The sequence below is a fragment of the Moschus berezovskii genome, chromosome 25, assembly GCF_049115385.1.
Source record: "Moschus berezovskii isolate FMDL1 chromosome 25, NW_MosBer_1.0, whole genome shotgun sequence".
Lineage (NCBI taxonomy): Eukaryota > Metazoa > Chordata > Mammalia > Artiodactyla > Moschidae > Moschus > Moschus berezovskii.
Genome location: NC_142484.1, coordinates 5,605,950 through 5,671,493, shown reverse-complemented (window position 1 = coordinate 5,671,493; position 65,544 = coordinate 5,605,950). Strand labels below are relative to the sequence as shown.

General features: G+C 55.9%; 6 protein-coding genes and 1 pseudogene across 12 annotated transcripts in view; 2 read left to right on the top strand and 5 right to left on the bottom strand.

Annotated features, from left to right (window-relative positions):
* The first annotated feature begins 5,626 nt into the window (after positions 1–5,626).
* LOC129548686 (glutathione S-transferase P) lies at positions 5,627–8,459 on the top strand. Its single transcript, XM_055415367.2, has 7 exons — positions 5,627–5,749; positions 5,951–5,986; positions 6,255–6,361; positions 6,449–6,536; positions 7,065–7,168; positions 7,949–8,056; positions 8,191–8,459. Coding segments are annotated over exons 1-7 (633 nt in total). The 5' UTR covers positions 5,627–5,748; the 3' UTR covers positions 8,380–8,459.
* A 17,873-nt stretch (positions 8,460–26,332) lies between these two features.
* On the top strand, positions 26,333–32,055 carry NDUFV1 (NADH:ubiquinone oxidoreductase core subunit V1). Its single transcript, XM_055415366.2, has 10 exons — positions 26,333–26,515; positions 27,592–27,674; positions 27,748–27,918; positions 28,650–28,833; positions 29,582–29,771; positions 30,528–30,740; positions 30,865–31,031; positions 31,337–31,418; positions 31,645–31,790; positions 31,903–32,055. The coding sequence occupies exons 1-10, from the start codon at positions 26,444–26,446 to the stop codon at positions 31,987–31,989; spliced, it is 1,395 nt and encodes a 464-aa protein (XP_055271341.1). The 5' UTR covers positions 26,333–26,443; the 3' UTR covers positions 31,990–32,055.
* A 539-nt stretch (positions 32,056–32,594) lies between these two features.
* LOC129548414 (double C2-like domain-containing protein gamma) lies at positions 32,595–36,515 on the bottom strand. 4 transcript variants are annotated; one of them, XM_088832105.1, is made up of 11 exons: positions 36,335–36,515; positions 35,904–36,261; positions 35,668–35,747; positions 35,476–35,589; positions 35,214–35,323; positions 34,986–35,121; positions 34,819–34,869; positions 33,428–33,585; positions 33,243–33,324; positions 32,988–33,084; positions 32,595–32,913 (listed from the first exon to the last, which is right to left on the bottom strand). In XM_088832105.1, exons 2-11 carry the CDS (start codon positions 36,124–36,126, stop codon positions 32,783–32,785), a joined length of 1,182 nt encoding a protein of 393 aa, XP_088688231.1. In that variant the 5' UTR covers positions 36,127–36,261; positions 36,335–36,515; the 3' UTR covers positions 32,595–32,782. The 4 variants fall into 4 exon arrangements, with proteins under 4 accessions (XP_088688231.1, XP_088688232.1, XP_055270910.2 ...); XM_088832106.1 differs by having other exon boundaries at positions 33,428–33,582; XM_055414935.2 differs by having other exon boundaries at positions 35,518–35,589.
* A 227-nt stretch (positions 36,516–36,742) lies between these two features.
* LOC148773845 (costars family protein ABRACL pseudogene) lies at positions 36,743–38,007 on the bottom strand (annotated as a pseudogene).
* Positions 38,008–40,311: 2,304 nt separating this feature from the next.
* NUDT8 (nudix hydrolase 8) lies at positions 40,312–42,774 on the bottom strand. Its single transcript, XM_055415365.2, has 4 exons — positions 42,468–42,774; positions 41,365–41,497; positions 40,763–40,840; positions 40,312–40,662 (listed from the first exon to the last, which is right to left on the bottom strand). The coding sequence occupies exons 1-4, from the start codon at positions 42,659–42,661 to the stop codon at positions 40,435–40,437; spliced, it is 633 nt and encodes a 210-aa protein (XP_055271340.1). The 5' UTR covers positions 42,662–42,774; the 3' UTR covers positions 40,312–40,434.
* Positions 42,775–44,227: 1,453 nt separating this feature from the next.
* On the bottom strand, positions 44,228–47,815 carry TBX10 (T-box transcription factor 10). The gene is made up of 7 exons (XM_055414876.2): positions 47,412–47,815; positions 47,226–47,327; positions 46,706–46,877; positions 45,607–45,762; positions 45,248–45,315; positions 44,962–45,056; positions 44,228–44,508 (listed from the first exon to the last, which is right to left on the bottom strand). Exons 1-7 carry the CDS (start codon positions 47,621–47,623, stop codon positions 44,228–44,230), a joined length of 1,086 nt encoding a protein of 361 aa, XP_055270851.2. The 5' UTR covers positions 47,624–47,815.
* Positions 47,816–58,068: 10,253 nt separating this feature from the next.
* Positions 58,069–65,544, bottom strand: part of ALDH3B2 (aldehyde dehydrogenase 3 family member B2) — an 8,834-nt gene continuing 1,358 nt past the window's right edge. Inside the window, exons 2-10 of one of the 4 annotated variants that reach the window (XM_055415360.2) lie at positions 64,231–64,396; positions 63,741–63,851; positions 63,436–63,556; positions 63,108–63,193; positions 62,933–63,014; positions 62,286–62,672; positions 61,057–61,223; positions 60,393–60,492; positions 58,069–60,128 (exon numbers count right to left, since the gene is read on the bottom strand). In XM_055415360.2, the coding sequence (XP_055271335.2) occupies positions 59,944–60,128; positions 60,393–60,492; positions 61,057–61,223; positions 62,286–62,672; positions 62,933–63,014; positions 63,108–63,193; positions 63,436–63,556; positions 63,741–63,851; positions 64,231–64,396 (1,405 nt within the window). In that variant the 3' untranslated portion in view covers positions 58,069–59,943. Of the gene's footprint in view, positions 60,129–60,392; positions 60,493–61,056; positions 61,224–62,285; positions 62,673–62,932; positions 63,015–63,107; positions 63,194–63,435; positions 63,557–63,740; positions 63,883–64,230; positions 64,397–65,544 lie in introns of those variants that run through there. The other 3 variants (XM_055415361.2, XM_055415364.2, XM_055415363.2) reach the window with 3 other exon arrangements.

Genomic DNA, 65,544 nt, shown 5'->3' with positions numbered 1-65,544 from the left:
CTCTAGAGGATCTTCCCAGCCCAAGAATCGAACCTGGGTCTCCTGCATTGCAGGCAGATTCTTTACTGACTGAGCTATAAGGGAAGTACAGGGATAATGCTCAGAGAAGTAGGCAGGCAGGACTGGATATTCTGTGTAAGGCTGGGAACTCCACATAAACCAAAGAAGTAAATGTTGAACTGGCAAGAGGGCCCCAGCCTCTCTATGAATCTCATGGCCGTGCCCCTCTTCAGGCCAGGGCTGACAGTAGGAGAAGCTGTGCAGATCCGGGTTCCCCATGGCAATGGGGTGCCAGAACCCTGAAACAATGTAGCCAGGGGGGCACTTACCCAGAAGGAAGTGGGAACAATTATTGTTTTTTTAAAAAAAGAGTAGAGTCAGAGTGGCAGCTCAGGTCCTGATTGCTGAGGGGTATGTTTTTTCACTTCAGAGCAGAGATTTGGTGTCATGGTCATAAAAAGGGAGAAGAGGAAAAATATCGCAGCATTTCAAGAAGAAAACGTCTCCGAAGTGCAGCCACAGCTCTCCTTGCGGGAGCTCCGGACACATTTAAAATTGAAGCGCAAGGAGAGGATGCAAAAGTCCTTCTGGACCTGTGGTTTCCAATTGTTGGAGATTGAGCACCCCCAGGGGACATCTGGCACTGTCTGGGGACATTCTTGATCATCCAGGGGAGGCTGCTGGCTTGTAATGGGTAGAAGACAGGGGTGCTGAGAGGCAAGCTGCAGAATACAGGACAGCCCTGGATACAGAACTATCCAGACCACAGTGTCCGTAGTTACCTCTGAGGAGCTCCCTTTTATTTTGTTTGAATGTGTTTATTTATTTGGCTGAATCAGGTCTGATAGTTCACGGCATGTGAACTCTTAGCCGTGGCATGTGGGAATCTAGTTCCCTGACCAGGGATGGAACCCAGGCCCTCTGGACTGGGAGTCAGGAGTCCTAGCCACTGGACTACAGGGAAGTCTCAGCTCTGTTTTACTTTTTTAAAAATAATCTTCCATTTCTTAAAATTATTTATTTTTGGTTGTGCTGGGTCTTTGCTGTCAACCCGCTGTGCCCACAGTGCCCACAATATCTCTGCTATTTGTTCTTAATAAACTCACTCCTTTCTGCAATACTCTGCGTCTGGAAATTCTTTTCCAACCCTTGCTCAGACTGCCTCAACAAATACGTCATCTAGGAGTGCTACAGTCCATGGGTATCACAACAGAGTTGGACACGACTTAGTAAATAAACAACAACAAAACCAAAAAGGTATTCATTAGAAATGTATAATTCTTTACACAAATAAAAATAAAGGAGAAACACCATCTGATTACATTAAGCAATGTAGGAAACACATTTAATGAGATTTATTTATTTATGACACAAATTCTCATTAAATTGGGAATGGAAGAGAATTTCCTGAACTTGATCCAGTTTCCATGCCAAAAATTCACAGCAGATATTCTACATAATGGCCCTTAACCCTGGCTCAGACACCCTGATCAGCGGCAAAGTCACCCCGCGCCACTCGAAAAGGGAGGATTTGGATAAGACATTTCCTTTTTCATTCACGCTCACTGCTGCTGCTGCTGCTGCTAAGTTGCTTCAGTCGTGTCCGACCCTGTGCGACCCCATAGATGGCAGCCCACCAGGCTCCACCACCCCTGGGATTCTCCAGGCAAGAATACTGGAGTGGGTTGCCATTTCCTTCTCCAATGCATGAAAGTGAAAAGTGAAAGTGAAGTTGCTCAGTCGTGTCCGACTCTTCGCGACCCCATGGACTGCAGTCTACCAGGCTGCTCCGTCCATGGGATTTTCCAGGCAAGAGTACTGGAGTGGGGTGCCATTGCCTTCTCCGGGATTCAGCTAGTGGAGGCCTAATCGTCATCCTTGACAAGGCCAGCACCCTGTTTCCTAGGACTCTCCAGAACTGGCTCCACCAGCAATTTCTTCTTTTTCCGGGGTCCTCACTCTCTCCTTCAACATAAAAACAAGCTCCATCTCCCCAGAGTCTACCTCCTTCTCCACTTGGGGCGGGCTGGAGCAGCCATTTGGGACAGCAGCCTGGCGCTCCTTATGTAAATGGAGTGTTCACATACCTGGGACGCAGCAGAATGGAATGTGGAGATAAAGGGAACACGGAACTAACTAAATGCACACAACGGGGAGGGCGGAGCCAAAGCAGATGAGCAAGGACAGCGGACCAGAATCTGAGGAGCACATCTGCTACACACACATCACACACACCCTTGAGGTCCAGCGGGCAGGATCGGCCCAGCCTGGCCTTGCGACTGCACCGTGAGAGGAGAGGGGGAAGAAACAAGGTGAAATGAACCCGGGAACCACCAGAGGAGTGGACAAAACACCTAAGCCAGCCTTCCGGCCTGACCCCTGGACACACCCCGACCCTCACTCAATATAAGGAACAAGCTCACCACCACCGCCCTCACAACACACCAGAGAGCAAGGGAAGCTGTTGTTTGCTCTGTTCTCCATCTCCCTTGCTGTTACCAGAAAGTAAAAGTATTAGTCACTCAGTCGTGTCAGACTCTTTGGGACCCCATGGCCTATAGCCCACCAGGTTCCTCTGTCCATGGAATTCTCCAGGCAAGAACACTGGAGTGGGTTGCCATTTCCTCCTCCAGGGGACCTTCCTGACCCAGGGATCGAACCCGGGTAGAGGCCCCAGTAAAGCCCTGCCTGAAAATATAAAACGAACCCTGGAGAGCTTTAAGGGCCACATGGCACTGGGAGGGCGGGTAGGGGTGCACAGATGCTCCTGTATGCCCAGGGCGGTCAGGGAGGCTGAGTCATGTCTACTCAGAACTGTGGGAAAGGGACAGAGACCTGGGGTTGGGGCCACAGCAGGACGGGTGGAGGGGAACACCAGCCAGGGTCCCCCAACCTCGTCCACCTCAACCCCCCACTTCAGTTGCCCAGACCAAGGAGGGGAAGGGGGCGACAGAGGATGAGGTGGTTGGATGGCATCACCAACTCGATGGAAATGAGTTTGAGCAAGCTCCAGGAAATGGTGATGGACAGGGAAGCCTGGCGTGCGGCAGTCCATGGGGTCACAGAGAGTCAGACACGACTGAGCGACTAAACAGCAGCAAGGACCCTGCCTGTATAGGAAGACCCTGAGGTCTGGCTGTCCCTCTCAGGCCCTGGAGAGTGCAGAGGAGGGAGCCTCTGCGGTGCCTGGTGAGATTCTAGTCCCGATCACTTTGTGTGGGGGTGTGCAGGTGTGTTTGAGTGTGTGTGCTGTGTGTGAAAGGTGTGTGCTGTGAGTGTGGGTGTGTCTTTGCAGGTGGGGGCATGTGGTCCTCATCAGGGCTATGGAATGTGATGCAAGGGGAGAATGTAGCAGGAAGAGAACCGTCCGGGAAGGTTGTTTTTGATATAAAATTGCAACTGTTTATGTTTTTCTTTGCTCTTTGTAGCTCATTGAATACCGGATGTTAAGAACTGGGGAAGGCAAATTTCAGGTGACTTTTAGCTCAGGTCAAATAAGCAAAGGGAACTCTTCTGGAAGAAAAAGAAGAAAAAGAGTTTTGTGCCTTAAGGGAGGAAGACGGTGTTGGTGGGACCTGAGGGAAGAGGGTCGTGAGTGGGAGAGGAGCAGAGACCCTAAGTGCTGGCCCCTGTGGGGTGGGAACCTGGAGCGTGTGCTAAAGCCCAAGGACTGTGCTGATGGCTTGGCCCAGCCCTTCTGGGGGCCAGAACTGGCTGCCTCAGAGCAGTGCCTGTCCTTGCCTGTACCTCCTCTGCCTGGGCCAGTGGTGATGCATAAGGAAATGATTGTTTCATTATCCACTTAGAAAGTTACATATTGATGGTATTGTTCAAGCTTTGCATGGCCCCTGAAGAATTCCTGCTGGGGTGGGGCAGGGTGCGGGTGCAGGAGATGTCAAGGGGGTCAGGAGAGGCGCACTGGTCCTTAGGCAGGAATGCAGTTCTCCTGACTCCTGTCTGGGTTTTCTTTCTGCTCCTGCTCCCACCACCACCCCAACCCCAGGAACACCTGGACTCACCAGGTCCAGCAGGATATTGGATGTCCTCCCAGTGGCTGCCTCTCCTCCCGGGCCCCCCTCTCCGTCTCCCATAAGGCTTCCTTCCCCACACAGTCACCAAGTCCAGAAGCTTCCACCTGGATGAGCTTGGAGAACTTGCCCAGGGCCCAACCCAAGGCGTCCTGCCTGGGGCCTGGCTCCTCTGGATCCTCAGCCAGCTCAGCCAGCACTAGGGGAGGGGTCCTTATGAAACACCACCTACACCCCTCTCTGAAGCTTTCTCCATCACTGCCATCAGAGAGACTCAGAGTAGGGCCTGAACAACTTGGAAAGGGGCTCCCAGGCGGACAGTTGGGGTTAAATAGCTTGGATACTTGTCCTAGAATCCTTTAAAATCGCTCTCAATCCTGATGGAACTGAAGGACGCTGATCGGCTGGGTGTTATTGAGCCAGAAACACCTAACCTTGCTAGTGGCATGTTTGAAAAGGGAAGATCAGACCGTAAAGAATGTGCCTCCAGTGCAGGAGACCTGAGTTTGATCTCTAGGTAGGGAAGATCCCCTGCAGAAGGAAATAGCAATCCACTCCAGTATTCTTGCCTGGAGAATTCCATGCACCACAGAGCCTGGTGGGCCACAGTCCATGGGGTCAAAATGAGTCGGACAGGACCGAGCAGCTAACACACACACACACAGTGTCCCATTGTCTGGGATTTAAAAAACCATCTTGTTCTTGGGTCGCGTTTCTACGGTGAGGTGCTTGTCACAAGTGGTGCTTGCTTCCACTTAGGGGAGTAAGACAGGTTCCCTCTGCAGGCATATCTGAGCTGAAAGTGAAAGTGAAGTCGCTCAGTCGTGTCCGACTCTTAGCGACCCCATGGGCTGCAGCCCACCATGCTCCTTCATCCACTGGATTTCCCAGGCAAGAGTACTGGAGTGGGTTGCCATTGCCTTCCGTGAGAATTAATTAATTTTTGTGTGTGCTCAGTCGCTTCAGTCTCCTCCAACTCTGTGACCCCATAGACTGTAGCCTGCCAGGCTCCTCTGTCCAGGCCTGGACTCTCCAGGCAAGAATACTGGAGTGGGTTGCCATGACCTTCTCTCCAGTGGATCTTCCCGGCCCAGGGTCTCCTTCACTGGCAGGCAGGTTCTTTACTAGCACCACCTGGGAAGCCCAATTGATTTTTAAATTAATTAATTTAGAGAAAAAATGGTAAGCAAGGGGCATCAGGGCACATGAGTCATACAAGAACCCCAAGGCGGCCTCCAAACGGTCCGTGGGTCTGAAAAGCCAGCCTAGGGCGTGAGCTGGGTGTGCGCGCGTCGGTGCACAGGGGTGTGTCTCCGTCTTTGTGTGCAGCATCTGCCTTTGTCTGTGGAACAAGTGTCCACACGCAGGGGTTGGCGTGTCTGGGGTCCGCGACCCCACTAGGGGTCGGGCCGTGCGGACCCTCCGGGCTCTGGAAGCCCTCGCCCGTCAGCGCCCGGCGCACGTTCAGCAGTCGGTCCGGGCGGGCTGCGGGCCCCCAGGGGAAGGAGATTGAGCGGGGGGAGGGGGGGGGCGGGGCGGGGCGGGGGGGGCGGTAGGGGGACAGCGCGCGGCTCGCGGCCAGCGCCGTGACTCAGCACGGGGGCGGGCCGGCCGGCGGGGCCGGGGCGGGGCGCGCCCACCGCTATAAGGCTCAGGCCGCCGCCGAGCGTGCTGGAGCTTTGCCGCTGCCGCCGCCTTTGCCGACTTCCCCATCGCCAGGAGTGAGTTCTCTGCTGCCTGGGGCTCCCAGGGATCCCCAGGGGGCGCCCAGGGTGTTTGGGGAGGCAGCTGGGGCTCTCGAGGGGGCGGGCTGGAGTGCCCAGAGCCGAGGATGGAACCCCGGGGAGGACGGGCCAGTATCGTCTCAGTCTCCCCGGAAACAGCCTCTCCCGTCGCTAACTGATTTTTTTGTGCATCTGCAGTGCCGCCCTACACCATCGTCTACTTCCCGGTTCAAGGTAGGGGCCTGGGACTGCGGGGGTGGGGTGGGAGTGGAGCCAGAGGTTGGGGGCTGCAGCCCAAACCCCCGTTTTTTCCCTGGCATCACGTGGCTACTAACTCGAGCCTCCTTCCTAGGCCCCGGAGCTGCCCGGGCTAGCGTACCTAGCCTCCCGGCCCTGGCCCCCTGCTTCACCATGTGCTGTGAGGTCATCCCAGCAGGCCTCAGCTCCTTGACCCTGCCCAGGGCACTGCCCACCCTCACTGGCCCGTCCTCCCCTCCCCCAGGGCGCTGCGAGGCCATGCGCATGCTGCTGGCTGACCAGGACCAGAGCTGGAAAGAGGAGGTGGTGGCCATGCAGAGCTGGCTGCAGGGCCCACTCAAGGCCTCCTGCGTGAGTACTTCTGCCCCGTCCCCGGACAGAAGGCGGGTGGGGGGCAGCCGAGCTCAGCACCTCTGACAGAGCTGTGCATTCCCCCAGCTGTACGGGCAGCTCCCCAAGTTCCAGGACGGAGACCTCACGCTGTACCAGTCCAATGCCATCCTGCGACACCTGGGCCGCACCCTCGGTGAGTCGTGGCCCTGCAGGTGGCTCAGCCCAGGCCGGGCCGGCGGGCATCAGCCAGCCTTCCTGAGCACCTGCTGAGTCTCCTCCGTGTCAATCAAATCACTCAGCCACCCTGTGGAATGGAGGCCTGCAGAGGTTATCTAGGGCTTCCCTAGTAGCTCAGTTGGTAAAGAATTCACCTGCAACGCAGGAGACCCGGGTTCGATTCCTGGGTCGGGAGGATCCCCTGGAGAAGGGATAGGCTACCCACTCTAGTATTTTTGGGCTTCCCTTGTGGCTCAGCAGGTAAAGAATCCACCTGCAGTGATGGAGACCTGGGTTCGATCCCTGGGTTGGGAAGATCCCTGCCCTATAGCGGGGCCACCTGCCCCTGAATTCCGGGCACGGACTCAGCCCCTTTCTTCCTGCGCATCCCCCTCCCTCCTGCTTGGCCAAGGCACACCGGCAGCCACGTGGCCTGGCTGCGGGGAGTTATACTGCCGTGGCTTTCAGGCTCCCACTCACACCCTCTGCTCTCCCGCCACCCCAGGGCTGTATGGGAAGGACCAGCGGGAGGCGGCCCTGGTGGACATGGTGAATGATGGCGTGGAGGACCTCCGCTGCAAATACGGCTCCCTCATTTACACCAACTATGTAAGCGTGGGCGCGGGGATGGCCGCTGCGGACAAAGAAAGGGACTGGTTTCCTTCCCACCCTACACCGCCCGCCTCTTGTGGCTCTGGCTGATCCCTGTCCTGGGGCTGATTCTGGTTCTGGGGAGGGGGTGGTGGGAATCAAGAGCCATTGTAGACTCTGCCCTCTGCCTCCCTGCCTGGGGGAGGGACTGGTCAGGTCGCAGGCCACAGCAGAATGCCGCTAGGACAGGAGACGACCAGCCAGAGGTGGTTCCCTGATCCTCAGCCCGGGGAGGTCAGGAGGGCTTCCTGGAGCAGGTGCAGAAGGAGGAGCTTCTGGAAGGGATGCTGGTACTTTCAGATGCACGAAGTGTGCAGGCGCAGGGCACATCTGGGCACTTGGGAGCAGTTTAGCAGAGGCAGGGTGTGCCTCTGTGTGTGTGCGAAGGAGTGTCAGGAGATGGATGGAGCTGGAGGGACAGCAGGCCCGCACCTGAAGGCCTCGGCCAGCTGGCTTGGAGATGCTCTTTGGGAAGTCTAAGCAGGGCAGTGTCTGTGCGATCTGGAAAGATCCTGTGAGGCTTTTGCAAGTCTAGGGAGTGATCTTGACAAGAGTGGACTAGAGAAGACTCAGCCTCTGAAATGAACAGGATGTGGCAATAGCCTGGGGTGGGGAGTGAGGAGAGGAGCCCGCGGCTGGGCGGTGGTGATCCACTCCTCCCCAGGGGCGGGGGATGGGGATGGGGTGGGCAGCAGGACAGGGCCAGGAGGATGATACGCAGTGGCCTCTTTCTGGCAGGAGGCGGGCAAGGAGGACTATGTGAAGGCGCTGCCCCAGCACCTGAAGCCTTTCGAGACCCTGCTGTCCCAGAACAAGGGTGGCCAGGCCTTCATTGTGGGCGACCAGGTGAGCTGGCCCTGTCCCGCCCCTTCCGCAGCCCGCTCTGTCCAGATGACACACCCGTGCAGAGACAGCACGGGAGTCATGGGTTCAGCGAATCTGAACACACCCTCTGAGTCCCACCCTGCTCTGCCCTGCAGATCTCCTTTGCGGACTACAACCTGCTGGACCTGCTTCGGATTCACCAGGTCCTGGCCCCCAGCTGCCTGGACTCCTTCCCCCTGCTCTCGGCCTACGTGGCCCGCCTCAACTCCCGGCCTAAGCTCAAGGCCTTCCTGACCTCCCCCGATCACGTGAACCGGCCCATCAATGGCAACGGGAAACAGTGAGGGCTGGCGGCACTCTCCGCTTGAGGCAGGGGGCTGCCCGCTTTCCTTTCCCCAGGACCAATAAAACTTCCAAGAGAGAAGCAGTGAGCCTTGAGTTTTCTGGGCAGGGGCCTCCCTGATCCTCTCGGGCTCTCAGGCTTGGGGAGGGCCGGGGCAGCTGGCTGGGATACTTGGATCCTAAAACACAATCAGGCTTCCCTATTGGCTCAAACAGGAAAGAATCTGCCTCATATGCAGGAGACCCAGGTTTGATCCCTGAGTCAGGATGATCCCCTGAAGGAGGGAATGGCAACCCACTCCAGTATTCTTGCCTGGAGAATTCTATGGACAGAGGAGGCTGGTGAGCTACAGTCCCTGGGATCGCAAAGAGTCGGTTGCACTGAGCGACTAACACTTTCGCTTTCAAAACATAATCGGTGTCTTCCTGAAGCTCTTGGGCTGGTCTGTGTTTACTGAACTCCAGAAACAAAGAGGGGAAAGGAAAAAAAAAAACAGGAAGAGAAATTAACTATGGTCCCTGCCCTGGACATCCACACAGTCTAGAGAGACAGCTTCACTTAAATAAACATGCTTTCTGGTGTCAGCTAGCCACCTGCCAGAGGGCCCCTGTGCAGGGCAGCAGGAACTTAGGGGCCCTTGGCCAAGAGGAGGGGCGTGGAGAGGAGCTGAGTGGCTCAAAGCAGCCCCCACTGGGGCGGTGGGAGGGTCAGTCACCTGTGCTCAGGTGGGGCTCTCCTTGCTTCCCTGTGCATTCCGGCATAGGAGCAGCACAGTGATCCAGGTGCCTTGCCTGCTGCCTTCTCTTCCCATCCTTGTTAGCTGGGCAGAGAGAACAGCCCAGCCTGGGTGAGCTGGCTCTAGGGTGTCCACAGTGGGGAGGCATTGGGGTGCAAATAGCTTGGGGCTCTCAGAGCTCCCAGAAATGGCTGGAGGGAAGGGGCCATGGGCAGCCCCCTATAGTTCAGCCTGGAGGAGAAGACTGAGCTTCCTGCTCAAAGTAGAAAATCTGACCTCTCAAGAAGTCTACCTCTTCTTTCTTTTTTAAAGTAATTTTTAAAATTAATTAAAAAAAAAAAATCTTGCCTGTGCCAGGTCTTCCCTGTGGCGCACGGTTTTCTCAATGTGCAGTGTGTGGGCTCAGCTGCCCTGCGGCAGGTGGGTTCTTAGTTCCCAGGCCAGGATGGAACCCACATTGCCTGTTTCGGAAGGTGGATTCTTAAGCACTGGACCACCAGGGAAGTCCCAGATTCTCTTGTTTCTTATGAGAGAACTCATGATAGGTTGAGACACCCAGGAAATGTCACTTGAGGGCCCAGGGGGAGGCATCTGTGGTGACTAAGGTGTCCTGCCTGCATGCTGCAGGGGTGATGGGTTGGCAGAGAAATAACCTGGATGCACCCATCCCACACCCAGAGGTCCTACTTAGGGGCCATTCGTGGTGCCAGAGCAGGCATGGCTCCAGCATCAGGACTGAAAGCCTGAACACCCTCGGAGAGGCCTGGGAGCACAGAACAGCTGAGAGCCGTGCCTTTGGTTGGGTGGCTGGGGAAACTGACTAGAGGCTGGACCAGACATTGCCAGTGGGGGACTTTGGGTTCCAGGAGTGTGGATCAAAACCGAAGAAGCATTCATCCCCCAACCCTTGATAGCTGCCCTTGCAAATAATGATAATAATTGCTAAAGCTTATCAAGTCCCTTGGATGCCAGGCATCATACTAAATGCTTCAGTATATATGATTTTCTTTAATTCTTACCACCCTTGAGTAGGTACGCTTATCCCTGTTTATGGATGAGAAACTGAATCACAGAAAGTTTAAGTAACTTATTGATGTGTGAACAGAGGCACTAGCAAGGTTATTCATTTTATTGCTTGTGATCACACACAGGTTGAAAACAGCTCAGGTGGCCATCAACAGAAGACTGGCTAAGCACGCTAGGGGCGCACTCAATGGATCTTGCTGGTGCACCATGGGTTTTATTGCTGTGAAAAAGAGCAGGGAGGCCAGGATTAGGCTTCTATGGAGTATAGGAGGCTGGGCCAACAGAGTGAAGCCCTCTTTGCAAGACTTTTTCTATTGTACATCCATAACGCGGGAAAATCAAACTTCCCTGTCCCCTCTGCAGTTGGGAGGGGCCAGATAACAGGTTCTGATGCTGGACTGTGGGTAGAGTGGGTGATTCACTTCCAAGGACAGCATAGTGCAAGGCATGTGGAGTGGCTGAGCAGAGACCTTGTGGTTTTACACTACTGGCATTTTCTTTTTTAATTTTTTAAATTTATGACTGCATCGGGTTTTAGTTGGAGCGTGCAGGCTTCTCTCTGGTTAAAGGGCATGGGCTCAGTTGCTCTGAGACTTGTAGGATCCTAGTTCTCTGACCAGGGATCGAACCCATGTCCCCTGCATTGTAAGGTGGATGCTTAACCACTGGACCACCAGGCAAGTCCCACTACTGGCATTTTCGAGTTGCCTGTTACTGCGGCATAACTTGACCCAACCTGTCAGATCTAACCGTTACTCTCAGCTCAGGCTAAGGGAATCTAGTCACCTCCCACTTTTGTCTTGCCTCTGAAGGTGATCGGGGAGGAGAGAGGGCTGTGACCCTGGGGTATTCTCCACTGCCCAGGACTAGGTCCCTCTGGCTGTCTCGGAGCAGACCCTGAGAGCTGTCAGTGATGGGGAAATGTCTGAGAAAATGTCTATCTGGGGGTGTTTGGGAGGAAGACATCAAGCTGATCAGAGCCATTAAAGGGCATAGTCCTCTCCTTCACATGGACATTTGGCTGCAGGGCCAAAGTGGGACAGACTCTCTTGGGGACAGGCCCAGGCTTGGCGACCCTGGCCGGGTGAGTTTGGCCCCTGGAGAGAGCAAAGGATGGTTTCAGAGCTGGGCTGGGCTGCTCCCTCTGCCCGGGAGCTCACTGCACTTGCAAACCTAGTCTACTGCCGCCGTGGACGGATGGAGACCATCGGTGCTCCAGCATCTCCTGACCGCGGCACCTCTGTCATCTCTCTTTCGGAAACCCCACTTTCCTCCTAGTTGGTTCTAGCAGCCCTCTGGGAAAGTGAAGACCAGCAAATGAGAACAAGCACTGTGTGTCCTCTGGGCAGGGAGTGCTCCGGTGAGGGTCGGCCACAGCCACCTGATTGGCCACAGCCACCTCAAAGGCAGGCAGCGGAGTGGGAAAGCTTATGGGGTTGAAAAGCAGAGACTTCAAGTGTGCCTTGAATGGAGGCTGTAGGCCTGGGGCGCTCTGGGCAGGCTGACTGGAAGTGGGACAACCTATGTCACCGCTTAGGGGAGCAGCTTAGCCTTCCTCTGGTTGGTCCTAAGTTGGAAGGTGATGGTTAAGTCATGTCCCCAACTCTTGCGACCCCATGGACTGTAGCCCACCAGGCTCCTCTGTCCATGGGATTCTCCAGGCAGGAATACTGGAGTGGGTTGCCACTTCCTTCTCCAGGGGATCTTCCCAACCCAGGGATCGAACCCAGGTCTCCTACACTGCACACAGATTCTTTACCCACTGAGCTATGAGGGAAGCCCCCTAAGTTGGAAGAGGGGATGAAAATGAAGGGAGCAGTCACTTATTGGGACAATTATTACAAGGGTTATCCTAAATCGGCCTAGAGATAGTCATCAGGCTTCCTAGAAGTCTGACCTATTGTGGGCTGGCTTCCTGTCTGGTTATTGTAAATAAGAAGTTGGTTTTCAGGCAGGTTACTGCAGGCCGTGGGTCAGATTTTACTTCCATATATAGTCTGGCCATTGTCTGTTGCGTTTTCAGTCTCCTCTGCAAAGAGGTGACCCAGCCACAGCAACTGGAAGCCTTTTCCTCTGGCATTTTCCTCCTCGAGTGGAGAAATCCTATTGAGAGAAAGCAGGAGCCCACACAGTCTCTTTCCAGGAACAGTTGTTTGGCTCATTTCTGGGCCCTGGAGGAGACTGAACCAGAGTATCACCAGAGGATCAGTCTGACTGACTTGGCCCTGAGAACAGCAAGACAGAGATGGTGTGCCAAAGGGCACTGCTTCCTTTGCACATGGCTACTGAGGGACCCGGGAAGACGCAGGAGTTGGTGATTCCCGTTGCCAACATGCCTGTACCCGCCCTATTCAGCCTGGAGGGCCCTGGAGGCTAACAAAGAGCTGGGCTTCTAGCCCAGGTGGGCCGCCCTGAAGGACTCTGGAGAAGGATGCTCTCCCCAAGGAAGAACTTTGAGTGGCACCTCTCACTGCCCACTTTGCCAGGAAAAGAGAGAAGGCCAAGGTCAGCATCCAGAGTCTGGGGCAGAGGCCAGCGATCAGGACCTTGGAGTGGGCAAGACTGGGGGTTGGGGGTGGGCAAGATCGAGGGGGTGGAGGGGATGGTTGGCGTTGAGGCTGTTGGCATAAAGGGTTAAGGGAGGACCTTAGGATTGCTGGTGGGATCACCCTGCTGCAGGAAAAAAGCTCAGAACAATCGAACAATCGGAGGCGCTGACCTCTAGAAGGTCCGCGGCTTTCTCCTTCCCCAATTGACTCGGTCCCGGTGGGTTTCGAGGCACCTAGTGCAGCAGCGCAAACTTGGTGGCATCACTCTTGATCAGGAATTCAGGCCTGGCGGAGATCTGGGTGGGCCTCCTGCGCTTGGCTACCGGCAGTGGGCGAGGCTGGCAGCCTCTCCAAGCTCCGCCCGCATCACCGCGCGGCTCCAGCCCGCATGTGTAGACAGGCCCCTTGGGGCGGGAGAGCCGAGGGGGCATCTGCGAGAAATGGAAACTGAGCCGATGGCCGCAGTCCGGCCTTGCAGATCACAGTCCCCTCTGTCACCTGGCTGCTGTTGCTCGTCGTGACTCTGTGACTCCATGGACTGCAGGAGGCAGACCTGCTTCCCTGTCCTTCACGATCTCCCGGAGTTTGCTCAGACTCCTGAACTCTGCCAAACTTCCTGCTCATTCCTGACACTGCAGATCAGCAGACAACAAACAATGACCAGATGTTGGAGAGAAATCTCTGGCATAAAAAAGAGAACGATGAACAGGAGGGAGGAAGGAACTCAGAAGACAGACTGTGCTGGAGAAAACTTTAGTTAAAAATAAACTTTAATGATCATCTTCGGGAGATAAGAAAAGTTGTTAACTCAGAAGATTGGTGGTGCTGGTGGTATTCAGTGGCTGTGTTTTCAGACTCTTTCTGACCCCATGGACTGCAGCACTCCAGGCTTCCCTGTCCTTCACTGTCTCCCAGTTTGCTCAAGCTCACGTCCACTGAGTCCGTGATGCCGTCCAACCATCTTGTCATCTGTCGCCCTCTTCTCTTCCTGCCTTCAATCTTTCCCAGCATCAGGGTATTTCCAGTGAGTCAGCTCTTTGCATCAAGTGCCCAAAGTATTGAAGCTCCAGCTTCCGCATGAGTCCTTCCAATGAATATTCAGGGTTGGTTTCCTTTAGGATGGACTGGTTGGATCTCCTTGTAGTCCAAGGGACCCAGAAGATAAAGTGAGGCTCTTAAAAAAGAACGTTCACTGGACGTCTCTGGAGGTCCAGTGGTTAAAACTGGATCAGCTTTCATTGCAGGGAGTGTGGGTTCAATCCCTGGTCAGGAGATGCGCAAGCCACATGGTGTGACCAAAACGAAACAAACAAAAAAGTCCTCAAAACTGAAAGTACTTTAAAAAATAAAACCTAAAATATGATAACAGAAATGAGAAATTTCAGAAAATTAAGTTGAAAAAAAGAAGACTCTTAAGAGTCCCTTGGACTGCAAGGAGATCCAACCAGTCCATCCTAAAGGAAGTCAGACCTGAATATTCATTGAAAGGACTGATGTTGAAGCTGAAACTCCAACACTTTGGCCACCTGATGCAAAGAAATGAGTCATTGGAAAAGACCCTGATGATGGGAAAGATTGAAGGCGGGAGGAGAAGGGGATGACAGAGGATGGGATGGCTGGATGACATCACTGACTCAATAGACATGAGTTTGGGTAAACTCCGGGAGTTGGTGATGGACAGGGAGGCTGGAGTGCTGCAGTTCATGGGGTCGCAAAGAGGTGGACACGACTGAGCAGCTGAACTGAACTGGCGTTTTATATCTAGTCAGTCAGAGACTGACTAGATATTCCAAACTCATTTCCTCTTCCAGGGCTCAGAGCCCCTTTGTATCTGGACGCAGCGAAAGTGAAGGGTGTCTCTCCAGGGCTGGGCAGTGGGAGCAGGTGTGTCTTCATCCCTGCTCCCTCCTTTCCCTCCCTCTCTCTCCAGCTCTGCTCTCTCTGTGGCGGCCTCAGGGCAGCTGGACGTTTTACACAATGACTGAAGTGAGTGTCTCCAGAGACGCCACAAAGCTGTGGGACCTTTTTGAACTTAGCCCTGGAAGCCCCACCATGTGGCTTCCTCTGTTTCCACTGAGGCAACAGCAAGGACCTGCCCATCTTCATGGGAGGGCACGGAGATGCTAAGTGTCAAAGCATGTGTTTTGTCATCACCACAAGATAAGATGCGCTTTCAAATTCTTTGTGCCTTGTATGCGGTGTTCTTCTCTGTTCACAAGGTTGCACTTGCCTTCTGAGGGCCCTGGAATCTCATGGTTGGCTCGTGTTTCAGTCTTGGGTCCTTTTCATTCAATGTGAGGGGTCCTTATGAGGCTTTTCAACATGACAGCTCATCTACTTCAGGCCTGAGAATATGTATTATTCATCGGATAAGTGAAAGTTGCTCAGTCATGTCAAACTCTTTGCGACCTCATGGACTATACAGTCCACAGAATTCTCCAGGCCAGAATACTGGAGTGAGTAGTGTTTTCCTTCTCCAGGGGATCTTCCCAACCCAGGTCTTCCACACTGCAGGCAGATTCCTTACCAGCTGAGCCACAAGGGAAGCCCATTCATCTGATAATCTGCCCCCTACTATTTTTTTCCTTGTCTCTCTCCCTCTCTAGATTTCCTCAACTAATACCCTATTTTTCTCATTTTTCCATGCTTTTATCTTTTCTATTTTTATGCATATTTTTCAACTTTCAGTTCAGTTCAGTTCAGTCGCTCAGTCGTGTCTGACTCTTTGAAACTCCATGGACTGCAGCACACCAGGCCTCCCTGTCCATCACCAACGCCCGGAGCTGGCTCTTCTCATCAGGGGGCCAAAGCATCGGAGCTTCAGCTTCAGCATCAGTCCTTCCAATGAATATTCAGGACTGAGTTCCTTTAGGATGGACTGGTTGGATCTTGCTTAAGATCTCTGCATATACAGGAACCTGATGTGTAATAGTAGTAGCTCACAAATTTCTGAAGAGTTGCTTAGTAAAACTGATGCACTGTATTGAGAAAAATGAGTGGCTTCTTACCTCATGCCATTTACAACAATAAACTCCAGATAGATCAGTGGTTCTTAATTGGGGATGATTTTGTCCCCCAGATTATGTTTGGCCATGTCTAGAGATATGTTTTTATCCCACAATTCAACTCTGATGTATTTAACCAAGAGAAATAGAATGATGTGTCCACCAAAGACCTGTGAGTGTTCATAGAGGCTTTACTTATCATAGCCAAGGACTGGAAACAACCCAAACAGCCATCAGCTAATGAGTGGGGCTTTTTGATTGTGTGGAGATATTTTTGTTGCCACAACTTATGGTGTGTTTCTGGCACTTAGGGATGCTGCCAAACATCTTATAATGTACAGGAAAGTCACCCACAACAAAAAATCGTACAGCCTCAGATGTCCATAGTATCGAGGTTCAAAAACGCTGCCATAGGGCTCACTTATGTGTGAAGAAGAAACATAAAATACCAACAAAAAACAATTTAAGATTTTTCTTTGTGACCTTGGACTGGGGGTGAATTCCTTAAGTGAGGCCCTCCAATGAATGAACTTGACTAGATCAAGACTCAGGATTTCTCAGGGGCTTTCCTGGTAGTCCAGTGGTTAAGATCCCAAGCTTCCACTGCAGGAGCATGGGTTCAGCATGGGCAGATAACTAAGATACTGCATGCTGTGCGGTGCAGCCAAAAAAAAAAAAAACAACTCAGGATTTCTCTTGTACGAGGATAGCTACTATTATCAGTTATTAGAGAGATGATAAAGGAGACTCTCTATTAAATTTGGAACATCTGACGGGGGAAGGAGGCCCAGTGGTTTATAATGTTGCAGATGGTGTTCCTACAAATCTTTCAGAATCCCCTCAAAGCCACAAAAAGCATAAAAAAGCAAACACACACTCCATCTCTCATGTTGGCAGGAAACATCTGAAGTGTTTATAGTTATGAGCTTCTATGCACCAAATAACATACCCTGACTTTCATAAAGAGAAAGCTGATGGGAAGATAGAGACTGAGACATCTGGAAACAACAAATGTCAAATTCTGCAATAAAGAAACGGAGAAGGCACCGTCCTTTCAATTGTTCTTGGGACATTTACCTCAATAACTATATATCATGGCTCAGAGAAAGTTTTACAACATTCCAGAGGGAGCGAAAGAAACAGTACAGACAACAGTATCTCATTATAAGTGATAAAATGAAAAAAAAAAAACAAAAATCAAGAAACACAAAGACCCTAATGTTTATAGATATAATATTTATATTTATAAGTATATTTATAAATCTCTCTTAAACTGACATGTCAAAAAAGAAATCAAGGGCTTTCCTGGTGGCTCAGTGGTAAAGAATCCTCCTATCAATGCAGGAGACATGGGTTTGATCCCTGAGCTGGAAAGATCCTACATGCCACAGGAGCTGGGAGAAAATCCCACAGCCTGGGAGCCACAACTACTGAACCCACACCCTAGAGCCGCAGTAAGAGAAGCCACTTCAATGAGAAGTCTTCACACTGCAATGAAGACCCATCACAGCCAAAAATAAATAGAAATAACTTTATTCTATAAGTAAAATTTCAAAAAAAGGAATAGAAATAAAAATGGCAGAACTTCTAGAAAATGATAAAGAAGCACATCAGGAGCCTGGTCTCCTTGTCTTGATCACTCCAGCTTTATAATTAGTCTTACTGTCTGGCAGATCTCCCCTCAATTCTTTTGTTCATCTTCAAGATGAGGTTGGCCATCCTGGGCCCTTTGTTCTTCTATATCCATTTTATTTATTTAAAACAATATTTATTTATTTATTTGGATGTGCTGGATCTTTAGTTGCAGCCTGCAAACCTGGGCCCCTGCATTGGAAACACGGAGTCGTAGCCCCTGGACCACCAGGGAAGACCCTATATCCATTTTGGAATCAGTTTTCCCAGCTCCATGGAAAGCCTTGATCGGATTTTGATTGGAATTGCAATGAGCTTGTAGATTAACTTGGAAAGATGTGACATCTTTATGATATTAAGTCATCCCACCTGATAAAGTCTCCTGAGCAGCTGCAGTACTGGCTGGAGGCAGAGGGAATGGGGGATTCGGGAAGGAGGAAGGAAGCCATAAATACTGGCTATGGCGTCATGACCGTTGCAGCCGCGGCGCCCCTGACCATGTGTCCTTCGTGGCTCTGAGTTCTGTATATTGGGAGGAAATTGTCTTTGGAAGGTGCAAAGTGGTCATGGGAGGAAGAACATGTAACAGAAGATGAACGGCTCAGTCTGTTTCTAATAAACACTCAACAGGTTTTGCTTTTTGCTGATTTATAAGGTAGGTCCTGGCATTTCTAAAGACTGAAACTTGAGTCTCGTATTTCTAACGGCTTGGGATTAGTCAAGGGGTGTGTAAGCTCTTCCTGGTGTCTGTCATCCCAAATAGCAGTCAAGGGCAACATGGGGCAAAAAGGAACCTAGAGCTTTCGTGTTAAGGGACAAAGGGGGTGTAGGCAGAACGCCAAGGGGCAACTTAAAGACGGGAAAGGGGCTGACACGGAGACCCCGCAGACACCTCGGCCTGATCTGCCGGGTGTTGAGTATGCTTCTGCTGCCAAGGAGGTGTCAGGGTGGGTGAACTGAGGGGACTGCATTGATCCCTGGGACTGAGACTTCACAGGTGCTCCCTGATGGAGGCTGCAGATGGTGCCCAGGGCTTCAGGATCAGCATTAGCCAGAGAGGGACCCTGAGACACTGGCCGGCTGACAGGTTCTCACGCCAGGACCAGAGGGTCTGCGGGGCATGTTCGGGCACTCTGCCCTGGAGAGCAGGGAGGGAGGCTGGGTCACATGAGCCGTCAATTACGCTGTTTGCACTTCCCTTGTCCTGTGTGTTCCTCCCCAGTGAAGGCTGATTGACTTTACTTTCTCAAGTTTAAATTAGTGGGGAAAAAATAGGGAGATATCCAGTTGAAGATATTAGAGAAGAACCTAAGATTCACCCTTTCCCTCTCAAAGAAACAGAGAAGGAAATAAAAGTGTTAGTAATGACATTCCAATCACACAAAAGTGAACAAGGGAATTCTGTGTAGACTCGAAATAAGGCTCTCTTTGAAGGAAAGAAATAGGAAGAAACCCCCGGCCTGGAGTGGGAGCTGAAACCTTGTGACTTAGCCAGGAAGTGGGAACAGAGCCAAGCTGAACGCACAGGGCTTGGGGCCAAGTCTTCCGTCTGTAACCAGTGCTGGTGAACAAGACTGAGAGCCTTCAGTGATGGAGGCCAGGTCTCCACCAAGAGCATGAAGCATGGTGCCAGAAATGCCCTCCCTGCCAAGTCATAAACAGGGCCAATCCAGAAAACTGGAATGCAGAATTTGTGATAGAAGTAAGTACAGAGAGACGCAGTACCACCTGTTTTTGTTTCAATTCAGCAGGAGGATAGATGTATAGATTAGCTTTTGCTGGAAAAGGAAATTTCCATCTGAGTGTTAAAAATGTAAGGGAAACCACTAAAAATAGAATTAAAATGTATAACTTTGAAACCAGTACTGGGGAAGAAGGGAATAGCCCAAAGAAAACTCAATTAATTCAATAGAATTTCAGAAAACAGATGAAAAAGAAATCAAGAGAAAGAATGCTAAGTAGAAAACATAAAATAATATGGCAGATATATGTTCCAGTGGAAATACCAATAAATGTAAATAGGCCAGACTCTTTTTAAAAGACAGTGACATTGGGTTAAAGTAAAACAAAATGAAAATCTAATTATGGGTTGTTTTTAAAGTCATCCCTAAACAAGAGAAAAATGGAAAATAAAATGAAAAAAATCCCAGGGATTTCCCTGGTGTTCCAGTGGCTAAGACTGTATTCCCAATGCAGGGCTAACAGGTTCTATTGATGGTCGGGGAACTAAGATCCCTTCTGCCAAATGGCACAGCCAAAAAAAGAAAGAAAGAAAAGAAAAACCCCACATACTAATGAAAAGAAAGCTTAGATAGCAATAGTAGTATCAGAGACCCTAGACCTCAAGGCAAAATCATTAAAAGCAGAGAAATATTTTATATTAGAAAAAGGGACAGTCCATGAAGAAAACATTCTTTAAAATACATAACTGGCTCAAGGAAATAAACAAATGGCCATAAAAGAAATGGAAACAGTGGTCAGATCACCCCCAAGCAGAGGCCCAGCTCCAGATGGCCTTATGGTGCGTCCTAGTGATGCTTCAGGAGATGATGACTTTTAAAGGAGATCAGTCCTGGGTGTTCATTGGAAGGACTGATGCTAAAGCTGAAACTCCAATACTTTGGCCATCTCATGCGACGAGTTGACTCACTGGAAAAGAGTCTGATGCTGGGAGGGATTGGGGGTGGGAGGAGACGGGGATGACAGAGAATGAGATGGCTGGATGGCATCACCGACTCGATGGACATGAGTTTGAATGAACTCCGGGAGTTGGTGATGGACAGGGAGGCCTGGCATGCTGTGGTTCATGGGGTCGCGGAGAGTCGGACACGACTGAGCGACTGAACTGAACTGAACCCTGAGAAAACTCCTGCAATGTATAGGCAAAGAGGGAAAGGGGCACACCACAGCTGTCAATCCAGTGAAAAAATGTGACAGCATGACCGAAAGCCTTGTCCCTGGAATAATAAAAAACGAGAACAGCATACACAGAGCGCTTATAATGATCAGGGCCCTGTCCTAAGGACTTCACGGAGATTAAAACAGGTCACCACTGTGACTAGTCATGAAGCACAGAGAGGTCAAGAAACTTGTCAGATGCCAGGCAGCTGGTAGGTGATAGAACCCAAGATCCAAACTGTTCTCTTAGTGACTTCACTCTGCCACCACTTTAGGTAAAAAGTAACTCAGTAGATTAGGGAAAAGATTGATGTAATTAAGAAGAAAGAAGAAACACAATATGATCATCTCAGATGCAGAAGCATTCAGTGAAACTGAGCCTTAATACAATCAAGGTCTCTATCAAAAGCCTCAGCAAACTTCATACTAACAGGCTGTCTTGACATCATACTTAGCTTTTTTTCCTTTTGACCACACCCACATGCTTGTTGTAAAATAATAAATGGGCCAAAGTCTTCAGGATATTTACAATCCTGCCCAACTGGAGGAGAAATCCATTTCCAAGGTGCCCTGGGGCAACGAATAAAACCACGCCCAGATCTGGTAGGGCAATCCTAATGTTATTGCCCAGATCCACCCTCCTCCGAACCCCACAGTTTAGAAATAAGTTATTGGGAGGTTCAAGGTCACACCTCTGACTGACTAGGGAAGAAGATGATCTGATTATCGCTATTGATTGTTTAGTCGCTAAGTCCTATCCAACCCCATGGATTATAGCAGGTTCCTCTGTCCATGGGATTTCCCAGACAAGAATTACTGGAGTGGGTTGCCATTTCCTCCTCCAGGGGATCTTCCTGACCTGCATTTTCTGCATCGAAGGTGGGGTCTTTACCACTGAGCCATCAGGGAAGCATCTAGATCTGTGACAGAAAAAGGAAATAAAGGATGTTGGAGAAAAGACTAGGATTGATGCTCTTGTGAATATTTCCAGACTCCAACTTTATCTAGAAAGGTTTTTAGGTGTTATTGCTTAGAATTCCATCTCCTTTTGCACCTGCGTCGGTGGTTCTTTCCTGCAGTCATTCTGCTTTCATTTTCACGAGTAGTTATTACTAATTAGTAGGGAAACAGACACTTACAGCAGGAATTCTGTTTCCGAGCTGCCAGTTAAAATGTGCTGGTCTAAGGACATCTAAAGGCACATGAAGCGAAAAGGAGAAACAAAAATTCTAACAAATGGAATTGGGGATTTCAATATTAAGCCTTTACCGCTCCCATTAAAGTTACACCCCATATAAGGAAGCTCTGTTGTTGTTCAGTAGCAAAGTTGTGTCTGACTCTTAGCGATCCCAATGGACTGCAGCACATCAGGCTTCCCTGTCCTTCACTATCTCCCTGAGCTTGTTCAAACAAATGTCCGTTGAGTCGGAGATGCCATCCAACCATCTCATCCTCTGTCATCCCCTTCTCCTCCTGTCCTCAATCTTTCCCAGCATCAGGGTCTTTTCCAGTGAGTTGACTCTTCGCATCAGGTAGCCTACTATACTATTCAGTCTTATTCTGAAGCTCTTAGTTGATGAAATAAGAAAAGAAACTAGAACCTGACATTAGAAAGGAATATGCTAGACTCATCATTTCTCAGCAATACAATCATCAGCACAGAAAATAGAAAAGCTTCAATGGACAAACTTTCTTATGGGGAATTCCATTAAGGGTTCCAGATGTAAAATCAACTAAGGCGAAATAATGGTGTACTAAACACAAGCATCCACAGCTCAATGGTAAAGAATCTGCCTGTGATACAGAAGACACAGGAGACATCAGTTCAATCCCTGGATCAGGAAGATCCCCTGGAGGAGAGCATGGCTACCCATTCCAGGATTCTTGACTGAAAAATCCCATGGACAGAGGAGCCTGGCAGGCTACAGTACATGGGGGCACAAAGAGCTGAACACAACGGAAGCGACATGACATTCACAAACAACAGTCAATTAGAAAATGTTATCAGAACAGAGATCACAAAAACATCCCATAAAATTCCTATATTTTAAAATGTGTAGAATTTTTAAAAATTCTAAATGCTTAGTGAAGGACCTAGTAGATCTGAAAAAAATGAGATCATATCACATGGCTGGATGGGAAGACTCAATAATATAAAGAAGTGGATTTTCTGAATTAATCTAATCCAGTGCCTTTAGCCGAACATTCTTTAGGTGTTGTGTCAGGCACTGCTCACTTACTTTCCCCAACCCTAACAGTGCTCTTTTAGGATGCATGCGATCCTGATTTCCCAATAGAGGCATGGGTCATAAAATTACACAGGAAGTAAGTGGTGGAAAGCAGGATTTTGAATCCAGGTCTTTAACCTTGATGCTCTGGTGTAACCTGTAGATAATTAGGTTTCTAAATCTATTTGTAAAATGGACTACTCTCAAACCCAGTTTTGATTGAAAAAGCAGGGTGAAAGATCATTTTATAGTTAGACACTGTTTCTACAAATAAAAAGCACTAAACACTCATTTTTCTGCAGGAAAGTAATGTACAAACAAAGTTTTTTTTTTTTTTAAGGATTTAAGATAATATTGGATTAGACAGTATTTGGCTCTGAGGTAGAGGCACTTTAGTTTTTTCTTTTAAAGTCTAAATTTTTAAGGATCAGTATATTCATATGCTGGGAAGATTCCCTGGAGGAGGGCATGGAAACCCACTCCAGTATTCTTGCCTGGAGAACCCCACAGACAGAGGAGCCTGGTAGGCTATAGTCCATGGGGTCAGAGTTGGACATGACTGAAGCGACTTAGCACATATTCATATGCTACTGTGAAATGTTTTTTAACCATTTAGAAAACAGTGGAAAGAAGCAAAAATAATAATGGGGGGATTTCCCTGGTGGTCCAGAGGTAAAGACTCCACACTTCCACTGCAGTGGGTACAGGTTTGATCTCTGGTGGGGCAATTAAGATTCTTCATGCTACACAGCACAACCAAAATAACAAAAATACTAATAGGGACTAAGTCAGGGCAGTGAACACATGTGGCATGCATGCTAAGTCGCTTCAATCGTGTCTGAGTCTTGGCGGCTCTACAGGCCATAGCCCACCAGGCTCCTCTGTCCATGAGATTCTCCAGGCATGAATACTAGAGTGGGTTGCCATGCCCTCCTCCAGGGGATCTTCCAGACCAGGAAGGCCAGTTCTTTACCACTAGTGCCACCTGGGAAGCCCCTGAAAACATGTTACAACTTTCTTTTGTTACTACTCTCTTTTTGCTATTTTGTATTTCTTAAATTTCCAACAAAGGAAAAGCATCTAGTTTTCTCACTTTCCAAATATAAAATTAGATTACAATATTGAGTAAGCCGCCACTGGGAGAAGCTCTGTCCTGGGGGTTGGAGAAGAGGGAAGATCAGATCAAGCTGTGGTCACGCTGGTCCCACGGCAGTAGTTGTGCAAGAGTTGTGTGAAGTGGTAGAAAAAAAGCTTCCTGGGAGGTGACATCCAAAGGGATCCTCTGGGGAGGAGGAGGCAGAGGAGGAAGCGGAGGAATATGGAGTCCCAGGTGCAAAGCCAGCTGGCCTGGGCAGAGCCAGTCGAGCTGAGTTGGGCTCTGAGTGCCACACCAGGGGGCTTGGGTTTCTTCTTGAGGACACAGGGAACCACGACGGGTCTCAGGCAGGGGAGGAGCAAGACGGATTCCAGGTTTACAACAGTCCTGCTAGTTCCACGGTGCGAAGAAGCGATTGCAGGGCAAAGACGTGAGGCTGGGAGACCTCAAGGAGGCTTTGTAAAATTCCAGATGAAAGCTGGTGGGTCATGGCTGTGGGGCGGGGCCTGAAAGCATGGGAATGGGGTGTGCTCAGAAGGCAGGGCTGGCAGGATGCAGTGGGTCTGGGGACAACGAGGCATCCCGGATGCCTTCCAGCTTCTGGCCTGGGGGCCGGCAGGGGAGACGGTGGCATAGGATGAGACAGCCGAGAGCCAGGGTTTGCCTTAGGAGAGGTCTTCCTGGAGGAGGTGACACCCAGTGGAGCCTGGCAAGCGTGGGCTGTGGATGGGTTGGGACTGAGGGTCAGAACACCTCAGGCCGAATTCTGGCCGCTGTGCTGTCCTAGGCAGGCCACTCTGCGTGGCGAATACTCTCCGTCCTCTTCTGAAAACAGGGGCTTGTCGTTCCTAGGCTCTGGGTTGAGGGAGGATTAAGGAGATAACACACGGCAAGTGCTTGGCACTGAGCCTGGCGCGGGATGATCTGGGGGCCCTGCCTGTTGCTCTTACCCCATGCCCAGCATCGCCCATCCGCAGCATCGCCGGGCTGCCTTCTCCCCACGGCTCTGTGTTCCCCTGACCCAGTTAGGCAGGGATGAGGAGAGAATCCACCCTCCGGCTCCATCCTGCCCCGCCTCTGCCACCCCAGAGGGAGGGATCCATGGACTCAGGTCTGAGCCCCGGATTAGCTGTGTAATCCCCAGCCCTGACTGGACAATCTCTTTTCCTGCCCGGGAGAGGGGGCCTGGGGCTGGGAGTCAGGACTGATGGGCCCTGGCCCTGGGGCCGCCCCACCCCTCTGGGAACCCTCAGACAAGGTGCCCCGGCTCTTGCCTCTTCTTTTGGAAACACCACTGACACCCTGCAGGGACTGTCACGTGTGTGCCAGTTGTTCTATGTGTCTGCTGTGTCTGGGGCGCTCTGCAAAGGAAGAAAGGCCTGGGTCGGTTTCCAGCTCTACACGCAGCAGCTTCACGCCCCTGGACAAGAGATGAAACCACCATGACCCTCCCTTTTCTTCGTGGAGAAAATGGAGTTAACAGTATCCGGGGCTACTGTGGGAAATATATGAGAAATTAAGGGCCTATTACTTTGTAAATAGCACATTTCTTGAAAGATAAGAAAGGATGGGTCTTCCTCAGCAGTCCAGTGGCTCAGAATCCGCCTTCCAATGCAGGGGACCCTGGTCCAGGAAGATCCCACATGCATGGGGTAACTAAGCCGCCCATGAGCAGCAACTACTGAAGCCCGAGTGCCCTAGAGCCCCTGCTCCAAAACAAGAGAAGCCACCACAAGGGAAAGTGAGCCCTCAACTAGAGAACAGCCCTGCTTGCTGCAACCAGAGGAAGCCTGTGTACAGCAAGGAAGACCCAGTGCAGCCAAAATAAAAAAATAAGTTAATTTAATTTTTTTTAAAAAGGATGACCACAGGATAAGAGAATTGAGGAGCTGGGGAGAGAAGACTCAAACAGACATACTTATCTTGGAACTCAGAGCCACAGCGTTCCAGAGAACTGACAAATTGATTAAAACGTTAATCAAGCTTCGGAGACTTCAGGGGAAGGCGAAGATCAGAAGATCTCAGGTCACAGGAGCCTGGTGGTGGGGGGGTGGGGGGTGGAGGGGGTGTTGGGGACAGAAACACCCTAAAGTCCCAAGCGGAAGAGGTCCTGGGGAGAAGGGGGGTGACGTGGCCTGGGCCAGAAGACCCTGCGCGGGAGGGGCAGGGTCCTTCCATCCAGGCCAGGGCCAGGTTGCCAAGGCAGCGGGGACCACGCCAGGATCTTGAGCAGCAGCGCCAAATGCCAAACTCTCCGGACCCGCGCCGCGGGAGGGACGGTGCGGAGAGAGCAGCAGCACTGGGGAGAGGACGGGCCGTCCGATGACCATCTCCACCCTCTTGGCCTCACCCCAACCTAGGACTCTAGACATCCCTCCTCTGGGAGACTCTGCTGCAGACCCCCTGCCTGCCCCGCCTCCCTGCTTCCCTGAGCTCAGGGGTGCCCGCGGTGGGTGGGGGTAAATTCACAGTCTGACAGGGCTGGGACAGGGCCAGAGCAGTACAAGGCAGGCAGGAGGGTCCAGCTGCATAGTGGGCTCAAAGGCTGAGAGTCCGGAGGCAAATGCGAAAGAGCAGAGCCGGCGAGCAAGACAGTAAATAAATGCCAGCCCCGCGGCAGGAGAAGGCAGGCCGATGGACCACGGGACTACATCTCCCAGCAGCCTCAGCGCCAGACAGAGCACTTCCGGCCTCTCCGCGCTCCCTCGAGGAGGCGGGGCCAAGGGCGGGGCGGGAGCGGCGCGGGGAAGTTGGGGCGCGCCCGGGCGTCAGGGCGCGTGTGACGTTCTTCCTGTGCGCCGCCTAGCGTCTCGGTCGTGCCGGGTCCTGAGCCTCAGAGCCGTGAAGGTGACAGTGGGAGGTGACCGGCTTGCCTCTCCCCCACCCCGCCCCGCAATGCTGGCGGCACGGCGGCTGCTCGGCGCGTCGCTCCCCGCGCGGGTGTCTGTGCGATTCAGCGGCGACACGGTGAGGCCCGACCTGGCTTGGACCAGGGGCGCTCGCGGGCCGGGTCTCGCTGTCGCGTCTGCGCGCGCCATCCCTGGGTCCGTAGTGCCTTCTGGAGAAGCCTCTCATCTCCCCCTCTGATAGGAAGGTTGCCAGTGTAGAAGGGAACGGGTCCCAAACGGGAGGCTGACTCTCTCCTGCCCCTAGCCCTCCGGCTCCTTGGCTTCCCCTTAAATAACAATGCGCGACCTAACGGAAAATTTTGCAGGTGGCAAAGCGTCCTCGTCTCATTCCTTCCTCGCTGCAACCTTGTAGCGCGTGAAGGGGTCATTGCCCCATTTTACAGATGCAGAAACAGCTTTGGAGAGGGCCGTGCGCCTCCTCATTCCTCGTTCAACGTTCTGCTCCCTGTATTGGCTTTTAAGGGGGTGGGTGTCTGGAAGCCAGGCCCCCTTAGCCCTCAGCTGGGGTTCTCTCTGTATCTCGTGAGATTCCAGAGCCATTTCTCCTCAACAGTTTTATTCCGAGCTGGTCTCCCGCCATCATTTTGTGTCCCAACCCCAGTGAATCATTCCTCTTCCTTCAGAAAATATCTCCAGCAGAGTTTAGTCATATAAGCAAGACTTTGGCCAAATCAAGTTTTGGTCCAGCAGAGCCAGACAAGTAAATAAATGGACATGACATCACGCTGGGCTCAGGGTGGTAGTCTGTGCTGTGGATCCTGTGTGCGCTTTGGCCACAGACAGACCCATGCTTAGATTCCACCTGCTCCTTCAGGCTGTGTGCCTTTTGTAAGCTCATTTTGCTCTGAGTCTTGCTTCCTCTTCTGTGAATTGGAGGAAATCATTCCTATCTCAGGGTTATGAGAATGAAATGAGATCTTGGATATAAAAAGCTTAGCCTAGTGCCTGCTAACAGAAAGTGCTTACTAAGTGGTGATGGTATTTATGACGTTGTGAAAGGTTCTGAAGCGTTGGCCCCTGCCCTCCTCCCAGTCCAGCCCTCCTTAATTAAGGGACCCAAAAATCTGTAGCTCCTGGCCTGGCCCCTCATAATCCCAGAGGTCTGCTGGGCATACTGACGCTCTGTGTCCCCAGACAGCGCCCAAGAAAACCTCCTTTGGCTCACTGAAGGATGAAGACCGGATCTTCACCAACCTGTATGGCCGCCATGACTGGAGGTGAGATGGTGCCCTTAGGCTGGTGGGTCCCCAGGCAGGGCCTCCTCCTCACTGCCTTCCCCACCCTGTCCAGGCTTAAAGGTGCCCAGAGTCGAGGTGACTGGTACAAAACGAAGGAGATTCTGCTGAAGGGGCCTGACTGGATCCTGGGTGAGGTCAAGACGTCGGGCTTGCGGGGCCGTGGAGGTGCTGGCTTCCCCACTGGCCTCAAATGGAGCTTCATGAATAAGCCCTCAGATGGCAGGTGTGTGTAGGCAGGCAGAAATGGGGTTGCACCTTGGGGCAGCTGGGACTTACCTGGGCCTTGGGGCTGTTTCCTTGGAAACCAAGAGTGAATGAAGTGGGAAAACCTTACCAGAGCTCCAGTAGCAGGGACTCGGTTCTCTCGTTTTCCTCAGGGGAGTCTTGAGGGGCAGCAGAGTCTCCACAAGATTTTAACCCAGCAGACTTAATTGATCAATTCCTGGCTCTGCCATTTAACTATATAGCTTTGGGCAATCTCCTCGCCTTTCTGAACCTCAGTGTTCTGTTCTGTAAATGTATATCGTGTTGTGCAGGGATTAAAGAGATACTGTGCCTACCAACTTTTGGCCTGCCCTTTGGTCTGCATGTAGAAATTAAATGATAAATGTCAGCTCTGTCTCCTTTTGGCTCCAGAGATATGATGGAGGTTCACAGAATGCTCATTGTGACCAAAAGCAGATTTGGGCTCTTGAGAAAGCACTGGGAGAGGCATTTGGGCTGAGTAGAACCAAGACCTTGCCGGTGGTCATAGCTGCCCCACTGTGGACTAGGCAGTGAGCTCCCCGTCTTTGGTGGTGAGCAAGCAGAGCCCTGGGAACTTGTTGGGAGGACAGAGAAGGATTGGCTGTCAGATAAGACCTGTTTGAGGTTTCTTGGTGGAGTGGGGTGGCATACGGTTGAAAGCCTGACCCTCGTGGCCCTGTGGCGTGACTGACCTGCTGGCCCCCGCAGGCCCAAGTATCTGGTGGTGAATGCAGATGAGGGGGAGCCGGGCACCTGCAAGGACCGAGAGATCATCCGCCACGACCCCCACAAGCTGGTGGAAGGCTGCCTAGTAGGGGGCCGGGCCATGGGCGCTCGCGCTGCCTACATCTACATCCGCGGGGAGTTTTACAACGAGGCCTCCAATCTGCAGGTGGGCAGGGGGAGGGCCAGGTGCTGAGTGGGCACTCACATGCCCCAACCCAGACAGAGTTCTTCCTAGGTTCTCGTGTGGGAACTATCTGGAGTCGCGCTGGGAGGGTGGGGATCTCTTGAGCTGGCCTGTGTCTTGAGTGGGACGTGCACCCCAAAGCTTCCATCTCGTTCTGTGTCCCAGAGCCTCAGCCTGGGAGGTTTTCCAGGGCTCCTGAGGTGGGGGTAGGCTGGGCATTTTTCCCGAAGGGTCAAGAGGTCATGTCAGTAATTCTCAGCCCAGTGATGCCTGTAGTAATTGGTCCAGGGCCAGAGCCTCACCTTTCTATTAGGTTCATAACCTGGCACATGGTAGCATTTTGTGTGTTATTACATATTTAAAAATCATCCTCCAGGGTCTTTTCCTCTTCTCAGAAGCAGTACTCCCTCATTGTAAAGACAGGAATCCACACACACGCCAAAGAAAAATCTCTCGTCGACTGACTACTTAGAGAAACTAGTTGTTGAAATTTCATCATTTTCTTAAAGTCTTTAAAAAATACTTATAGTTGGAGAATTTGTTAAATGTTGCACAAGTAGCACACACATTGTGAAAGTCCCCACCCTTCTCCTGGCACATCCTCTGCCTGTGTCCAGAGGGAGCCTTGGCCCTGGACCGTGGTGATGTGCTCACTGGGCCTGTACCCCCCCTCCCACACGCAGTGGTCCTGGGTTCGTGGGGACCATGTCCATACATCCCTGTCTCACAGGTAGCCATCCGAGAGGCCTACGAGGCTGGTCTGATTGGCAAGAATGCCTGCGGCTCCGGCTACGATTTCGACGTGTTTGTGGTGCGTGGGGCCGGGGCCTACATCTGCGGGGAGGAGACTGCGCTCATCGAGTCCATTGAGGGCAAACAGGGCAAGCCCCGCCTGAAGCCGCCCTTCCCTGCAGACGTGGGTACGACCTGGCGCCTGACCTCATCCCGGGCCTTGTCCTGTGGAATCCGGGATCTGGCTTCAGGTCGCCACTGGTCATTCTTGGGGAATTTCTGAGTCCCTTCTGCACTGGGGGGCCTGACACCGAGAGTAGGTGGGGACAACATAGAGGCTGCACCAATGCTCCCGGAGTCTCATCCTGCCCCAGGGCACAGGCCACACACCCGGGTGTGCTCCAGCCCCCGGGAGCTTGGGCAGGATGGTGGAAACGCAGCACAGCTGGAATCGGGCTCCCAGGGACCAGAGTAACATGGGGGTGGAAGCAGGGCTGTTTGCTACAGAAGCAGACCCTGGACAGATGCCACATCCAGGAGGCCTGCCCCAACTGTCCCCAGCCTCCGGCAGCCTCTGATTTGTTTCCTTTTAAAAAAAAAATATATATATATATGTATTTATTTTGCTTTTGGCTGTGCCGGGTCTTCGTTGCTGTGCAGGCTTTTCTCTCCTTGTGGCAATCGGGGCCACTCCCTAGTTGTGGTGCACAGGCTTCTCATTGCGATGGCTTCTCCTGCTGCTGAGCACAAGCTCTAGGGCGCGTGGGCTTCAGTGGTGGAGCTCCCGGGCCCTGGGGGACAGGCTCAGTAGCTGTGGCGCACAGACTTCATTGCCCCTCGCACGTGGGATTGAAGCCATGTCTCCTGCATTGGCAGGTGGATTCTTTTCCACGGAGCCACCAGGGATGTGCCATCCACCAGGTTCTCATCCTCCTTCCCCACAGGAGTGTTTGGCTGCCCTACAACTGTGGCCAATGTGGAGACGGTGGCCGTGTCCCCTACCATCTGCCGCCGTGGGGGTGCGTGGTTTGCTAGCTTCGGCCGAGAGCGCAACTCAGGCACCAAACTGTTCAACATCTCTGGCCACGTCAACAACCCTTGCACCGTGGAGGAGGAGATGTCTGTGCCACTGAAGGAACTGATTGAAAAGCACGCCGGTGAGGCCTGGGGCCAGACAGCGGGGTGGGCGGGCCCCAGGGGCCTGGGCTGGGGTGGGGGCTGACAGGTGTGCCGGCCCCCTCCCTGACCATCCATCTTCTCGGGGACTGACTGGGGCCCCAGGGGGTGTCACGGGTGGCTGGGACAATCTCCTTGCTGTGATCCCTGGCGGCTCGTCCACCCCGCTGATCCCCAAGTCCGTGTGTGAGACGGTGCTGATGGACTTCGACGCGCTGATACAGGCGCAGACAGGCCTGGGCACAGCCGCCGTGATCGTCATGGACCGCTCGGTAAGGAAGGGCTGCCCATGCTCCCCACCCAGCCCCTGCCTCAGGTCAGCCTGGTTGGTAACCCGGCCCAGGCTTCTCATAGACACCCGCCAGTTCTTGGGTCCCAATTCCTGTCACCCGAGATACAGGGAGGTGGGAGAGGCTGGGGGGCAAGGCTTCTCTCGGGGGAAAGCCCATGGAGCCTGGCAGTGCAGGATGCCTGGGGTGGGTGGAGGTGGCCAGAGCGCTGCTGGAATCGGGCGGGCGTGCCGCCAGGGGCTGAGGCTCAGGCTCGGGCACCTCCTCACTGCGCCTTGTCTCCGCAGACGGACATTGTGAAAGCCATTGCCCGCCTCATCGAGTTCTACAAGCATGAGAGCTGTGGCCAGTGCACCCCGTGCCGCGAGGGTAGGCGCGCTGGGCAGGCTGGGGGTTTCTCTGTGGCTCATGCCAGGCCTGGGTGGGGCACAGGGCACAGGTGGCGTGGGCTCTGGACCCTGAATACACTGCTGCGGGTACCCAGCCTGCTGTGGCTTCTCTCAGCACCCCCGCCCCATGACCCGCATCCCTGGAGTTCCATCCCCCTGCCCTGGCCGGAGGGGTCAGCAGGCCGTCTCTTGCTGCCCCGGTGCAGGTGTGGACTGGATGAACAAGGTGATGGCCCGCTTTGTGAGGGGAGACGCCCGGCCAGCGGAGATTGACTCTCTATGGGAGATCAGCAAGCAGATCGAGGGCCACACCATCTGCGCCCTGGGCGACGGGGCCGCGTGGCCCGTGCAGGTATGCTGCCCCGCGAGGGGCATGGGGGGTGAGTGCCTGGGTATGGGGGGCAGCGGGGCTTTCAGACCCTCCCTGCTTCATACCGCGCTCCCTGCACCCCCTCCCACCCCAGGGCCTGATACGACACTTCCGGCCGGAGCTTGAGGAGCGGATGCAGCAGTTTGCCCTGCAGCACCAGGCCAGGCAGGCTGCTTCCTGAGCCCACGGGGCTGGTGTCCGTCTGTCTGGACGGCTGGACAATAAAGCTAGCGATTCCCACCCTCTCGTTGCATCTTCTCTGTGGCCTTGCTCATCTGCACGCTGCTGCTGCAGCCCCTGATTCACAGAGGCTTGTTTCTCAGATGGCGGGGGGACTTTGGAAGGATCGATCAGGACAAGGTCATGATGGGAATTAACACCTTGAGTCTCTGTGTGTCGACCTGTCACACACTGTGCATGCTCAGTCATGTCCAACTCTTTGGAACCCTTTGGGCTGAAACCCACCAGGCTCCTCTGTCCAGGAGATTTTTTCCAGGCAAGAATACTGGAGTGGGTTGCCATTTCTTTTTCCAGGAATCTTCCTGACCCAGGAATTGAATCCTTGTCTCCTGCATTGCAGGCGGATTCTTTACGCACTGAGCCACTACAAAAGCCCCTGTCATAGACCTCCCTGAGCATTTATCCCTCAGTGCAGGAATCAAGATTTGGGAGGGGAAAACTGACCTGGGGTCCAGACCTGCGCCTGGCCTCTGAAGGCTGGAATCAAGGAGAGCAGGGCCCATTCTGCTCTGTGAGACGATGGCAGGGAAAAAACAGACTGTCCGGTCTGGTTGGGAGGAGAGGTTTATTGCTTCATGATTTGACTGGGGTGAATTCGAAAGCGGGGAAAGAAGGAAGCAATTGACCAGGGGCTGAATAGCAGGGGTGAAGCAGCCCGGGGCCTTCCAGCTCAGCAGAGAGGCTGTGGGTCAGCCTGGGGAAGGGGCAGTGAGCAGGCCAGGCCGGGGGCCCCGCTATTCACTGAGCTGGAGGGGCGCGCCGTCCAGCGGGTGCCAGTGCTCCAGCCTGCGGTCACTGCGGCCCAGACATTCACGCCAGTGTTGCTGGCGCTCCCCGCCTGCCCGGCTGCTCAGCTGCACCCCGCCTGGGTAGGGGGACAGGTCAGGAGCCATGTGGGAATCCCGCCCCCCGACTCGGCTCCCCCGCATTCCCGCTCACCAATGAAATCGTCAGCCGTGCCCAGGTCGTAATCCCATACAGACACCAGCAGTGTCTTCTGGGCCAGCTCCTCCCGCGGGCCTGCGTAGAAGAACTCCTGCAGGGGACGCGGTGAAAAGGAGGCCTTAGTCCTTCACAGCTTCAGGAACAGACTCAGGCGAGTGGTCCAGGGCGGCTGGGGCCTGCGCTTTGTGAGACAGGATGCCGGCGCCCCTCCCCCAGCAGCTGGGACTGCCTTCTCTCGGGCCAGCCTACCTCATTGAACTCAGGGTTCAGGGTCTTCTTCCGAACGCTGGTCTTGTATTTCGATTTCTTCCCTCCGTTGGGATGCAGGAAACTGGAAGGGATGAGGTTGGTTTTGGTGTGGCCCCGGAGAGGCAAGCTGCGGAGGGGCTCTGTGGAACCCCCACTGCCCACCCGGCTGCCTGGTTCACACTCACAGGCGGACGAAGGGGTCCGAGTAGCCGTTGGCGTCCATGGGGGCGAGGTGGGCGCAGCGCAGCACACCCACCAGCAGGCCACCCCGCTGAGAGCTGTAACACAGAGACAGCAGGACACGCCCGCGCTCCTCCGAGGCCACCTCTGCCTCCACCTCCTGCTGCAGGGGAAGGCTGGGTCAGCCCCGCATTGCCCACCACCCAGCCGCCCACCAGTATTGGCCTGGACAGGAGAACTCAAACTGGTCGCAAAGAAATCAGGGGCCAGTGTTTGATTTCGTGGTTCAGTTTCCTGATAGTCACTGACTTAGTGCCCTGGAATGAGACTTGTAGGTCAACTCTACCCTCCAGGGCCTGAGAAGGGGAGGGGGCTTGTCCGGGTCCTGTGACCCACCATTTGCAGCTGTGTTTCTCATGGAGCGGGAGGCAACTAATGTCTCTGAGGGTCACAAACGCATAGGAGCTTCCTAGGTGGCCTTCCGTTAGGGGCCCGTCTCTTCCCTCTCGGGGAAGCCTGGAAGCAGCTCCCAGAGGGTCGTCCCTCCTCAAAGCACACACAGGCCTTGTCGGCTGCAAGACCCTCCCTCCTCACACCCCACAGCCCGTGGGCCAGATGCTGAATGCCCTTTGCCCCCTTGGCCCCTGGTGCTTCCAGAAGGACTCGGAGGATACCGTGGAAAGAATTTGCTTCTACACCTCACATGGGATTTGATTTGCAGAAAGCCCAACAGTCTTGCTCAGGTTCAGTTCTCAGTAAGGGGGGAGGGTTGTGAGTGCTGGTGAGGGGGCTGATGTGGGGGGTCTGGGCGGAAGGGCTTGCAGTAGGGCTGCTCCCCCAGGAGGGTACCCCAGCCTGGACCTGACTGACAGTCGCAGGCTCCACTAGGGGGCAGGGCAGCAGCGCCTGGCCCTGAGGTCCTGGGGGAACCGGGGCGGGGAGAGCCCTGCCCCAGCTCTGTGGGTCCCTGGGGCCCCTGGGCTTCAGCGGCTCTGGCCAGGTCTCTGCTTTCATCCTGCCAGTCCCTCGTGGTCCCTTCACCCCTCCTGACAAGGGCCGGTCCAGAGCTCCCAGCCCAGGAGCGGTGCCCACGCTGCCCCAGGGGCAGGCCTAGCGGCTGTGAGCCCACCACAGCCGTTCTCCCCTGAACTCTGACCTGCCCCGCCCGTGTGGGCCACTGGCCAACCGCCCCCACCGCCCCGCTCAGCCTCTGTCTCAAGCTGGCCTGTGTCTCTGCCCCCCGAGGCCTTGTGCCCCACAGCTCCTGGGGCCTGGCTGTCCCCCTGAGACTACGAGTGTTCTCGGGCCCGGAGAGAGAGAGGGCCTCAGTTTCTCAGAGCTCCCTGGGCCCAGGGCCCTGCCCAGCGCCCCCCTCTGGGTCCCACGTCCCACCGACCTCATACAGAGACATGCCACGTGCTGTGTCCAGGCTCTTGGGCCTCTTGGTCTGAAAGAGCGGAGAGTCCAGTCACCGGGGCCGGACGCCGCCCGGGTCTCCCTCCCTGTCTGCACCCCAGCCCCACCCCGAGTGCCAGCCCCACCCCGCGTGCCAGCCCCACTCACCAGCCTCCGCCTCTCCAGACACACGTCAAAGCTCCTGGCCCGGTTGGGCACCAGCTTCCTCAGGGGCACCCGCAGCTCTCCCAGGGGAGGCGCCCGCCTCCGTCGCCGCAGCCATGGGTCTTCACACACGCACAGCCTGGGGGCCGCCCGGGTCAGTCCAGCCAGGCCAGCCCCCCATCCCCGCTCCCGCCCCGGGCACCCCCCTTGTGGCCCAGGCCCCATCCTCACCGCAGGGTCTTGCGCCGGGCGTCCTGGAGGGTGAACCCATGATAGGTGAGCGTCTCCTCCCAGACAGGGCCCCTGGTGCCCCGAACCGTGCGTGTCCGCAGCTGGCTGGCCTAAGGACCATGCAGGGAGGGTCAGAGCTCTCCTCGGGCCCCAGCGCCCCACCTGGGTCCCCCCATCCCAGCAATGAGGGGCCCCCGGCCTGAGGTGGAGGCCTTGGGGAGGAGGGGCATGGCAGATCAGGTGGGCACTCCAGGCCGGGTACCTGGCCGAGGGGCAGCGGTGGGGGCCTGCGTCTTGCCCTCACCTTGCTGGCTCCGGGCAGCAGGTTGGCTTTGACGAAGGTGTCCACGGAGCCCGAGGCCAGCGGCTTGAGGCCCTGGGAAGGGAGAGTGGCTGTGGGAGAGGCCCGGGGTGCAGGCCCAAGCCCCGGGGACGCCGCCCGCCCCCTCCTCACCTTGGCACAGTGAGCCGTGCAGTGCAGGGTGCTATTGTCCGCGTCAAAAAGGAGTGTGAACTCGAGGGTGCAGAGGGCGGCTAGGGCAGGTGGCAGACAGGTCAGCGTCTGTGTCAACCCCCGCCGGACACCATGCCTCCTGGCCCTCCCTGGTCAGAAGCCTGGCCTCCCCCGACCCCCTTCCTGGATGGGCACAGCTCAGAGTGTGCCCTCTGTCCCCCTCCGTCCCCACTCACTGCTGTCGTCTGAGTCTCCCTCTGGCTCTGGGTCCGGCTGGGGCTGGGGTGCAGAGCGGGCAGGGGTCACTGGGGGGCGAGGGTCTGGGGGGCGCAGGGCGGGCTCAGCAGTGGGGTAGAAGTGCGGGAAGTAGTGGGAGATGAGGCGGATGGGCCGGATGGGGCCCGGGCTCGCATCGATAGCCATGTGCTCCTGCATGCTCACCCGGCCCCGGCCCGCCATGGGGGCGCGGGCATGGGCGGGGACTCAGAGAAGCCCCCGAGGACCGCAGATGAGGGCAGGGCTCTGAGCCAACCACACAGGGCCAGCGGGCATCACTGAGGGCGCTGGGGGGTGGTCCTGGGAGGCAGCCGGGACCTGAGGACAGAGCACAGGGTCAAGGCTGGTGGGGTGGGGGCCTCCAGCCCGGGGCGGGAGTGGGGGCACTTACCGCTCTGAGAGCGCCTGCACCTGCCTTGGGTGGCTGCTGGGAGCTGACTGGGGTGACCGGTGAGAGCCAGCGGGTGGCCGTGGGGGAGGCGGAAGGGGCGGGACTCAGGGCCCCAGAGCCCAGGAGCCCGCAGCTCCCTGCCCTCCACCCCAAGGGTCCCTTCCCCCCGCAGTTCGCACTCTCTCGGAGAGTTATTTTTACCACCATCATGTGGCCCTGCTCCCAGGTGAGGAGGCTGGAGGGCCAGAGGTGACACAAGAGGTGTGAAGGGCGACAGGAGAGGGGGGCGGCAAGGAGGGGTGAGAGAGAGGGGGCTGGGGGGAGCGGGTGGGGAGTCACGGGGGGAGTGGGGAGGCGAGATGGGAGGGCTCCATGGAGGCAGGAGGGGAAAGGCAACCTGGTGCCCTTGCTGCTCAAGCCTTTATTTTTTTATTTTTTTAAGGGAGTTATATGTTTTTATTACATAAACATTACGTTCCTTGTGGGAGCTAGTCTTACAAGTTTGTTTCTTGATTTCACAGAATGTCCAATATCTGTAGAAATTGTCTATGAATAATTTATGAAACAAACATTCCTGGTTCCCCCACCAAAAAAGCCACGTTGTTTACATTTTCCAACCAGATTCCCGAGAAAAATAATAGGTTTTGTTCATTTTACAGTGTAATACACAAATTTGTTTTCAAGATAGAAAAAAGGACGGACTTCTAAAATGAGTCTTCTTTTGTTTATAAAGTTCTATAAAAATACATTAAGTAGGTGCGTATGTTTGTCCTTTGACTTAATATTCCAGTTTACCAGAAACAAACAAAAAACAATAAACAGAACTATGCAAACCACATTAATCTTGAAGCAATATAATGTCAACATCATCATGAACACCTTGCAATAGTAGCTCTCCTGAGTATGTAATAATCTTCCTTCGTTTTGCCACTTTGAGAATCCCTACCAGTGCTTCAAAGAGGTTGGCACATTTGTCATCTTGGAAGAGGACCCCAAATTTCACACTTAATTTTCCATCAGCATTTTTTAAACCAAGACGATGAATTTCCTCCACTAATAGTTTAACTTCATGATCCACATTCATTGCTGCCTCTCTACCTCCTGTCTTTTCCGAGAAAACTGGTGCAGCGTCGGTGCGGGCTGGTTGCCTTCTTCAACGCACTGGGGCTTAAGCCTTTAAAACATCAACCAATCGCTTCGGCTCCTCTCCCCCTTCTCCCAGCTCGGAATAAAATCCTAACCCACCACTGAGGCTTGGCTCCTCGCTATGGGCCTCTGAATGGTGGGCCCCTTGCCCCCACGTTTCCTTGAACACCCCAAGCTTTGTGCATGTGTTGCTTCTTCTGATTGTTCTGTCGCTCAGTCGTGTTTGACTCTTTGTGACTCCATGGACTGCAGCGTACCAGGCTTCCCTGTCCTTCACTACCTCCAGAGATTGTTCCAGTTCAGGTCCATTGAGTCAATGACGCTCCTTCTGATAGGGACAGACTAAGGATAGTTATACAAGTAGTTGCAGAAGTCCCAGTAGGGGACTAGAGACAGAGAGGGAACCTAGAGAACTCTGGGGGACCACTGCAAGTTAGTGATCACTCAAGAAAGCTATCAGAACATCATGGGACGAAGCAGGCTTGCTTAACTATAAAGCCATAAATGGAAGCATATGCCCCAGGTCATTAAGTGAAAGAAAAAAATTATTCTGCTGATTTAAGTAAGTACTGAGACAGTCCTAGTTTGACCTTCTAGGGTCAGATACTCTCCTATCTGATGTGAAGGAGGAGCTAGTGTTGAAAAGTGAAAGTCACTCAGTTGTGTGCAACTCTGGGACCCCATGGACTATACAATCCATGGAATTTTCCATGTCAGAATACTGGAGTGGGTAGCCTATCCCTTCTCCAGCAGATCTTCCCAACCCAGGAATCGAACCAGGGTCTCGTGCATTGTAGGTGGATTCTTTACCAACTGAACTATCAGGGAAGCCCACCTAGTCATGAAAGCCTGAGGTCTACTTGAAGAATGAGAAGGCGGTCTTTCCCCTCTCCTCAACTTGCCTTTGATTATAAAAATGTAACCCACTTAATCCTTGGGGCTGAGCCTCCTCTCTCACAAGTGTCCTATATTAATAAACCTACTTCTTGCCTAGCACTTTGCCTCTCGCTGAATTCCTTCTGTGCTGAAACACGAGACCCTGAGCCTCAGTAAGCAGAGACACCAGGTGAGTGACTCCAATTATAAGGCTGTGGGCTCAAGTCCTAATCTGGGTTGCACTTTTGCCCCAACATCCCTCCCTTGCCCTTTGACCTGGCCTGCTCCTGTTTATCTATGGTCTCAAGGTCACTCTGCAGGGGAATGTGGCTGCCTTTTGCCTGCTCACCTTCCCTTTCTCTTTCCAGGGGTCCTTTGGGGGGCCACCCCTTCCCTACTCTAATGCTAGGAGGTTCACCCTGTTCCCCAGGCCTGTGCCCCAGACCCGGCTGATCAATGAATTACAAGTCCAGCAGCCAAGTGACAAGGTCAGGGAAGGTCGTGTGACCCAAAGTCAGCCAAGAAAGTGTAACTCTGGGATAGACTGGCCCAGAAAGAGAAGCTGTTTTCTGTTGACGGGATGCTGGTACTGTTCCGTTCTACAGCTGTTGTCTCCTCACCTCTCATCTCTGGGGAGTGGAGAATACGCCTGAGAGTGAGGCTGATACAGTGGATAGCACAGAAAGAAGAGTGCCCCGGAGCTGCTGGATCCAGCTACGCCTGAAGCTAGTCTATATGTGGGGTTTGTAACCACCATTCCTCCAGATGGTGACTGCAGCCATGAAATTAAAAGACGCTTGCTCCTTGGAAGAAAAGTTATGACCAACCTAGAGAGCATATTAAAAAGCAGAGACATTACTTTGCTAACAAAGGTCTGCCTAGTCAAGGCTATGGTTTTTCTAGTAGTCATGAATGGATGTGAAGTTGGACTATAAGGAAAGCTGAGTGCTGAAGAATCGATGCTTTTGAACTGTGGTGTTGGAGAAGACTCTTGAGAGTCCCTTGGACTGCAAGGAGATCCAACCAGTGCATCCTAAAGGAAATCAGTCCTGACTATTCATTGGAAGGACTGATGCTGAAGCTGAAACTCCAATACTTTGACCACCTGATGCGAAGAACTGACTCACTGGAAAAGACCCTGATGCTGGGAAAGACTGAAGGCAGGAGAAGGGGACAACAGAGGATGAGATGGCTGGACGGCATCACTGATTCAGTGGACATGAGTTTGAGGGAACTCCGCGAGTTGGTGATGGACAGGGAGGTCTGGCGTGCTGCAGTCCACGGGGTCGCAAAGAGTCGAACATGACTGAGCGACTGAACTGAACTGAATTCCCCCTTTGGCAAAGTCAGCCACTGGGTGGCGTTTTCTATCCCTTGTCCTACCTAATACTGCCCAGTCTGCCATGTCCAGGTCAGACTGCCCACCTCTTCAACTCAGAGATTTACAAGATGGATATGTAATTCCATTACACATCTGTGAGTAATTAATGTGTAATCACACGATTATCTGTGTGGCCTGGTCTAAGGTCTCCCTGAGGCTGAGCACCCGTGAGGGCAGGGCAGCATCTGGCCAGTGCACAGCACTTGGTGCGGCATGTCACAGGTTTGCAGGTAGACGCAGGGCTCCTCTCTGGATGCCTGCTGCCCGGCACAGGGTGGGCCAGGGTTGGAAGACAGTTCTGCAGTGGCTGTAGTGGCTAGGAGTTTGGGCTCTGGAGTCAGACAGGGCCTGGTTCAAATCCCCAACTGGGGTGACCTTGGGCAAGGTGTCTGCCCTCCCTGATCCTGTCTCACTACCCAGGGACAGCAGTGGTCTCACCTCACAGGGCTGTGGTGAGGGAGTGAGATGAGAGAAAAGACGCCAGATGCCGGACACACAGTATGCGTGCATAGCAGTGACAGCGTGATTATCCCAAGGTGCCCCAGCCAGCAGGCCAGCTGTCCCATGGACTCTGCCCAAGGTCAGGGCTCCAGTGCAGAAGATGCAGTTGCCACGGTGTTGGGAAAGACTCTTTATTCAGTCCTGGAGAGGAGCCAGCCTGGCCAGGCAGAGGCAGGGCCGGCTCGGGGCCAGGCCTTCAGCCCCGGGGCAGCTCCGGGCCGGCCAGGCGGGGCTGGTAGACACCAGGGGCCAGTAGCTTCAGGGTGAACTCGGTGATGACAGCTGTGAGCCCCCAGACCCGGTGTGGCCCATGTAGGAAGACAGGCAGCGTGTACTGGAAGTGGCCACCGCGGCAGAAGTGGGTGTAACCTTGGTTCTGCTCCTGCAGCAGATGGGCCAGGGGCAAGGCGAACACTTCATCCACCTGTGGGCAGGAGGCAGTGAGAGGGTAGACAGAGCGCTGGCCTCTGCAGCCTTCCCCATGGGGACAACCTGCCCTCCCTACCCCAGATGCCCCCACTCACCTCCTCAGGGTTGGGCCTGAGCCTCTGGGGATCCAGTGGGCCCACACCAGCCAGCACAGGCACCACTGTGACCTTTTCCTGTGGCAGGAGGGGGGCAGGCCGTCAGGGGAAGGAAGGCCTTGGTGGAGCTTTGGGCCAGGGGAGCCTAAGGGGAGGCCTCTGGGGCCTACAGCCACGCAGGCCAGGCCCACCCAGCCCTGCTCGTGGACTTGCTCCAGCCATGCTGACTGGCTCAGGCCCCCTCAACACACTAGACCCACTCGGGCCTCTGGGCCATTGCTCTCCCTTACTTTTACCACCCTCAAATCTCCCCTGCCTAGCCTGCGATGCCCTTCCCAACATCTGTCCACCAAGCTGAGAGGAGTTGGTTCACCTGGAACCACCTCCATCCCAGGACAGAGCCTCAGCATCCCCCATGAAAGGGGAATCAAATACCCCTGGCCCCTTCCCGACGGGTGTGGGAGGCTGGAACACGACATCCGGGCAGGTTGTCTGGGACCCCACCGCCCTCGGTGACTGCCACAGTCCTGGTCCCTGAGCACCCTGCTCCTAGCCCGGGGCGAGCAGAGAGGCTGAGCAGGGTGAGGGCCTGAAGGGCTTACCCGGTCGTGCACGGGCCGCAGGACTCCCCACACCTGCTCCTCTGGTACAGCCAGGCCCAGCTCCTCCTGAGTCTCCCTCAGGGCCGTGTGCACCACGTCCCGGTCAGCCGGGTCACACTTGCCACCTGGGAAACTGAACAGGCAGAGGGAGCCTCCTTCATGGGCCACTGGGGCCATGAAGGGCTGGGGGTGGCCGCTGCGGCAGGGACTTGCCTAAAAAAAACGTCTCTGCCCCTAGTTTGCAGAGAGGGCTGGGCAAGCCCCACGGCCTCTGCAGGCTCGGTTTACCTCCCTGAACAACAGGAGTAAGGGGGACAACCCCCAGGGCTCAGACACACTAACTGGGCTTATCGTGGGTGGCCCCAGAGGCGCTGACAGCGACCCTAGGGTGTCCCCAGTTTCGGGGAGGGGGCGGTCTGGGCAGGAAGCCAGATAGCCCCGCCTCGCGCTCTCGCGCTCCCCCTTGGCTCCCGGAGACGAATCCTCCTGCAGTCGCAGGGAAGGGGCGAAGTTCTGCCTTTTTAGTGTGTGTGCTTGGTCGCTCAGTCGTGTCCGGCTCTTTGTGACCCCGTGGACTGTAGCCCGTCAGGCTCCTCTGTCCATGGGGATTCTCCAGGCAAGAAGACTGGAGTGGGTTGCCATGCCCTCCTCCAGGGGAATCTTCCCCACCCTGGAATCGAACCCCAGGTCTCCTGCATCGCAGGCGGATTCTTTACCGTCTGAGCCACCAGGGAAGCCCAAGAATACTGGCGTGGGTAGCCTATCCCTTCTCCAGGGGATCTTCCAACGCAGGAATGGAGCCGGGGTCTCCTGCATTGCAGGCGGAGTCTTTATCAGCTGAGCTACCGTGTGTCCACCGCCCGCGCTTCGAGCGATCCGTGCGGCGGGGCCGGGGCAGGAGTATCTGCGGCGCCAGGTTCCGGGCGGAGGGATGCGGTTTGTTGACTCCCTCCGCAGCCGGTTGGGCGACGGGCTCTACCTAGACCCATTCTGCAGAGGCGGAAACCAAGGCTCGGGGAGGCTAAGTGCTTTGCCCACGACCCGGCGGTCTCCGGGGTTTAGCGGCGCCCTCCTAGAAGGGAAAGGAGGTCCCGCAGGTGTACCTGACGTCACCCTTGTGCCTCCCGGCCAGGCGGCTGGACCGCAGCGTGTAGAGAAGCGCCGGGACCCCGCGCACCGAGCACAGCGGCACGAGGACCGCGGCCGCCGCAGGCCGCGCGCGCAGCCGGGCCGTGGCTCCCGCCAGCAGCCGCCGGCAGCGCTGTTCGCCCTCCGCCGACAAGCAGTCGGGCAGCATGTCCGGTCCAGCGCGGCGGGGACACGGAGGGCACCGGGCGGCGCGAGGGAAGAGGCTCTGGCCAGCACACTCGGGGAGCTCTCTCGGGAACTTGGTGGGCTGGCCGTGGGAGGAGTTAGACCGCCTTGGTGGGGCGCGGTAGCGGCACAGGCCACGCCTACGGGGGCGGGGCCCGACCAAGAGGCGGACCCAGGCAGGGGAGGGGCCCCTCTGAGAGTTGAGGGGCGGGGCGGGAAGGGGCGGGGCTCGATAGCCTGGGCTTCCGGCAGGGGCAGGCCTGGGCTTCCGGTAGGGGAGGGCCTGGGGCGGGGCGGGCCTTGCTTGGGGCGGGGCGGGAAAGGGCGTGGCTCGATAGTCTGGGCTTCCGGTAGGGGCGGGCCTGGACTTCCGGTAGGGGCGGGCCTGGGGCGGGTAGGGGCGGGCCTGGGGCGGGTAGGGGCGGGCCTGGGGCGGGGCTAGCTCGACGGGTCTGGAGAGTGTCCCCTGGCTAGTGCAACAGGACTTGTGTCTGGCCGGCGACCGGGCGCGGCCGTAGTGACCGGGGGGTTTGGGAGTCGGGGTGTCTGATTGTTGAGGCCCCGCGTTTCTCTGCGCCCGCAAATGCTGCAGGACGTTTGGAGTCGGCGTTTAGGCGGTAGAGATGCCTGGGGCCGCGGGAAGGAGTGCCCAGCCCTCCGCACCCTTCGGGCCCTATCTCCTGTCTCCGCTGGGTGGCATGAGCTGCGCCGTCTCGCTCCAAGGGACCCACTCCAGCCCCAGACCTTTCCCTTGCTTTTCCCACCTCCGGGAGCTGGCCTCTCCTCCCCTCCCGTCTCCTCCGCAGCTCTACTCTTACAGGAGCTGGTCACTTTCTCTAGAAGCTCTCCTGCCTGGAATTTTGATTGAATCCTCCAACCCCTCGCGTCACCCCCGCCTTGACCCCTGTGGTCACTACCTGTGGCGTGCTGCACCCCTCTGCCAGACTGTGGCCCCCCCGCCAAGGACCAGACACCCTGGTCTTGCAAGACCAGCACCTAAATGTGAAATGGCAGGTGTCCCAGGCTTCGCTTCGACTTTGCTCGGTGCCTCCCGGAGCGGCAGCTTCGGTCCTCATCTGGGCGGGCGAGGCAGCGGGCAGGGACACACCTCCCTCACAGCCCTGCCACTCGGCTTGTGTTGCCACCTTTGTCATGACTCTGTTCCCTGGGACACCAGCAGCTCGGAGCAGAGCTTTGAGATGTCTGCAGCCCAGACTCTAGGGTGTGGCCTTTCCTGAGGCCCTCCACCCTGACCTCTGAGGACAGAAGTGCTCTGACCACCCATTCCAAATGGTTTAATGTTGGAGGGAAGAGAGAGGTAAAGCAGGGTTTGGAGGAGTCGCCCCCAAGGCAGAGGGGGCAGCTTGGAGATAGGGGGCCCAGTTCCAAGCCTGGCACCACCCCAGCCTGGTAACTCTGGGCAGGTCGCTTTCCTCTCTGGGCTTCTACCTGCCCTGCTCTCCTGGTCAAGGGGGGGAGGTCTCTGCAGAGGTAAGGCTGAAGGGAGTGGGCTCCAGGATTAGAGGACTCTGTCCACAGGCTCCCACTGTCACTGTGGGTCCTGGCCAGGCCCCAGGCACATTGCAGTGGGGGAGAGGAGCCCCAGCCCCACTGGGAGGGGCAGGACCCCCTGGTCCCTGTTGGTCTGGATATTGGGGAGGGTGTATGGTGTTGGTCGGGCCCTTGGTCGGACTGGGCCTGAGGCTCCAGGATACAGGCCCTGGTAGGTGACGGGTGGGTAGGTGGCTGGGGCCAGCAGAGCCTCATGGCGGGCCAGCAGCTGATGGTGGAGCCTGGCGGGGATCCTGGAGGTGAAGGCTTTCTTGGGGTCTGAGGGGGGAGGACGTGGTCTGAGTGGACCCCAGGCCTCCCCTCACACCTTCAGCTTGCTGGTCTGAGAGCCTGCTGCTCTCCTTTCTCAAGTTGCCCACCACTTAGCCTTGCTCTTGCCTTTGCCTGGAATTTCTTCCCCTCCTCCTCCCTCCCTCTCAGTCCTCCAAGGCCCAGCCTAGGAACCACCTCCTCTAGGAAGTCTACCTGACCTCCACCCTCACCCCTCACCGCCCCTGCTCTCAGCACCTTGTCCCTGCCCAACTGTTCTCCCTGCCCTGGGTCCAAAATTGTCTCAGAAATTTCTGCTTCCCCTCTCTGTCCACACAGATGCCTGGTGAGCTTGATGAGCAGTCCACAGCTCCTTCCTGGGGGCCCCATGGCCCTGTCCCCTCCCTTCCTGCCTGCTCAGCAGGCTTCAGTCCCATGGTGTCTGTGGGCCTGGAGGCTGACCTTTCTCCCGTTCAGTGGAGCCTTTCAGCAGGCAGGGGCCGAGGCTGCTGCGACTCCGGGTCGGGACGCTGAGCAGGGGCCGTGGAGATATAGGCCTGGAGGTGGGGCAAGCACGAATGGGGGCAGGGTCATGGTGGGGATCCCAGGCCAAGGGTCATGGTCTGAGTCAGGCAGTGGGACCCCAGGACAAGCCAGTGGCTGTGACCCTGAAAGAAGGGTCAGGAGCTGAGACCTTAAGAGATCCATAGGGATAGAAATGGGGTGAGGGGATGGGGCCAGACGGTACCAGGGGTCTCGGTCACTCTCCCGAAAGCCTTTGGCAAAAGGGTTGCTGGCAATTTTCAGCTGGGTGATCTGCAGAGGAGAGAGTGTAGTTAGAGGTCAGCCTTGAGCTGTGGGGCCCCGGGCTAGCCACCCTCTCCTCCCTGGATCCCCGCAATCTGGAGGCCTTGGGCCTCTCAGTCCAGGAACCATAGAGCCAGTGGGCGTGAAGACAGGGGAATGACTGTGGGCTGATGCCCATGGAGTCCCGGAAGGACAGACGAGCAGGGCTCTGTGCACCTGTCAGGCCTAAGAACCTGGTACTTCAGTTTCTCCCACGTGATGGGCTAGGGGAGTCAGGTCAGGAACTGTGGCCTGACGCACCCGGTGGTTCTGATACGCTGTCACGGCTGTGAACTGGGTCTCCGCGAAGATGAAGGACTTGAAGTTCTCCTGGGCGTAGCGCTCGCTGTCTTTGCGTGGATCCACGAAGACCACGTGGAAGCGCGGCTGGTAGCGGTGCATGGAGTTGAGGATGATCTGTGGGGTGGGGTGGCAGCCAGCCCACGCTGAGGCTGAAGCCCTTCCTCCAGGGCCCCCCACCCCCGCCCCGTCTCATGAGTGCTGGTGCTGGGTGTGAGACTGCAAGTCTGCGGTTCTGAGTCAAAGGCCCCTTTGCGTCTGAACTTCCAGGTGGCTTGGCCTCTCTCACTCCCTCGTCCCAGCCATCACAGGACTGTCTGGGATCTGACCACCTCTCCTACCCCGTGGCCTCCACGCTGCCCAGCCACCAGCATCTTTCTCCTGGATTTCTGCAGCCACCTCCCAGCTGTGCTCCCTGCCTCCACTTGGCACCTCTGCCCGTTTTCCACACATCAGCCCCAATGAGCTGCAGCTCAGAACCACCACCACCCCATCTGTGGCTCCTGCCCCACACAGAGTAAAGATCTGAATCCTCTCTGCAGCCAACTGGTCCTGCAGACCAGCGCAGGCCACCCCTAGTATCTCTTCCCCTCCCGCTGCCCCTCCTCACTCCACTCCAGCCACACCAGAGCCTCCTCGCCGGTCCCCGCCACCCTGCTCCCGAGTACACCCTGCTCCCGAGTATCCTCCTGCCTCGGGGCCTTTGCACTCGCTGGCCCTTCTGCCTGCCACAGCTCCCTCTTCTATATACACAGGCTCCCTCCTCCACTCCATCAGACTTCTCTTCAAATAGCCTCAGTTGCCACCTCCGTCTCAGACCCCTTCCCTGTTTCCTTTTCCTCGTGACATCAGCCTGATCTTTGCCTTGGACACAGTGTCAATGATGCTATGTTCTTGCATCTGTGGTGGGCCTGGGCAGTTCCCTCTGCTGTCCGAACCCCCAGCCAGGAGGAATTGGGCATCACAGCCCCAGCCAGTTCTGGCCCCAGGCGTCATCACACTCAGGCCCCAGTGTTCCCCACCCTGGCCCAACCCCTCCCCATGGTGACCCGGGCCTCACATGGCCGTTGTCATCTAGCAGGTTGTTGGTCAGCTTGAGCTTGTCGAAGGACACGATCTGACGCATCCACTGCGCGCCCTTGGCCGGCGAGTCGGGGTGGAAGTGCACGCGGCCGGGCGTGGCCGGGTCTGCCTTGCCTGCCACCAGCCAGGCAGAGCTGTGGAAGGCGTACCTGGGGACGGAGCGAGGTGGCGAGGGCGACCCAACTGCACCCCAGGGCGCCAGCCTTGTCTGCTGCCCCCACCTGGAGCCAAGACTGATGGGGGGTCACCATCTCCCTTACTGCCCGTGTGCCGGCCCATCTGCACACGAGGAACCAGAGGCTCCAGAAGGCTGTCCAGCCTGGGGTCCCCGCGGTCGCATCTGCCACCCTGGGCTAGCCCCCTCCGTCCCCGCCTGCCAGGGATAGACCCCCTGTCACTGCTCCGACTGGCCCCTATTCACCCAGGAAGCAGGTGGGCTTCTGCTTCTCCATCTCAGTGCCTGAGGTCTGAGCTGCAAGCCCGAGCCAGTCCCAGACCTGTATCTCTTGTCGTCCAAAGGCACAAAATCCATGAGCAGGGCGTAGTCAGCCAGCGTGTCCATGCCCAGGATCTTCACCTGGAAGGTGGGGAACATCCTCCTGCAGGAGGGGGTACTCAGCGGCCCTGGCATGGTTCCAGCCGGCCCCCCACTCCTGCCACCCCCTCACCCGCCATGTTCCCACCTGCCCGCCTTGGTGACGATCATCTCTGTGCCCAGCTGGTTGAACTCTTCCCACAGAGCTTTCATCTCCAGCTGAACCGTCACACTGGACACACGTGGGTTCTTGGGGCCCTGCTCGGTGGGCTCAGCCACCGCTGGGGCCCCTGTGGAACCGGTGGAAGGGCCTGATGATAACATGGAGTCTGGCTGGGGCTCCCAGCTGGAGCTGATCATGGGCAGTGTGTAGGTCTCTGAGGGGGCAAATACCCCAAGGCTAGCAGAGAGGAAGGCTGGGGAGAGAGGACAGGATGTGGGCCTTTGGCCTCTGTTCTCCTTACCCACCCCCAGTCCACCCGGCCAGCCTTCATCTTTCAGGCTGCACCAAGATACCTCTTCTTCCAGAAAGCCTTCCCTGATTGCCAGGCCTGTGTTCCCATAGGATCCCTAACCAGCATCATGAGGTAAATGTTCACTTAAAGCTCCTGGAGGCCAGAGACAGGACCTGTCTGGCTTCCCAGGGAGCCTTTGAGCCATCAGGAGGCCGTGTGGCCTTGAGCAAATTATTTCACCTCCTGGAACCTCAGTTTCCACATGTGTCCCAAGGAGTTCTTGAATCTGCCTTATTGGGCTGACATGAGGATTCGTGAAGACACACACAGGGCCTGGCACACAGTAGGCCCTTCAGAAAGGACCTTGTTATGGATGATGGTACAGGTTGGGTTGTGGGGGTGGGGGTGGGGGGTCTTTCTCAGTTCTGTGCGGATCTGGTTTCCTCGTGCTGCTTAAGGAGTGCTGAGCTGAAGGAGATCCCCGAATTACTGTGAGTGATTCTCACCCATCTCTGACCCTGAAGCTGTGTTCGTCACTCAGTCGTGTCTGACTCTTTGTGACCCCGTGGACTGTTGCCCACCAGGCTCTTCTGTCCATGGGATTCTCCAAGCAAGAATACTGGAGTGGGTTGCCATTCTCTTCTTCAGGGGATCTTCCCAACACAGGGATCAAGCCTGGTTCTCCTACTTTGCAGGCAGATTCTTTACTGCCTGAGCCACTAGGGCAAATTGGCCCAAATTTTGCCTTCAGAAGCCAGTTCTAGCATCTTTCCTCTCCGGCCTCCTCACTTTTGTCTAAAGAGCCCCCCTTTTGGGCTTCCCTGGTGGCCTAATAGTTAAGAATCCAACTGCCAATGCAGGGGATATGGGTTTGATCCCTGGTCCGGGAAAATCTCACATGCCACAGAGCAACTAAGCCTGTGTGTCGTAACTCCTGAAGCCCACGGACCCTAGAGGCCCTGTTCTGCCTCAAGAGAAGCCCCCACAATGAGAAACCCAAGCACAGCCACAAAGAATGACCCCTGCATGCAGCAACGAAGACCCAGAGCAGCCAAAAATAAACCTTAAAAAGATAAAAGAGCCCATTTTTGGTCTGCAATCCTGGCACATGGCTTGTGCAAAAGTTTGCCATGGCTCCATCCTTCTTATTTAAAAAAAATTCTTTTAACTACAATGAAATACTTTATACCTACGAGGATGGCTATTACCAAAAACCAAAGCAAGTAACAAAAGCAACAATAACAAAAAAAGTGTCACAAGTGTTGGTGAAGATGTAGAGAAATTGGAACCCTTGTGCATTGCTGGTGGAACGTTAGACGGTGTAGCCACTGAGGGTTCCTCAAAATATGAAAGAATTACTACGAAACGTGGAAATGTTGGTCAGTCAAGTCCGACTCTGAGTCTCCTGCATTGGCGGGCGGATTCTTTACCACTGCGCCACTTGGGAAGCCCGTGTCCGACTCTTTGTGACCCTGTGGACTACAGCCTGCCAGCTTCCTCTATCCATGGAATTCTCCAGGCAAGAATACTGGAATGCCCGAAAGAACCAAGAGCAAGTACCTGAACAGATATGGGTTCACTGGCATTCAGAGCAGCATTGTTCACAACAGCTGAAATGTGGATGCAACCCTAGTGTCCGTGTGTATCCAGACAATGGCTTATTATTCTGTCTTTGAAAGGAAGGGTATTATGGTGCAGACTACAACATGGATGAACCTTGAGGATGTTATGCTAAGTAAAACAAGCCAGTCGCAAAACGACAAAGACTATGGTTCCATTCATGAGAGGCGCCTAAAGCAGGGGAATTCATAAAGTGGATGGCGGTTGCCAGGGGCAGGGAGAGGGAATGAATTAATGTTCAATGGGGACAGTGTTTCAGCTTTGCAAGATGCAGAAAGTTCTGGAGATGGATGGTGGTGATGGTTGCACAACAGTATGAATGTGCTTAATGCCGCCGAACACTTAAAATACTTTAAATGATAGTTTTATGTGATGCATGAAAAAGCGGAAAAGAAGCGGTTAGTCGCTCAGTCATGTCTGACTCTTTGAGACCCCATGGACTGTTGTCTGCCAGGCTCCTCTGCCCATGAAATTCTCCAGGCAAGAATACTGGAGTGGGTTGCCATGCCCTTCTCCAGGGGATCTTCCCGACCCAGTGATCGAACCTTGGGTGTCCTGCCTTACAGGCAGATTCTTTACTGTCTGAGCCATCAGGGAAGACCCATGTTATGTATATTTTAACATAAAAATTTTAAACTAGAAAAAGCATCCTGAAAAGCAGACCGTTCATTTCTAGCAGCCCCACATGGATTGAGAACCTAGTAAAACTGTGATTCCCTGGGCAGAGGTAGAATTACAGTGCTGGATGGATGGATGGATGGACAGGTCCATGGGTGGAGGGAGTTTCCTGGGATGATACAGCATGTGATGGGTTGACCGGCAGGCAGCACCTGGCCAGAGCCAATGCAGAGCAGGTACCAGGTGAGGGTGTGGGGTCCAAGGCCAGTGACCCCATCCTCAGCAGACCTGAGAGCTACCTGTGAGAAGTGGCACCTCACTAAAGTCCCTGGGAGCTCTGCAGTCTGGGGATGGGTGGGTCTTACTGAAAGGGGACGGGCCATATCAGGTCTAAATCCTCCAGAGATGAAAGGTGGATGGGCCGATGTCCCCCATCACCCGGACCAGGCCATCAGGTGGGCAGTTACCCATCACTTAGCTATTCTGCTGGGGCAGGTACATCATCCAGGTAACCGACGTCAGCCCCAGAGTCTTTGGTGATGTGTCCCAAGTGGGAGAGGCTCATGGTTTTGCTGGGCCTGGGGGCTTCACAGGCTGGTTACTGGCTCCCCAGTCTTTTCTGGGCCTATACCCTGCCCCTCCTGGTTCACATGCTGCCCTGTGCTGCCCTCAGTAACTCTGGGGAGGGGCCTGTCCTCTGCCCACTTCCTCTGAAAGCCAACATCTCTTGATTGCCAATTTCCACCGACATGGAGTCAGATTTGTAGGGGAAGTTGAGGCTCCTTGTCCACCTTGATACTCCAGGGGCGAGGCCCAGAGAAAGGAGGGGCCAGGCCCAAGGTCCCCCACGCCTGATAAGGCTTTCACCTCCCAGAAATGGCTCTATCCTGCTGCCTATCAACACCCCCACATTTGCACTTGAATGTCTGCATGGACCCCGCCCTAGTGGGACCTGAGGCCTCAGCCTGGGGTGCCCCTGCCCTATCCTCTTGCCCAGGCCCTGGGTACGTGGGGTTTCCCTGGTCCCTAAATCTAGACCCTGCCGCACCCCATCCACCCCAGAGCTTGAACCTTCTTGTGGGACTGCCTGGGCCGCCTGCCCCTTACCTGCCATGGGGACAGCCCAGACTTCCAGTTCCTGGAGACAGTGGTTCAGCTGGGGTCCCTGCCTGTTGCCCCGGTGGTCAGCCTCTCCCGGTCTCCCTGTCCATCGGCAGCACGGCTCAGTGCTCAGGCCCTCCGTCAGTCCCCAGCTTCCTGGCAGAACTGTCCTTCCCTCCTGGATCGTCTACGTCTTGGTTCTCTCCCCAAGCCAGGCACCTGGTCTCTGCAGGTGGGACCTCAGCTCTGGGGTGTGTAGAGCCCCTTCTGCAAGCCACCCTCAGACTGGACTGCACAAGGCCCCAGGCTGGGCTTGTCTGGCTCCAGGCGCGATGCTGCGCAGGAGGGCAGGTGGGGAAGCTCTGACGTGGTGAGGCTGCCTCTCCCCACTCCCGGTCCCCGCTCCTGGCTTCCTCCCCTCCCCAGCTAGGAGCCCCCCAGCCATTCCTGATCAATGGGCCCAGACGCAGGGCGGGAGCCCACCTCCAGGACAGGCTGGGAGATCTGCAGGGGTCCGGGCCAGGCTGAATGGAGGGGCCGGGGCTGACGGCCTCAGGGAGGTCAAGGGGCTGCGGTAGAAGCATAGAAGGCTGACTGGCAGAGGTGCCGCCCTCTTCCCAGGACCCAGACCCCTGACCGGGGGCTGATGTCATGGAACCACCAGGGTCCTCTGACCAGAAAGGCAAGGGGGCGACAGCCACGTGTATAAGCAGAAGCAGAGCCCCTGGATGGGGGATGGGAGGCCAGATCCTCCTGACCACTCAGCCCATGAGCTGTGACACTGGCAGGACCTGACAGCCCCGTGCCTCGGTTTCCCCAACTGAACTAAGTGCATAATCGCTTCTGCCTGGGATGGGCTGGCCCCGCTTGGGGGCGGGGGTGCAGTAAGCTGTCCCCATCTTGGCTGATGGTGCCTACACAGTCCCCACAGGGTTGGGGGAGGCTTTCCCAGGTCAGAGGCCTCGGGGGTAAATCCTGACCGGGCACCTTCCCCAGGAGCCCCTGCCTGTCTGGAGCGGGGCATTCAGGGAACATGCAGATGGCCGGTCAGAAAGGGAGGGGTTTTCCCCCACGCTGCTTGCTGCCATGTGGCCCAGGGCGGGTCAATGGGCTAACCCCAGGTTGGCCCTCTCTAGGGCCCTGGGCTGGGGCACCAGGCAAGAGCACACCGGGCTGGGCCGGGCGTGCTCAACCTGGGTTCCCAAAGTCCACTGGACTGCACGCCTCCTCCACAGTCGAGCTCTGGGGACACAGTCTGTCACTTCGGCCAGTGAGGTGGAGCCACACCACCCCGTCCCAGGAGCCACGGTGGGGCAGGGGGGAGATAGGAGAGGTGATGGGGTTGGCGCCCCCTCAGCCTGGACTCCCAGGGGCCTGAAGGTCTATTGGTTTCTGGTGTGTGTGTGTGTGTGTGTGTGTGTGTGTGTACGTGCTTGCACTTGCCTTTGGTCTGTGAGATGGGAAGCCTGCCACATGTATGTGAGCTCACAGGCATGCCAACCCACGGGCACACACAGACTCAAGACTCAGTGACCTGCCACCACTCGTGTGCATGCGTGCTCATGCTCCTCTGTGCACAGAAACACATGCTGTCTCTTGCACGTGCACACGCACACACACACAGGCACGCCTTGCTTCTTCACAGCCTCTGCCCCAGCTGGTCTGCTCTTCCTGCCGGAGGCGCCTCCTGGCCCCCTGCCCCTTCATCCATCTAGCCTGCCAGCCTGTCCCGGGTGCCCGCATTTTCTTCACACCTTCTCATTTCGCTGCTCAATAGCAGGAGGCAGCATGGCAGCCGTGGCCGCGGGGAGATGGATGGGCCGGCTGGGGGTGCAGAGGGCCCAGGGAGGGAGAGCTGGGGAGGACAGAGCTCCGGGCTCCTCCAGCCCCGCTGCCGGGCAGGAGCGAAGCTCTCAAGCGCGGGGGCAGGGGAGGCCTGGACAGTGTGAGGCTGTGCCCAGGCTCCGTTCCGCCCCGGCCAGCACGGCCCTGTGGTGGATACTGCAGAGAGTGCCTGGTCAGGACAGAGGGGACCCCCAGGGGGTGGACTGGGCCCGCTCCCTCCCAGATGCTGACTGTCTCAGCCTCCCTGGTGGGACTTCCGCCACCCTACCTGCCCTACCTGTACCTCCTCCCTGCATCCCTGCACCTGGACAGCTGGCCCTGGGTGGGGAGAGCCTTGTTGAGCTGCACCCCTTCCCCAGCCTGATGCCCCCTGAGTCCCATGAGCACTGGGCTCATTACACACCTGGAAACGTGCATCTGGGCTGTGCCACCCGCCACATACGAATCCTTCTGGAAGAAGGGCCAAAGTGCGGAAGCTCTCAGAAATATGTGTGCTCACACACACAGCGCCTGGGCAGACACATGCCTGGACACCCGCACACGTGGGCACATACACAGACACGCACTTCTGCCCTCCCAGATCAACTCTGTGGTCCTGTGAACACAGGGGGCTTAGAGCCCTCCTCTGGACCATGGCCTCCTCTGAAAGCCCCTCTGCTGGCTCCAGGGCAATCTTTCTCCAAGTCCCCACCACGCCCCCACACACGCACTATGGGATCTTCCCCCTGGGCTGTGATGAAATCCTGTGGGCACAGAGACAGTCAGCCCTGGCCCCAGAACACACAGCAGGTCTAAGACCACCCTGAGGCAGAGCTGCCCTGGATCCCGAGCTCACAGAGAGGGGTCCTTTCCCACACAGGAGGGAGGACAGGAGCCGTGGACCCCCGGACACCTTCCATTTTATAGAATGGGAAACTGAGGCATGGAAGTGCGGGTTTGGCACACAGCGGGGGGTGGGGGGCAAGGGGGGCCCTGGGCTGCAGATTGTGTCTCAGGACCCACTGTTCAGAAGGGAGGTCTGAGGCCGGGCAGGCATGGCCTGGGTTGGGGACCCAGCTGGGGTAGGGGGCCAGTCTGGGCAGGGGAGGCCCGGGGAACGTGAGCTTCTCAGTTTGGATGAAGACAATGCCCCTCTCATAGTCGGCGGCTGTGTTGATGAAACGGGGTGCATGGTGGGCTCCCCCTCACAGAGAAGACAAGTCACAGTGACTGGAAGGCTTGATCCTGGGAGAGGACCCAGGGGCCAAGGCTGCTGGAGCCAACTTCTGCCCTGGCCCAGTGGGGGCCACCCAGCAGGGACTGCCAAGAGATGGCCCTCAATGATGGCCCTGCCCACCCGCTCCTCCACCTCCTCGGTCAGCGCAACAGGGTGTCTGCTGGGACGCCAGCTGGCTCTGTGTCTAGAAATGGAGACGCCGGTCACCTCAGAAAGATGCTTGCTATTGTGTGCCCTGGTGGTTACAGGCGCAAACAGTGAAGCCTGGCTCCAAAGCCTTGCTAGTGGTGTGACCTTGAGCAAGTCATTTCAGTTCTCGGTGTCTCAGCGTTCCCATCTGTAAAACTGGGATTATCCTATCTCCTCCTACCATCCTGAGGTTTAAATTAAACAGTTAATGGAGAAGGCAATGGCACCCCACTCCAGTACTCTTGCCTGGAAAATCCCATGGACGGAGGAGCCTGGTGGGCTGCAGTCCATGGGGTTGCTATGAGTTGGACACGACTGAACGACTTCACTTTCACTTTTCACTCTCATGCATTGGAGAAGGAAATGGCAACCCACTCCAGAATTCTTGCCTGGAGAATCCAAGGGACAGAGGAGCCTAGTGGGCTGCCGTTTATGGGGTCGCACAGAGTCGGACACGACTGAAGTGACTTAGCAGCAGCAGCAGCAGCAACAGTGCTTAAAACAGGGTTGGGAGGAATTCCCTGGCAGTCCAGTGACTGAGACTCAGCGCTTTCACTGTGGTGAGCTCAGGTTCCATCCCTGGGGAACTGAGATCCTATAAGCTGAACAATCCAGACACATAAAACAAACAAACAAAAAAACCCAGTGTCTGACACGTAGTAACTACAATATAAAAGCGTATTGAATAAAATTTTAAATTGTGGGAGAAATCACTCAAAATCATTATTATTTAGCATCTGCAGGGAAGATAGATCTCTAGCCCCAAACCCTGAAAGGACAGTGTTTCCTCCACCATAATGTTACAAGTAATGTTAACACCTCCAAATAAAACCTGAAGCTGTAATAAGAGCAGAGAAGTCCAGCCAAGTTCTGACTTTTTCTTGTCATTGTTATTTGGTCCTTTTAAAAGGATCATATTTTTGATATGTCAGCCTCTTCCTAATATTTCTCTTTGTAACCCCATTTTGCTGTGCCCTCGGCTGGGGGCTCAGGTTGCAGTGGAAGCCAGATCTCAGCTGCCCCAGGAGGGATGAGCAGGGCTGAGGAAGGAAGGAGGTGGAGGCCCCTGAGGTGGAAACCAACAAAGGAGTACAAGGTGGGAGGGCCGGTGCCAACAGATGGGCCTCGCTGAAGCTCCTCCCACCTCCGAAGGCCAGCTGAGGGCTTTGTTGCTGCTGTTGCTCAGTCGCTCAGTCGTGTCCGACTCTTTGCCACCCCATGGACTGCAGCCCGCCGGGTTCCCCTGTCCTTCACTCTCTCCCAAAGTTTGCTCAGATCCGTGTCCATTGAGTCGGTGATGCCATCCAACCTTCTCATCCTCTGTCGCCCTCTTCTCCTGCCCTCAATCTTTCCCAGCATCAGGGTCTTTTCCAGTGAGTCGGCTCTTCCCATCAGGTGGCCAAACTATTGGAGCTTCAGCTTCAGCATCAGTCCTTCCAATGAATATTCAGGACTGATTTCCTTTAGGGTGGACTGGTTGGATCTCCTTGCAGTCCAAGGGATTCTCAAGTCTTCTCCAGCACCACAATTCAAAGCATCCGTTCTTTGGCGATCAGCCTTATATAAGGTCCAGCTCTCCCTGGAGAACAGTTATTAAGCAGACTAGGGCCCTGCCCCTGGGACTGCAGCAGGACCCGAGGGCCCCTGGAGGGCAGGGTTGTTGCTCAACAGCGACCCCATGTGGCGGACCCTATAGAGCTGCGGCTGGTGGGCTGCCCTTCTTGCCAACCTCCTCCTGACCCGGTTCCTGTAACAGCGACGAAGGGGAGAGAGGGAGAGTGAGACGCTGGACTTCCTGCTAATGCGCATAGGGATGCTCACAGAATTCACGGGAGGGTTTCATGAAAGAGAGGGTTCTGTAATTGCTTCTCCCAGCAGACGAGCTGGGTGGTGCCTGCTCCATGCCCTCTCCCTTCCACGGTGAGGGACGGGATGTCCAAGCTGTCCAGGCACCCACTCCTGCGCTTCACAGCACTGGGCCCAGCGCCAGTGCCAGGGTTGCCTGAGCAGCTCCACCCTCCAGGGGAGCCGCCTCCACAGGTTGACGTGCTGGTTGCTTGTGCCCTGAGAGGCCCCGCCCCACCTGGCAGTGACCAGGGCCCCCGCGGCAATGAGATGGCTGGCGTCTACCTGGCTGGGCACCTGCTGTGGGCCCTGGGAGAGCTGCAGAGACCCAGCTTCTCTGCCCTGCCTGTGCCGGTGGCCTGCTGCCACCGTGACGTAGACCCAGACCCAGACCTCAGTCGTGTCTTCACGAGCAGCTCCTTCCACGTGCATGTCCTGGTCTGCTGCTCTAGGGCCTGAACTGGTGGGTGTCCAATCTGAGCCCACCGTCGTCCTGCTGGTCTCAAGGGACAGGGAAGGAAGGATGAAGAGTAAGCCCCCCACGCCTGGCCCCAGGCTCAGCTGTCAGGGAGGTGTGGTCCAGTGGTCCCTGAGGAGAGAGGCTGTGTTGGGCAGTGACCATCAGGTCACCAGTGCCTACTGGGTGCCCGTGCCAGGGCCCTGAGGCTGGGTCTCCCCCAGGCGATTGGTCCCAGGCCTTCTTTATGACCAGCCCTTGTCCTCCCAGGAGGTCTTGGCCTGGCTCCAGAGCCAGGCCCAGCAGCCGGGGCTCCCTCCAGGCCAGCCCTCTCTGCAGCGCCCAGATCACACACTTCCTTCTGTCCCACCCTCCACCCGGACGGCGGGGCCTATGGGGCCTATCAGGGTGCTGGCACCTCTGTAGGGTAGCTGGCAGGGGTGGACGGGGTTGAAGTCTGACGCTGGGTCACCCAATGGGGTGGGGGTCCCTGCTAGCGCCCTCCAGGGATCTGGAGCCTCAGCAAAGGGAGAGCAGAGACCTCCATTAGGTGCTGAGTCCTGTCCCAAGGCCACAGGTGGGAGGCCTTGTACCAAGGCCACTGACATGGAGCCCAGAAACAAGGTCAGCTGCGGGCCCGACAGATCCCCTTTGTTGCTCAAAGCCCCGCTACCCCCGCCCAGCATCACTAATAGGCTTCCTGACCCCAAATTAGGCTAGAATGCGCACCCCAGCAGTCCCTCTCTACGCCCTAACCAATCACCTAACCTCCTAGCAGGAATTTTATCTCGAGGCTATAAAACTGGCAACTAACAGCAGAAAACTCTCACCTCCCCCTGGTCTGTCAGAGGTCGGCGGGCTGCATTTGCAGCGCCCTCATTATGTCTGCTCCCTGCTCGTCATAAACTTGGTTCGTTCTGCAATGCTCTGTGCCTGCAAATTCTTTTCTAACCCGTGCTCGGGCTGCCTCAGTGTTAGGGTCCTGGGCAGGGGCCCTGGAGACCCTCAGAGGGAGAACAGCTCTCATTCCCGCTGCACTGCGGGGCGGGATCTGGGCTCCAGGATGCTCAGCAGCTTGGCCGAGCCCAGCCAGTGGTGGTGGAGCGAGCGTGTGTGCCAGCCTGAGGGTCCTTGCTCCCTGCTTCTCTCAGGGCGGGGGCCTTGGTGACCCACTTTATTAGTCAGAAGCCAAGCCTTTGTTCAAGGGGCCTGCCCAGGCCACTGGACCTCCCGGGAAGGAAGGGGGGCTTGATCAGCAGCCCCCAGCTATGGGGACAGTTTCTGGAGACCCGAACACTTCCTGTTCTGGGAAGGACAGCTTTAGGGGGTCCTGGAAAGTTCAGTTCCCTTGGCTGAGGTCCAGTTTCTGTGTCTCAGAAGGTGTTTTCATATATACATGTATTTTTTTTTTATACATGTATTTTTAATTATTAATTTATTTTTTAGATTGAAGGATAGTTGAGAGGCCCTTAGACAGCAAGAGATCAAACCAGTCAATCCTGAAGGAAATTAATCCTGACTATTCATTGGAAGGACTGATGCTGAAGCTGAAGTTCCAACACTTTGGCCACCTGATGCAAGGAGTCGACTCATTGGAAAAGACTCTGATGCTGGGAAAGACTGAGGGCAGGAGGAGAAGGGGGTGACAGAGGATGAGATGGTTGGATGCCATCACCAGCTTCATGGACATGAGATTAAGCAAGCTCCAGGAAATGGTGACGGACCCGCAAGCCTGGTGCGCTGCAGTCCTTGGGGTTGCAGCGTTGGACACGACTTAGTGACCGAACAACAACAGAGCTGAGTCACAATGTTGTGTTTTATGTGTATATTTTTCAAATAATTTCCATTGCAGTTTATCATAAGATATTGACTACAGTTCCCTGTGCTGTGTAATAGGACCTTGTGGTTTATTTTATGTACAGCAGTGTGTATGTGTTAAGCCCATACACCGAACGGATCCCTCTCCCACTTCCTCTCTGGTCACCATAAATTGGTGGACTATGTCTGGGAATCTGCTTCTGTTCTGTAAGTAAGTTCGGTTGTACTATTTCTGTGGTTCCACATGTGAGTGTGTAGGATCTGTCTTGGTCCAACTGACCTCGCTCAGTGTGAGAATCTCTAGGTTCATCCGTGCTGCTGTAAATGACATTATTTCACACTTTTTAGGGCTGAGTGGTATTTCATTGTTTATCTATGTGCCACATCTGCTTTATCCCTTCATCTGTTGTTGGACATCTAGGCGGCCCCCATGTTTCGGCTATTGTAAATAGTGCTGTAGTGAATATTGGGGTGTATGTATCTTTTTCAATTAGTCTTCTCCAGATATATGCCCACTAGTGGGATCGCTGGGTCATACAGTTTCTCTATTTTTAGTTTTTCTAAGGAACCTCGGTACTGTTCTTTACAGTAACTGCACCAATTTATATTCCCACAAAAAAGTGTAGGGGAGTTCCCTTTTCTCCACACCCTCAGAAGGTGTTCACAGAATGGAAGGGCATCGGGGAACTGGCACAAAAAGCCCCCAGGAATAGCCTCCAGCCCCGCCTGAGTGTGCAAGCAAGAGAGTGTGAGCACTGGTGCCTGTCTGAGGATCGGCGTGCTCACACCTGTGCTCTGTGCACCGACACATATGCATGGCACAGCTGTGAGGACAGTCTGGAGGTGGGCCAGCTGAGTTGCCCCTCTGAGCCCCAGGAAGTAGAGGGACCCCCAGCCCCCACTGGCTCTGACACCCCCTCCCCGAAAGGCTGTGTGACCTGGGGAGTCGGTGCCCTCTCTGGGGCTTGGCTCCTGCCTGTGAGATGGGAGTGAGGCTCACTGAGAGGAGTGAGGGGCGAGGGGGCAGGTACAAGCTTGGAGGACAGAGACGGGCACAGCAGACCCTGGCCTGGAGGGCAGAGACGTCTCCAAGGGCCCACGTTCTTCACTGCAGTTGGGGAAACTGAGACCCAGACAAACCCAGCTTCCCAAACCAGGTGTGGCTGGAGCTGTTAGAAATCACTCTACTTTGGGAGCATAATTATAGATCTGACGTGACAGAGGCCTTCCTAACCACTAGGGCTGCTCAACCTAGGGGGTGAGTTCTCTGTCATCAGATATGTTCAAGCAGAGGGTCAACAAATCTGTCAGAAAGCTGCAGAGGGGATTCTGGTCCTGAAAGGGGCTGAACTGCTGGCCCAGAGGTCTGTCCAGCCGGGCGTCTGTTCAGACAAAGACCCAAGGGCAGGACCTTTCTGTTCCTGGACAGGACACCTGCCTTTTGGGGGCCCCTGAGCACCCAGGCAGCAGCAGGACAGAGGGGTTGTGGATGGAGACCTGGAGGCGGGCAGGGTGCTCACAGAAGGGTGCAGCTGTGGCTGCCCAAGGCCCAGGTGAACAGCTTCTGTCTGCAGTTAGAATAGGGTGGGTAGCGGATGTTCTTCAGCATCTCCAGGCCCGAGTGGGATAGCAGGCAGGCACGCTGGTGGGAGAAGGTGTCGAAGGAGAACTTGCCGTGGTATCTTCCCATCCCACTTTTGCCTGCAGGGGCACAGAAATGAGGGTCTGAGGCCATGGTGAGGAGCCCACCACCAGCAGCAGCCCACCACCCAGCAGGGAGCCCAGGGAAAGCCAGGCCATGCGATGAGCTAGTCTGCAGAGAGGGAAACTGAGACCCTGAGAAGCCAGGGGCCTGGATCAAGGTTGAACCGTGAGTGAAGGCCAAACTGAACTTTCCTGGTCTGGAGTGCCCACCTGGGCTTCCCTGGGAATTGGGGCTGGAGGGTGAAGGAAGGCAGGGCTCACCGACTCCCCCGAATGGCAGGGAGGTAAGAGTCAGGTAGGCGAAGCCTTCATTCCCTGCAAAGTTGCCGCTGCTGGTCCTGTCCAGCATCTGGTTCACTACCTGGAAGGAGGGGGAGGCCAGAGTCAGGGGGTGGAGCATAGGCTCCTTATTCCCCAGCGAGCAGAGGCGCCTCCCTGGTCTCCGTCCTCTGCTGAGTGAGTGTCACCCCTCTGAGTTCATGAAGAGGTGCCCACAGCCCTGAGAAGCGCCTGTGAGGGTTAGCAGCTGCAGCAGACAGGCAGCCATCCGGGCTACGCCCTTTGCTCTGCCCATCCCCCTTCAGGGGCCCTGCACACCCATATACAACTTTTGCATGGTTTAGGAAAAGAGGGGTGTTTGGGGCAGGGCAGATAGAAAGGGCACCTCCTTGTCTGGGTGGAGGCTGCCCCAGCCAGGGCAGGCAGCTGGCCGCCCACCAGTTCGTAGGTTCTTGGTGCTGCCCCCCAACCCAACCCCTGTCTCAACGGGACACCTGTATTCAGGGAGCCGCCATCCAGTGGCCTGGATTATAGTCACCCTGGAGTTGTCTGCTCCCTGACCCTTGTTAAGTGGGCTGGGAAATGGGAGGTGGCTAGTCTCACCCCTTTGGGCCCCTCTGTTGCCCCCACCTGCGTCCAACCCCACCTGGCTGCTGTTGGAGAAGGCGTACAGGGCCAGGGGCTTCTCCCGACGGTTGATGAAGTCGATGGCCTGGCCCAGGCTCCTCACGTTCACAATGGGCAGGATGGGCCCGAAGATCTCCTCCTGCATCACCGGATCAGTCTCCTGCACGTCCACCAGCACCGTGGGGGCTGCAGGGACAGGGGCCGGCTCAGCCCAAGGGCGGGGCCTCAGGTAGCTGGGGTCTCGGGTGGGCGGGGCCTCCAGCAGGTGGGGTCTCTGGTGGGCGGGGCCTCCAGCAGGTGGGGTCTCTGGTGGGCGGGGCCTCTGGTGGGCGGGCCTGCGGGCTGTCAGGGCCCAGGGACCCAGATGTCCCAGGGACGATAGTCTCCCCGCAGCCCCCGGGAAGTGACCACGAGGGGCTCCCCAGCCTGACCGGGGCCCGTGGGGCTCAGAGAACCACTCAGCCTTGGTCTTACAGTCAGAGGGTGACCCGATCTTAGACCCCAGAGTCTGAGGCCCCAGGTCCCAGCCTGTTAGACCCTCCGAGTCGTTCGGCCCAGGAGACCAGGGTTCTTTGTTCACAACAGAGCGGACGCTCAGGACAGGCATTGGGAGCTGAGAATGGTGGGCGCGTAGCACTGGGGGTCGTGTGGCCCGTGGAGCAGCAGTTCGTGGGGCTGAAGTTGGGAACCTGAGCCTAGAAATCTGGGGTCTGAGGTTGGAGACCTAAATAATCCTAAAGGAAATCAGTTCTGACTATTCATCAGAAGGACTGATGCTGAAGCTGAAACTCCAATTCTATGGCCACCTGATGTGAAGAACTGACTCATTGGAAAACACCCTGATGCTGGGAAAGATTGAAGATAGAAGGGGACGACAGAGGATGAAATGGTTGGATGACATCACCGACTCGATGGACCTGAGTTTGAGCAAGCTCTGGGAGTTGGTGATGGACAGGGAGGCTTGGCATGCTGCAGTCCATGGTGTCGCAAAGAGTTGGTCACGACTGAGCGACTGAACTGAACTGAGCTTGGAGAACTTTGGTCAGAATGTGGAGTCATGGGGTTGCGGGCTCAGACCCCGGCAACAGGAAACACTGGTGTCACAAAGTTGGGGCACCAGGCTGGGCTGTAGCGGTGGGGTCGGGGGAGCCTCAGAGCCCAGCCTCGGGGCCTAGCTGTGGCCCCCAGTGTGGAGGGGCCTTTGCTGGGGTGGGGGTGGGGCACAGTGGCAGGGAGGGCGAGGCTCACCGATGTAGAGATCGCTTTCGTCACTCTGGCCGCCAATAACCACGCGGCCACAGCTCAGCAGGCCCCGGAGCCGCTGGAAATGCTTCTCGCTGACGATGCGGCCCAGGTCGGGGGAGCTCTGGGGGTCGTCGCCATAGAAACGGGTGATGGCGCTCTGCAGGGCGGGCACCAGCCGCGCCTGCATCTCGGGGCTGCACAGGACGTAGTCGGGGGCCACGCAGGTCTGACCGGCGTTGAAACAGCGGAAGAAGGCCACCCGGTTGGCCACGGTCTGGGGGTCGCAGTTGTCGTCCACATAGCAGGGGTTCTTGCCTCCCAGCTCCAGCGTGACTGGCGTCAGGTGCTTGGCGGCGGCAGTCATGACGATTTTGCCAACTCGAGTACTCCCTGGGAACATGGGGTTTGACTCAGCTGCTCTTGGCCGGATGGTTCAGACACCACCTTCCTGGCCCCATCCTGGCTCACCTAATGGGATCTGGCCCTGCCCTGCAGCCCCAGGACCCCACCCTGCCAGGCCCACCTGCCCCAGATGATTGCCATCAGGGAGGTTCCACACTGCTGGCCATCGCCTCCTCCCTCCTCCGCCTTCTCCATTCTCTTCTCCAACATCCCTCTTCCCCCAGGACACCAGCCGGGGCCACCCTCACCCGTGAAGAAGATGTAGTCGAACTCGTGCTCCAGCAGCTGCCCCGTCTCCTCGGGCCCGCCCAGCACCACGGCAAAGCAGCTCTGCAAGGGGGCGGGAGGGATGGACGGCTCAGGGGACCCTGCAGGATCTTCCGCTGGTGGGAGCGGGGGTGTGGGACACAGGCTCACCCTCACCTGGTCCAGGTATCGGGGCAGCACCTCGGCCAGGACCTTCTCAGTGCTCTTGCTGATCTCCGAGGGTTTCAGCACCACGCAGTTCCCTGTGGGGCGGGGTGGGGCAGGGAGGGGGCGGGGCCACGTGTAGCCACACCCATCTCCATTCAGTCCTCACACCTAGTGCCGCTGAGAGAGGTGCCCTATTGGCCCCGAGGCCACACAGCCCCAGGGATGGTGGCCAGACAGGACTCAGGCCTTCTCAGCCACCTGGTGCCAGCTCCCTCCTTCCTGGCTCTGGGGGCTGCGGGGAGGACAGGCAGGGGGCGTGAGGGAGGCGTTCTCTCACCTGCTGCAAGGGCGCCCACCAGGGGCCCCAGGCTCAGGTTCAGGGGGTAGTTCCAGGGAGACAGGATGAGCACCAGGCCGAAGGGCTCCTTCCGGATGAAGGCCGAGTCCAGCTGCGTGATCTGGGATGTGGGACGGACAGTGAGGCCTTGCTAAGGATCATCCCAAAGCCCACCCCTCATAGCCCTCGACCTGCCTGTGAAGTGGAGTCCCCTCAAGGAGACCGCAGTCCCGAGAAAGTCAGTGACTTGCCCAGGGCCTGGGCCGTGCCGCCCTGGAGCTGTCCCGCCTGGCCGGAGGTCTCACCAGATTCTTGGCGGCTGGCTCGTCCTTCATCCAGATGTGCAGGTCCCTGAGAGCCAAGTCGACCTCGTTCTGGCAGAGAATGAGCTCCGAAATGTCCGAATGAAAGGCCGCCTGTGGTGGAGGTGGGATTCCGGGGTCAGGCCTGGGCGGGGTGGGGAGAGGAGCGGATCTAGCGCTGGAGGTCCCCAAGAGTCCTCAGGGTGGACACGGAGACAGTCTTCAGGGTGAGCACAGCTAGCCCCTGGGAACTGCAGTGAGGAGCATGGGTCCCGGGCTCTGCCGCTTTCTGGCGGTGGGACCTTGGGCGAGTGACTTAACTCCCACGTGCCTCACTTCCCCTGTCTGTGACGTGGGACAGTAGGCAGACCTGCCTTACAGGTTTACTGAATCGACCCAGGGAAGGGTCTGCTGAACCACAGGACTGAGCTGGGGATGCAGCTGGCTCCAGCCCCCACCCCTGCCCTCTCCCTCCACCCCGCTCCCCGCCCACCTTGTGCAGGTCCTGAGCCAGCGCCTCCTGCAGAAGCTGCTTGTTTTCTCGCAGAAAGCGGCTCAGGCCCTTCAGCTGGGTGGCCCGGAACTCAGCCGGCCGCGTGCACCCCGAGATGAAGGCCTCCCGCAGCCGCTGCAGGGTGTCTGCGAAGGGGTCCATCCTGCTGGGTGGGGGCAGCGTGGGTCAGGGTGCCCCCACCACCACCACCCCTCCATGGCCCCTACTCGCACCCACATGGGCCCACGGACACCCCCATGGGGCCTCGAGGGGTTCTTTGCCTCAGAGACCACAGAACTTTGCAGTGGCAGATGCGGAAACTGAGGTTGGGGTGTGCCACAGGACCCCAAAGCATGGTATGGCTCACTGTGCTCTGGGGAGGTGGTCCTGGAACAAGGAGCAATGGGGTGGGCAGGGCATCCATGGGAAAGCGCAGCTGACAGTCTGGAGCCTTGAGCCCATCTGGACTCGGTCTGACACCCAAGGGAACCCCAGCAGGGCTGGGAGGGGAGGGGGATGGGGCATGGGGGTGGGAAGAAGGAGCCCGGGAGGGCCTCTGGGGGGAAATACCTGGACTTTGAGCAAGAAAAGGCTCTGAGGACCCCAACTAGGGCCCCAAAGCCATACCATCACCTGTGCCTCCAGGTCTCTCTGAGTGTCTCTCTGTCTGAGTGTCTCTCTGACCAGTCTCTTTTTCTCTGTGTGCTGATGTGAGCCATCTACCCTCAGGGTCCAGCAGTGTCTCATAGGCCTGAGCCCAGGACCTCTGCCTCAGAGCACTGACCATGGAGTGAGGCAGGTCTCAGCGTCCCCACTGGGCACCCTGCACCTCCCCCTCCTCCTCTCTGACCCTCGGTCTCCTCACCTGGGGAGTGGGGACAGACTTCTCCATGGGTGTGCACAGCACAAGCCTGGCCAGCCTCAGTGGGGGCTGGCCACCGCGCTTACTATTTTTAGAAACCGTAAGGCCAGGAAAGCACTGGTGCCCTGCTCAGTGGGCCTCCAAGCTGAGAAGTACAGGGGAAGCTGGGCACATTCCCAGGCAACACCTGGTGCCAGGCAGAGCAGGGGGCAGGATCTGGCCCCAGGACCCTTACCCTCTACTCCCTCCTGCCAGGTTGTGTCTAGCCTTGGGCAAGTGCTTCCAGGGCACAGGCCTGGCCTGGGGACACCAGGGACATGAAAGTCCTGCGGGGTGGGAGGGGGAAGGCTGGCCATTTGGGTTAGGCCCCTCAGCAGGTGGGCAGCGGGAGCTCAGCTCTTAGGGGGAATCCAGGACCTGCCTGCTCCCACCTGTGGTTGGCCAGGCGGGTA

What these genes read in the sequence shown, in the direction of transcription:
- LOC129548686 (XM_055415367.2), top strand. An exon ending in CCCTCATTTACACCAACTAT is followed by an intron (nt 7,169 to 7,948) that starts GTAAGCGTGGGC and finishes TCTTTCTGGCAG; the next exon opens with GAGGCGGGCAAGGAGGACTA. An exon ending in CCTTCATTGTGGGCGACCAG is followed by an intron (nt 8,057 to 8,190) that starts GTGAGCTGGCCC and finishes TCTGCCCTGCAG; the next exon opens with ATCTCCTTTGCGGACTACAA.
- TBX10 (XM_055414876.2), bottom strand. Translation starts at nt 47,623, where the DNA reads ATGATCAGCTCCAGCTGGGAGCCCCAGCCAGACTCCATGTTATCATCA. An exon ending in TTGGACGACAAGAGATACAG is followed by an intron (nt 46,878 to 47,225) that starts GTCTGGGACTGG and finishes CTCCGTCCCCAG; the next exon opens with GTACGCCTTCCACAGCTCTG. An exon ending in GAGAGTGACCGAGACCCCTG is followed by an intron (nt 45,057 to 45,247) that starts GTACCGTCTGGC and finishes CCCCACCTCCAG; the next exon opens with GCCTATATCTCCACGGCCCC.
- NDUFV1 (XM_055415366.2), top strand. Translation starts at nt 26,444, where the DNA reads ATGCTGGCGGCACGGCGGCTGCTCGGCGCGTCGCTCCCCGCGCGGGTG. An exon ending in TGCGATTCAGCGGCGACACG is followed by an intron (nt 26,516 to 27,591) that starts GTGAGGCCCGAC and finishes CTGTGTCCCCAG; the next exon opens with ACAGCGCCCAAGAAAACCTC. An exon ending in TGATCGTCATGGACCGCTCG is followed by an intron (nt 31,032 to 31,336) that starts GTAAGGAAGGGC and finishes TTGTCTCCGCAG; the next exon opens with ACGGACATTGTGAAAGCCAT.
- NUDT8 (XM_055415365.2), bottom strand. Translation starts at nt 42,661, where the DNA reads ATGCTGCCCGACTGCTTGTCGGCGGAGGGCGAACAGCGCTGCCGGCGG. An exon ending in TGCGGCCCGTGCACGACCGG is followed by an intron (nt 40,841 to 41,364) that starts GTAAGCCCTTCA and finishes CTCCTGCCACAG; the next exon opens with GAAAAGGTCACAGTGGTGCC. An exon ending in TCAGGCCCAACCCTGAGGAG is followed by an intron (nt 40,663 to 40,762) that starts GTGAGTGGGGGC and finishes TCCTGCCCACAG; the next exon opens with GTGGATGAAGTGTTCGCCTT.
- LOC129548414 (XM_088832105.1), bottom strand. Translation starts at nt 36,126, where the DNA reads ATGGCGGGCCGGGGCCGGGTGAGCATGCAGGAGCACATGGCTATCGAT. An exon ending in GCACGGCTCACTGTGCCAAG is followed by an intron (nt 35,590 to 35,667) that starts GTGAGGAGGGGG and finishes CTCCCTTCCCAG; the next exon opens with GGCCTCAAGCCGCTGGCCTC. An exon ending in GCCCGGCGCAAGACCCTGCG is followed by an intron (nt 35,122 to 35,213) that starts GTGAGGATGGGG and finishes GGCGGCCCCCAG; the next exon opens with GCTGTGCGTGTGTGAAGACC.